The 63307-nt window shown below is 47.5% G+C and overlaps 3 protein-coding genes across 5 annotated transcripts; all 3 read right to left on the reverse strand.

The window, feature by feature from the left end:
- Positions 1 to 1672: 1672 nt before the first annotated feature.
- LOC119958322 (interferon-induced very large GTPase 1-like) lies at positions 1673 to 29935 on the reverse strand. Its single transcript, XM_038786761.1, has 4 exons — positions 29693 to 29935; positions 11455 to 11779; positions 8064 to 8159; positions 1673 to 7211 (listed from the first exon to the last, which is right to left on the reverse strand). The coding sequence occupies exons 1-4, from the start codon at positions 29750 to 29752 to the stop codon at positions 2413 to 2415; spliced, it is 5280 nt and encodes a 1759-aa protein (XP_038642689.1). The 5' UTR covers positions 29753 to 29935; the 3' UTR covers positions 1673 to 2412.
- A 540-nt stretch (positions 29936 to 30475) lies between these two features.
- Positions 30476 to 35265, reverse strand: LOC119958371 (transmembrane protein 272-like). Of its 3 annotated transcripts, none has more exons than XM_038786857.1 (5): positions 35247 to 35265; positions 34032 to 34135; positions 32796 to 32846; positions 31984 to 32187; positions 30476 to 30872 (listed from the first exon to the last, which is right to left on the reverse strand). In XM_038786857.1, exons 2-5 carry the CDS (start codon positions 34105 to 34107, stop codon positions 30664 to 30666), a joined length of 540 nt encoding a protein of 179 aa, XP_038642785.1. In that variant the 5' UTR covers positions 34108 to 34135; positions 35247 to 35265; the 3' UTR covers positions 30476 to 30663. The 3 variants fall into 3 exon arrangements, with proteins under 3 accessions (XP_038642785.1, XP_038642783.1, XP_038642784.1); XM_038786855.1 differs by lacking the exon at positions 35247 to 35265 and adding an exon at positions 35030 to 35096; XM_038786856.1 differs by lacking the exon at positions 35247 to 35265 and adding an exon at positions 34569 to 34654.
- A 6021-nt stretch (positions 35266 to 41286) lies between these two features.
- Positions 41287 to 59801, reverse strand: LOC119958373 (transmembrane protein 272-like). Its single transcript, XM_038786858.1, has 5 exons — positions 59623 to 59801; positions 53119 to 53222; positions 44164 to 44214; positions 43012 to 43215; positions 41287 to 41722 (listed from the first exon to the last, which is right to left on the reverse strand). The coding sequence occupies exons 2-5, from the start codon at positions 53192 to 53194 to the stop codon at positions 41526 to 41528; spliced, it is 528 nt and encodes a 175-aa protein (XP_038642786.1). The 5' UTR covers positions 53195 to 53222; positions 59623 to 59801; the 3' UTR covers positions 41287 to 41525.
- Between the last annotated feature and the right edge of the window lie 3506 nt (positions 59802 to 63307).

Genomic DNA, 63307 nt, shown 5'->3' on the forward strand with positions numbered 1-63307 from the left:
GTTCATTACCCAAAACCAAATCCAATGTGGCCTCGCCTCTTGTTGGCCTGTCAACATATTGTGTCAGGAAACCCTCCTGCACACTTTGTACAAAGAACGACCCATCTAATGTACTTGAACTATATCTTTTCCAGTCAATATTTGGAAAGTTAAAGTCTCCCATAACAACTACCCTGTTACTTTCGCTCTTTTCCAGAATCATCTTCGCCATCCTTTCCTCTACATCCCTAGAACTATTAGGTGGCCTATAGAAAACTCCCAACAGGGTGACCTCTCCTTTCCTGTTTCTAACCTCAGCCCATACTACCTCAGAAGAAGAGTCCCCATCTAGCATCCTTTCCGCCACCGTAATACTGTCCTTGACTAGCAGCGCCACACCTCCCCCTCTTTTGCCCCCTTCTCTGAGCTTACTAAAACACCTAAACCCCGGAACCTGCAACAACCATTCCTGTCCCTGCTCTATCCATGTCTCTGAAATGGCCACAACGTCGAAGTCCCAGGTACCAACCCATGCTGCCAGTTCCCCTACCTTATTTCGTATACTCCTGGCATTGAAGTAGACACACTTCAAACCACCTACCTGAACACTGGCACCCTCCTGCGAAGTCAAATCTGTGCTCCTAACCTCTATACTCTCAATCTCCCGTACCCCAAAACTACAATCCAGGTTCCCATGCCCCTGCTGAATTAGTTTAAACCCCCCCAAAGAGCACTAACAAATCTCCCCCCCAGGATATTGGTGCCCCTCAGGTTCAGATGTAGACCATCCTGTCTATAGAGGTCCCACCTTCCCCAGAAAGAGCCCCAGTTATCCAGAAATCTGAATCCTCCCGCCTGCACCATCCCTGTAGCCACGTGTTTAATTGCTCTCTCTCCCTATTCCTCATCTCACTATCACGTGGCACGGGCAACAACCCAGAGATAACAACTCTGTTTGTTCTCGTTCTGAACTTCCATCCTAGCTCCCTAAAAGCCTGCCTGACATCCTTGTCCCCTTTCCTACCTATGTCGTTAGTGCCAATGTGGACTACGACTTGGGGCTGCTCCCCCTCCCCCTTAAGGACCCGGAAAACACGATCCGAGACATCACGTACCCTTGCACCTGGGAGGCAACATACCAAACGTGAGTCTCTCTCGCTCCCACAAAATCTCCTATCTGTGCCCCTGACTATTGAGTCCCTTGACAACAGCCCCTCCACAAACCACCTTCAACTTAGGCTGACCGCACTGCACGTATGCAAATTTCCCCAGAACAGCTGATCAGTAGCTCTGCTCTGCTGCCCTCTGCTGGATACTCGCCTTCACTCAAACTCCTTGGGTCAATTAGGAAAGGGCAATAAATGCTCAGCCTTTCCCCCAACATCTCGAGAACAGTAGGCAGCCTATAGCTCTTATTTGTTACCAGTAGGAATGCAAAACAACATTAAGTAATGATGTGGAGATGCCGGCGTTGGACTGGGGTGAGCACAGTAAGAAGTCTTACAACACCAGGTTAAAGTCCAACAGGTTTGTTTCAAACACGAGCTTTCGGAGCACCTGAAGAAGGAGCCGTGCTCCGAAAGCTCGTGTTTGAAACAAACCTGTTGGACTTTAACCTGGTGTTGTAAGACTTCTTACTGTGCTCAACATTAAGTAAAACAGGGCACAAATGGAGGCTAAACAGGACACAAGATGATGCATTATAAACTTTATTGAAGCATTTCAGGATAATACAAATAGCTTTCAGAATGATGACACATTGAATTGGTTCTACTCACTGCAACATATCTTAATTTGATCATTATTCTGCCACAATCTTACTGGGGATACCTTCAAGGAAATGCAGCCAGAATATAAAAAATGCATTTCAAGAAAATTATACTCACTGGGATAAATATTGATGCTGAGATGGGCAATTGACTCTTGTAAACTAACAAATGAGACAGTTCAGCTCAGTAGTATTCTTTGTATTTGATATACCTTCAATTCACCGAGAGGCAGAGAGAGCGAGTGAACATTAGGCCTTATTAATCATGAACTTGCCTAGCCAGTTGTACAGATGAATGCCGCCCACAAGCAGCCGGTCTATATGTGGCCCCGGTGAAGACGGAGCCAGAGGCGGAGCCCACTGGGGTTACAATGCAGTACCTGGAAGCAGCTCGTATCACCACTTCCAGGACATAGGTCATAGGTCACAGTATCATACATGCATTAGGCGAATACATTCACCACAGTATTATTTCAGACAATTCTTTGCTTTCTGGTTTTGTGAAAGATTGGTTAATTAACCCTGAGTCCTGTCTGATGATGACAATCCTCACATGAAGGAGTGGAGTTAGTGTTCTGCTGTGACTGAATTATTGTAAATAGTATTGAGAGTCAGTGTCTGATTGGTGTGTATTTCATCTCGTTCCAGTTATCTAATATTTCTGATCACATACTGTATGTTTTCTTTATCTCCGCTTTTATAGTTTCTTTTTGTATAGTTTTCCAGTCAGCGGGGATATCGGCCTTTTTGGTATTGTAAGCCTCAGCAAACTCTTTATTAAAGATACACAGGACATATTTCCAGTAGGCTGCTGATTGGATGCTGGTGTCTGGTGGAATATTCCAGGAGGCGTAATAATCATTTACACTGCGGTAGGCTTTGTAGGGGTGAAATTCATATTGTGTTGCTGCACAGCGGAATGAACCATCAGATGCCACTGAAGAAGTGCACACTGTTACTGAAAGCTTTTCGCTGGAAATATGGTGATACCCATTCAGACCCTTGGGCCGATGTGTTGCAGCAAAATGCTCCTTGTGTCCTGAGCCTCCTCGTTCACAAGGAACTCCACAGAAGGGGCACATCTTCCCACAGCCGAGGACTTGGCGGAAGATCTCTTCATCTGGCTTCACTGGGAGGCGAGGCAGAATTTCCTTGATGTCACAATCTTCGTTGAAGCCCAATATGAGATTCAGCTCCACGTCATCCAGGGCTGCAGTAACATCAGCTGCAAACTCGCTGGCTTTGGTGGCATTTTGAAAGATGACAATTTCCAAACTCCCCTTGTCAATCACAAAATCATCCTTCAAAATATCACAGAATTCTGTCAAAAATTCTGACACATTTTCCTTCTCAGTCGCCATTGCTTGTTCTATGGCATCTTTTGTCTTTCGTATCAGAGCTTGGATTATTTTTGTGGCAATCGCTGCAAGTTTAGTTCCTTCTGTGTAATTCTTGATTATTCTTTCCCTGATCCACTGTTTTGCAAAGTCTTTATAGTTTGTAATGTACTGAATGTAATTTTCCACACAGTGTTCTTCCAGCAATTCCAGTAAAATCACAGCTTGGAGATACGCTCTGCTGCTCAATTCATGGTTTGTACAACTGGCTTTTACATCTTCAACAATCTCCACACCAAGCCTTTTGTCAGTGGCATTCTGAAGTGCTGGTTGGAGGCAGTTACTGCACAGAGCTTGGGCCCTTTTCTGACTTTGATCTTTCTCCTGGTAAAGATCTTTAAATGTGGAAAAGTAAGCACTTTTCATTTCTTCCAGTCGAGTCAGTGGATCATTCTCTCTAAAGAAATCTTGGTGCATCTTTTGGAAAATCGGCAGGACGCGTCCACATATATGCAGCTTTAGATCCACCTCAAAGTTAGCATTAGTGTGAAAGTTATTGTTTTCTTTGTGTAAATTTTTATCAATTGTTTTCAGCAACATCTGACAGTAGGTTTGATCAAAATCAACTTTTGCTTTAACCTTATCCTGTGCAAATACCTCAGAGTTTTTTATTAAAACATCTGTAAACATTTGCAATTCATTCCGACCTGGTCTTGTGAAGAACTCCCAAACTTTGTGTAAACAATGCTTTGTTATATGATCCTTGATAACTACAAAGGGACCCTTTCCTTTTGTAGACAGTTTTCCAGCTACAGCCAATCTCTGACACACGGCACTAGCCCGAAGGCTTAGACTTTGTCTCAGTTGATTTTCAAACTCCGCTTCAATATTCTGTTTTTGGAATGACATTCCCTGCAGTGGTTTTATCCTGTCTCTCCACATCTTTTCAAACTGTTCCTGCAGAAGAATATCATCGAGTTTAATCTCTGATTGGTTACAACTTTGTAAAAGTTCATTGACCTGTCTCTGAATATTTTCCTGATATTCCATCTGTATGTTAACCAGTTTGTCCATGCCTTTGCGTCTCTGAATTGCATTGTCACATTTCTGCTTGCTGTAAATCTCAAGCTCATTTCGCAAGCTCTCAGCACTCAAGGTGAAATCAGTTTTGAATTTCTCCACAAGGTGGATGTTCTCTACTTTGCTGTTGAAATATTCTTCCAGATGATTGAGAATCTTTTGTCTTTGAGTCTGGAGGACAGTATTTGATTCTTGAATCAGAGTCTGATACAAATCATCAAGCTGATTCAGTGGATGATTGTCGATATTATTCTCAGCCTTTTCAACCCAGAAATGCATGATTTTCCTAAACTGCCACTCCCACTCTGCGTACTTCAAACTGAGCTGGCAGTAAGCATCTGCCACCAGACTGTTTCTGAAACTGAAAATGAAATTTTCATATTTGACAGCATTCCATAAACTTTTCATCCATTCTGTGAATTGGTGAATTGTAAATGGTTTTTTGGTTACTTTGCGCTGTTTAAATAAATCAAACAGATATTTTTTCAGCTCAAATATATTTTCGCTGTAGCCAGTGTTTACTGGTGCCATGGGAGGAACACCGTGCCACAGACCTGGAATGTACCAGTTGTTCTTTTCAGGATCGTATTCCATGACATCCGAAAATGTTGTGAACATATTTTCTTTCTTCTCCATCTTTGCTGCCGCCCTTGTCATTTCATTTAACTGATCCAGGAGGTGTTTCCTGTCTCTCATGTTCTGGTCGTGCGCTGACACTTCTCCCACGTTTTGATGAATGAACTGACAGTTTGGTTTGTGCCCGACTTCTTTCATCCTCAGGAAGGCGTGCACCACGATCTGCAAGATGTCCTTCATTTCGGAAGAGTTTTCCATGGCCATGTTGACCAACGTAACGTCACTCAATCCAACAACCAGAGTTGCGAGCTCATTGTCATGTTCATGGCTGTCCTCCAGCTTTGCCAGTTCTGGAGCTTTTAACCCTTCCGTGTCAATAATCATGAGGTACTCACTTCCAATCTCCTCTTTCAGATCTCCTGTAATTTTAATCAACTGCATGAAGGCTCCTCTTGTACATCTCCCACTGCTCACTGCAAACTGCAACCCAAACATTGTGTTCAAGAGAGTAGACTTCCCTGTGCTCTGAACACCCAGTACCGTTAAAACAACTATTCTAGTATCTGGTCCTAGTTTCTTCGAAAGGTTTGTGAGCACAGCACTGACCCACTGTTCAGATATGCTGGAAGTGTCACCATCTAAAAGTTCAAGTGGAAAACCATCCAACATAAGATCAGCAGCGATGCTGGGAAGTGCTGTGTACTGGGAATTACATCCTGACAGAATATGTTCCTGAACTAAAGTGGCCTCTGCTTCATAAATCTGTCCGATTTCTCGCATGAAATGTTCTAGCCCCAGAGAACTGTCCGATATTTGTTTGTCGAGTTCCATGAGCTTTTCACTTGCACCAGGGGAATCTTTATACTGTTGTTTATAAATCTCACGTAATTGAGAAAGCTCTTGTCGTGCAATGGCATCGAGAAGATATTTGATCCATTTCAGGAAAAAGTGTTTTTCATCTTTTTTCATCTGTACCATTTCAGCGACAAACTCAGAAAGGTTTTCAGTAATATCATACTCCAGCTGTTTCTTCCGCAGATTTGTTTGTTCAAGTCTGAGTTCACTGTTGTACATTTCAACAGCCTTATCTCCACGCTTTCTCTGACGACAAAGCTCCTTGCCGAGCTTGGACCATTTTTTCCAGAGCTCTCCTTGTAAAGGTAATTTTTTGATTTTGTACTCTGCTACACTTTGCATGTCTTTTATGGCATCAGTAATTTCCTCAGCCACTTCTTTTGCATGTTGGCACCTTGGTTCATCTTCATCGACACATATCTCTAACTCACGAGCACCAGCAGCCATTTCCTCAATACTCATCAGGTCAGTCACATCTCTCAAAATGCTATTTATTCTCGACTGAATTTCTCCAACAAACTCTGATGCATTCATGTTTTGATTTTTGATGATGATATGATTTCGTTCCAGTTTCATTAATGGAGCGAGTTTCTGGAGAAAGCTGCTCGTCATCTCCCCTTGATCAGGTTGTGGATTCAGGATCAGGAAGTATTGTGTTTGCAATTCTGCAATGGATTCCAGGAATGCAAACTCATCAGTACCGATCTGATCGACAAATATAAAGACTGCTGAGGATACCTGAGCCAAGAAGGGAACTTGGGAGTCCAGCACACTTGCATCCCCACGGAGATTGGCAATAAGAAGGGGTTCTGTGAAGATATCAATATTCCTCTTACCACAAGGGAGATACCAGCAGAACTCAACGAGACCATCTGAAATTTTACGAGGAATGTCACCACATTCCATGCTGCGAGTGATAAAGAAATTGTGATGGTGGTGTGGGTTACTTAGCACCTCATTAAGAACCTTTGATTTGGATGTACTGCACCTGCCCAGGCGAAGAAATGAAATCACGTGCATCGGAGTGGTTGCCATAATTGCCTCTTTGAATCCTTTACTCTCTTCCAGTGACTGAGGTCTCCACTTTTTCACAATGAAACGCATGGCCCACAGCAATAGGGTGATGCTGTCCTTACTGTAATCTGGCAATAAGAGAGGCAAAGCAAACTGACACATGGACATCTTCGTCAGCATCTCTTGCTGCAAGAAGCTATCAGAGCAAAGGAAAATCGCGGTAATGACATCCAGGGGATTGCACGAATCAGCAGCAGCTTTCCCCGGGATATCAAAAAGTTTGGAAAAGTCTGTTTCATCAACAGCTGCTGTTTCGTCCCGAGGAATATCTGCTAAGCATCTGATGTTTCTGGCTGTTAGGTTCAGAATCATAAGTTTCTTTAGAAAATACCACGGTATGTCTCGGGAGCTTTGAGGCTTTGCACAAACCATGGTTTCTGGGCCAATTTCAAGAATTTTGCTCAAAGAAAGTTTCTTTCGGAAGTATCTCTGTAGTTTCAGCTTGGAAATCACTTCCTGAAAATTCTTTTTTTTGACTGTGAAATAAGAAATAAAAATAATGTTTCTGGTATGAAAGTAAACACACACTGTACATCCCAAAACTGAATATTATAGTTTCTCAAAGATTCATAATTACACTGAGTTACACCAAATTTATGAGTAGAGATTGCCCTGATAAATTAGAGTCATACAGCACAGAAAAGGCCCTTCGGCCCATCAAGTCTGCGCTGGGCAAAAACCACCCAACTATTCTAATCCCAATTCCCAGCACTTGGCCCATACCCTTATCCTCCTTGGGATCGCAAATGCACATCGAAATCCTTCTTAAATGTAATGACGGTTTCTGCCTCCACCCCCCATTTTTTCTCACATCCCCTCTAAACCTCCTGCCCCTCACCTTAAATCTCTGCCTCCTGGTCATTGATCCCTCCCCTAAGGGGAAAGATTTCTTCCTGTCTACTCTATCTATGCCCCTCAATTTTATATATCTCAATCATGTCGCCCCTCAGTCTCCTCTGCTCCAAGGAAAACCACCCCAGTCTATCCAATCTCTCTTCATAAGGCAGCTTTTCAGAATTCAGTTGACAGTAAATAAGTCAAAGTCCCACTTAACCCTGCAAATGGAATGACTCTTCAATTTACATTTCTAAAGCACAAGAAGCCCTGTGATCGCGAGAAGTTGCTTTATGCGAGTTTCAGCATCAAGAATTAAAACGAGAATGGGCTTGCTACGAACACAAGCATATCCATTGTCTGATTCGCTTAACTAAGGCTCAGTGCATTGACCCAGTGATCCAGTATGTGAACCAGTGGGTTGGGTAAAGCGACCTGATTCGTGAGCAACCCCACCATTGTACAGAGCGTAGTAAAACCTTTGCACAACACAACAGACCCAGATCAGTCAACATCATAAGTTGTTATTTGTTGCCTCGGTGATTTGTTGAACAATGTACCTTTTTTTCCCATTCTTTCTTTGTTTCTTTGTTCTCGATCGGGCAAAGGCCGCTCAGCAGCAGGAGTGCCGATTACATTAGTGTGCCAAGATTCACCTGAATGAGGAGTACAAGCAGTTCTTGTAAATTGTACAATGCATTGAAATGGAGCTACTTCCCCAGGAAGTAAGGAATATCGGAACAGGAGGAGACCATTTACCCGTCTAGCCTGTTCTACCATTCAGTGGGGTAATGGCTCATGCAGCGTAACTTCATATACCTTGAACTAAGAAACAATAAAAACTGGGAAAAAGGACACTGGTCTGAACTGGTCGTGTATACCTTAAATGGAACACCAGTATAACTGGGAAATAAGGGGCGGGATTCTCCGACCTCCTGCTGGGTTGGAGAATCGGGGGGGGGGGGGGGGGGGGCATGACTCCCGCTCCAACGCCGGTTGCCGAATTCTTTGGCGCCAGTTTTTTGGCGGGGGCGGGGATCGCGTCAAGCCGGTAGGGGGCCGTTGGCAGTGGCTCCCCCTGGCGGTTCTCCAGGCCCTGATGGGCCAAGCGGCCACCCGTTTGTGGCTAGCCCCGCCAGTGTGAAATACGCAAGGCCTATACCGGCGGGACCTGGCTCTGAGTGCGGCCTGCGGAGTCCTCGGGGGGGGGGGGGGGGGGTCGCGGGGAGATCCAGCCCCGGGGGGGGGGGGGAGGGCCCCATTGTGGCCTGGCCTGCGATCGGGGCCCACCAATCTGCGGGCACGCCTCTGCTGTGGGGCACTCTTTCCCTCCGCGCCGGCCCCTGTAAGGCTCCGCCATGTCCGGCGCGGAAAAGGACAAGAGTGGTCCTCAGGTGAAGGTGTTAGACTGGGGGACAGTGCAGCAATAGGCAGGATCTGGAGAGTGTTGACTGGGCGAGGCTGCTTGAGGGAAAATCAACACCCGGCATGTGGGAGGCTTTCAAATGTCAGTTGATTAGAATTCAGGACCGGCATGTACCTGTGAGGACGAAAGATAAGGGTGACAAGTATGGGGAACCCTGGATAACGAGGGATATTATGAATCTTGTCAAAAAGAAAAAGGAAGCATTCGTAAGGTCTAAAAGGCTTAGGACAGATGAAGCCCTTGAAGAATATAAAGCAAGTAGGAAGGAACTTAAGATAAGAGCTAGGAAGGCTAAAAGTGGTCATGAAATGCCATTGACAAAATCCTACGGTGTTTTATACATATGTAAAGAGCAATAGGGTAGCCAGAGAAAGGGTTAGTCCACTCAAGGATATTGGAGGGAATCTATGTATGGAACCAGAGGAAATGGGCGAGATACTAAATTAATTCTTTGCCTCAGTATTCATCAAAGAGAAGGGCTTCGTGGATGAGGAGTATAGGGTAGAGTGTGTATATATTCTGAGTCATGTTGATATTAATAAAGAGGAGGTGTTGGGCTACTTAAAAAGCATTAAAGTAGATATGTTCCCAGGGCCTGATGAGATCTATCCCAGAATGCTGCAGAAATTGCTGCGGCCTTGACAGTAATCTTTGTATTCTCATTGGCTGCAGGTGAAGTTCCAGAAGACTGGAGAGTAGCCAATGTTGTTCCATTGTTGAAGAAGTGCAGCAGGGATTATCCAGGAAATTATAGGCCAATGAGCCTTAGGTCAGTGGTAGGGAAATTATTGGAAAAGATTCTTAGAGACAGGATTTACTCACATTTGGAAACAAATGGACTTATTAGTGATGGACAGCATGACTTTGTGAAGGGGAGGCGTGCCTCACTAGTTTGATTGAGTTTTTTGAGGAAGTGGCAATGATGATAGATGAGGAAAAGGCAGTCAATGTTGTCTCCATGGACTTCAGTAAAGCCTTTGACAAGGTACCTCATGGTAGAATGGTTCAAAAGGTGAAGTCACATGGGCTCAGAGGAGAGCTGGCAAGTTGGATATAGAACTGGCTTGTTCTATAGAAGCCAGAAGACCGAGGGTAGCAGTAGAAGGGTGCTTTTCTGAATGGAAGCTGTGATTAGCGGCGTTCCACAGGGGTCAGTTCTGGGACCTTTGTTGTTTGTGGTGTATATAAATAATTTGGAAGAAAATGTAGCTGGTCTGATTAGTAAGTTCGCAGACGACACAAAAATTGGTGGAGTTGAGGATTGTCAGAGGATACAGCGGGATACAAACTGGTTGGAGCCTAGGGCGGAGAAATGGCAGATGGAGTTTAATCTGGACAAGTGTGAGGTAATGCACTTTGGAAGGTCCAATGCATGTAGGAATTACACAGTAAATGGGAGAACTCTTGTGAGTACTGACAGGCAGAGAGATCTGGGCGTGCATGTCCACTGATCACTGAAAGTGGCAACGCATGTGGATAAGGTGGTCAAGAAGGCATATGGCATGCTCGCCTTCATTAGTCGGGCATTGAATATAAAAATTGGCAAGTCATATTGCAGCTATACAGTACCTTAGTCAGGCCTCATTTGGAATAGTGTGTATAATTCTGGTCGCCACACTACCAAAAGGATGTGAATGCTTTGGAGAAGGTACAAAAGCGGTTTACTAGGATGTTGCCTAGTATGGAGGGCATTAGCTGTGAGGAGAGGTTTGATAAACTCGGTCTGTTCTCACTGGAATGAAGGAGGTTGAGAGGTGACCTGATAGAGGTCTACAAGATTATGAGTGGCATGGACAGAGTGGATAGTCAGATGCTCTTTCCTAGGGTAGGAGAGTCAAGTACTAGGGGACATAGGTTTAAAGTGCACGGGGAAACGTTTAGAACAAATGTACGAGGCAAGTTTTTTTACACAGGGTGGTAAATATATGGAACGCACTGCCTGGGGAGGTGGTGGGCATTTAAGGGACATGTAGACAAATCTATGAATGGGGTGGGAATGGAAGGATAAGGATTCCGTAAGTGCAGACGGTTTTAGTTTAGGCAGGTACCATGGTCAGTGCAGGCTTGGAGGGCCGAAGGGCCTGTTCCTGTGCTGTATTGTTCTTTGTTCTGTTCTTTGGTTTTTCTTTGTTCAGAGCCACAGGAGAGTGATGGCAGGAGGTGTGTTGTGGGGGGTTGGGAGGGGATAGGGGTTAGCAGTAAGGGCAGGGGGATGGTTCTCAGCAAGTTCCTCCCCGTTCCGATGCCAGAGTCCTCAATCAAGAACTGAGTGCCTTTGGACGTAGGGCACATCACTCTGGGAATCTACAAGAAACCCCATACGGGTTTGCTTGTCATGCCCCCCATATGGCAGCTCCTCGTCCACATCTGGTATAATAGCAAGTTTCTGTAGAGGTGGGAAGTGGTCAGGGTCCCCTCCTGCCTGATGAAATGCACTCTGCCAATAAATGTGCCACTAGGAAGGACACAAGCTCTCACTGTAATCTTGCAATCGAATTGTTAAGTTAGTAAATGAAAACACTTGCCTCTTGTTGCAGGATTAAAGTCAGACAGTACATCATCCAATCCCGGGAGTTCACTCCGTAAGCTTTGCAGAACCCCGAGAAAGTTCTCACAACTTTCCTCTCCCTTCTCAATCACAACGTTTATGAGTTTTCTGATTTTTGCCATGGGGTCGGCGATCCCATCTATCTGATTGTACTCATCACTTGTGATGATAAGTGTCGCATCCAACTCATCAAGGATGATGTTTGGTCGTTCTTGAAGAACGTTCATGAGCTTTCTACGCATTTTACGTACGATCTCTGACGGACTGTGTTCTCCAGCCATTCTCCAGCCAAATAGCAACACCTACAAGGAAATGCAACGTGATTAGCTGAACAGCCATTATATTTTGAAAGGATGTAACTTGGAAACATTCTGTGTTGCATTCGTATCTGTTATGATATTGTAAAATCTGATTCCTAGCCACAGATTCAGAATAATATTCCCATAGTGCCAGTGACAAATAATAAATTAGTACCATTTGAACTGTGATTTATAAATATATAGATATATATATATATATTAATGTGATGTGGACATCACAGGCAAGGCCAGAATTTATTGCCCATCCCTAATCTCTCTTGAAAAGGCAATACTGAGCCACCTTCTTGAACCGCAGTTCGTAATCTGTCAATGCCCACTGCTCTGGAGCTGGGCAGCACGCAAGCTTGATTGTAGCTTTGGAGCGAACAAAAGTTTGCAGTGCTGGCTGCCTAAGCACTCAACTGGGGGGGGGGGGGGGGGGGTGAGCGGCTTTCGCGGAGAGAGCTCATGTTAGAGACAGCCAGCTCTGCTCTTCTTAACGGCAGTCTGTCCCACTTACAGTATAGTGACAGTACAGTGCTCCTGATAAATTTCACTTACAGGTAAAGTGTCTCAAACCTGGCTATTGGAAAACCAGTGAGACCTGAAAAATGGGAATTTTTTAGCCGGCTTATAACCTGCGTGGCTTTGGTTGCTGGCTGACATCTTTGGTCTATTTGTGTAGCTGGGAAATCCTTGGAGCTGCACCAATTTGGCTCCAGCTCCATTTGGCTCCAACTCCATCTACAGGTTTGCTGATGACACGACCGTAGTGGATCAGATCTTGAACAACAATGAGTCGGAGTATAGGAGGGAGATAGCGAACCTAGTGGAGTGGTGCAACAACAACAATCTCTCCCTCAACGACAGCAAAACTAAAGAGCTGGTCATTGACTTCAGGAATTGATACACCCCTGTTTGTGGAGGTAGAGATAGTTAACAGTTTCAAATTTCTAGGTGTGCACATCACCAACAATCTGTCCTGGTCCACCCATGTTGACGCTACGACCAAGAAAGCACAACAGCACCGATACTTCCTTAGGAGATTAAGGAAATTCGGCATGTCCACATTGACTGTTACCAATTTTTACAGATACACCATAGAAAGCATCCTATCGGCCTGCATCACAGCCTGGAATGGCAACTGTTTGGCCCAAGACCGCAAGAAACTACAGAGAGTCGTGAACACAGCCCAGTCCATCACACGAACCTGCCTCCCATCCATTGACTCCATCTACACCTCCCGCTGCCTTGGGAAAGTGGACAGCATAATCAAGGACCCCTCCCAACCAGGATATTCTCTCTTCCAACTTCTTCCATAGGGCAGGAGATACAAAACCCTGAGAACACGCGCTGACAGATTTAAAAACAGCTCCTTCCCCGCTGTTACCAGACTACTAAACGACCCACTTATGGACTGAACTGATCTCTCCGCACATCTTCTTTACTGAGTAGTAATGCATTCTGTATGCTTCACCCAAAGTCAATGTACTTACATTGTGCATCTATCGTATTTTTTAATGTATGGAACTATCTATCTGGACTGTACGCAGAACAATACTTTTCACTGTACCTTGGTACACATGATAATAAATCAAATCCAAATCCAACAGACTTTCATTGCAGAGCAGCAGGAACTTATACACATGCAAAACAGCTTCTGCCATGTTTCCGGCAAAGTCATATTGGTCCAAAGAATTTTGTAGATTATCTTGCAGCATTGCCTCTACTTATTTTGAAACTGCTCTTTGGAATCCTTGCTTAAAAAAAACACCCCTCAATATTCAAAGGCAATTAGGATGGGCAATAAATGGCTTGCCTGTCCAGTGACACCCACACTCCAGGAATGAATAAATACCCAATCCTATCCAACCCAAACCACCTCTCCTCAGAGCAGGGAAGATCCAAAATCTGGCACAGACTCAGCCCCAAAGTTCCCAGTTTTGAGACACTGGGCTTGTACAGTACTGCACGTACTGCAATTCTAACACAATGAAGATAGAAACTGGTGAATCACAGTCCGTATAATTCACACTTATTATATATGATGTACTGTGTCTGTGTAAACTCGTTATACGAGCAGTTGCGCGGCTCTGCCCCTAGGGGGAGATGAGGAGTTTGTACTTGGCTCCGCCCATGGCTCCTCCCACTAACCGGAAGTATAAAGCCTGGCAGTCTGAGCCTGTCTGCCAGTTCATCTTGGCACAGGCAGGCTCCATTGTAAGATCATTAAAACCACTGTTCACTTCCAACTACGTGTCGTGTGAATTGATGATCACATCAGAAACATCACGGCAGAAAGAGAGAGCTGGTTCACTGATGCAGACCTGTCATACAGTGCAGAGGAGGCCCTTTGGCTGTACCGATAAAACTACACCAAATATACATTAATCGTGCTTTCCAGCACTTGTGACATTTCAATCATCCACATACATAGAACATAGAAGAACATAGAACAGTACAGCACAGAACAGGCCCTTCGGCCCTCAATGTTGTGCCGAGCCATGATCACCCTACTCAAACCCACGTATCCGCCCTATACCCGTAACCCAACAACCCCCCCCTTAACCTTACTTTAATTAGGACACTACGGGCAATTTAGCATGGCCAATCCACCTAACCCGCACATCTTTAGACTGTGGGAGGAAACCGGAGCACCCGGAGGAAACCCACGCACACAGGGGGAGGACGTGCAGACTCCACACAGACAGTGACCCAGCCGAGAATCGAACCTGGGACCCTGGAGCTGTGAAGCATTTATGCTAACCACCATGCTACCCTGCTGCCTGTATAAGGTTTTCTGCCTCTATTACCCTCCCAGACAGTGCATTTCAGATTTTTACCACCGTCTGGGCAAAAAGGTTTTTTTCTCAAATTCCCCCGAAACCTCCTGGCCCTCACCTTTAAATTATGCCCGCCCCGTTATTGATCCTTCAATTAAGGGGAACAGCTGCTTCCTATCCACCCAGGCCATACCCTTCATAATCTTATACACCTTAATCAGGTCCCCTCTCAGCCATCTCTGCTCTAAGGAACACAACCCCGGCCTATCCAGCCTCTCCTCATAGCTGAGACGCTCCAGCTCAGCCAGCATCCTGGTGAATCTCCTCTGCACCTCCTCCAGCGCAATCACATCCTTCCTATAGAGTGGTAACAGGAACTGAACACAATACCCCAGCTGTGGCCTAACCCAAGTTTTGTACCGCTCCAACGTAACCTCCCCATTCTGAGGTTATTAACTTGACCGTGGATTTACTGAACGATGTACAATAGTCTGCCCAAGGCAGACACTCTCTCCCAATCCAGTCCTTGTTGGGATAACCAACAACTCTGGGCCCCGCTCGGGCCGGCTTTATACGCACGTCTAACAAGCTCCAGCTGTGTGGCCTCTGCCTCCCGTCATCCTACCTGGGAAGCTCTTACTCCACAAGTCTCACGGGGTGCTCGACTGGTTTTCCCGTGAGGGTTATGACACTGAGCAATCTGTTGGAGAAAACAAATTGCCTCACATGAACCATTTGATCCATTGGTGGTTTGAATTCTGTTATCTCTGTTCCTGGTCTCTGATTAAACACAGCCACATTACAGAGGATTACATCGAGCGCACGGTGTAGAAAGAGGCTATTTGGTGTAACCCGTCCAAACTGACATTTATGCTTCACTCGAGCCTTCTTCTAATTGTACCAGTGTAACCCTGTGTTCTGTCTCTAATTATCATTCACGTTTGTTAACCTTACCAGGAGTGAGTTTACTGTCATTACTGAACAAGTATAGCAGCAGCTCACCATTAAAATATCCTGACAGCTGCTTCAGTCACAGTGACAAATCACTAAACAAATTTACAAATCTTTGTGAGATTTCCACCTCGCTGACGCCACTAAAATGAAATTCATTGATTTTAACTAGAACCAGTAGTTCAGTAGAGAAAAATCAGGGACTCACCTAAACCGTCTCAGCTGGAATGATTAGTATTTGCACAACAGCTTATATAGTTTACCTAGGACCCGCCCATCACATGTCAGCTTCACACATGCTTTCCAGTAAATATTATAGTTTCCGTTTCATTTTTCCCCCAGAACATTTAAAGTACCCAATTCATTATTTTTAAGGGACAATTTAGCCTGGCCAATACACCTATCCTGCACAGCTTTGGGTTTGTGGGGGTGAGGCCCACACAGACATGGGGCGAATGTGCAAACACGGATGGTGACCCAGGGCGGGGGTCGAACCCGGACCCATGGAGCCGTGAGGCAGCAGTGTTGACCACTGTGCCACCACGCCACCCATAGGGCGTGATTCTCCGCACCCCACGCCGGTGGGGAGAATCGCGGGAGGGCCGGGCGAATCACACCGCCCTGGCACCCCCCCCCCCCCCCCCCGCGATTCTTCCACCCTCCCCCCCCCCAAAATGGCGTGTCGCGTTTTTCGACAGGCCGCTCGGAGAATCGCAGTTTCTCACGGCGACCGGCGATTCTCCGGCCCGGATGGGCTGAGCTTCCTGCCGAACCCGACCAGTTCACGCTGGCGCCAACCACACCTGGTCGCTGCCGGCATGAACAGCGCGCGACCTCTGTGTGGGTGGGCGGAGGGAGGATCAAGCACCACGGACGTGCTCAGCAGATGTCTGGCCCGCGATCGGTGCCCACCGATCGTCGGGCCGGCGTCTGTAAACGATGCACTCTTTTCCCTCCACTGCCCCGCAAGATCAAGCCGCCATGTCTTGTGGGGCAGCGGAGGGGAAGACGACAACTGCGCATGTGCGGCTGACATCACTTAGGTGTCACCAGCCGCGTCATTCCCGGCGCACCGCTTTGATGCAAGCGTCAAGGCCCGGTGCCCGAGATCCGAGATTCACGCGCCGCCGCTCCTAGCCCCCTGGGGGGGGGGGAGGATAGGGGGCGAGGAGTGGCCTCCGAAACCGGAATGAAACACTCCGGGTTTCACTCCGGCGTCGGCTGTTTGTCTCCCGATGGGAGAATTCTGCCGATAGTTTCTGTTTCAGAAATAGTTGAATACTGCCCCCTACTTGCACCCATACCAAAAGATTACTTTATAAACACAATGAGTGGACAATTCCTCAGAGGATGTCTTTCCATAGAACCCCTACAGTGCATTGAATCTGCATCAACCCTCTGAAAGAGCACCCTACCGAGACCCATATGCCCTATCCCTGTAACTCCACCTAACCTGCACATCTTTGGACAAGGGTAATTTAGCCTGGCCAATCCACCTAACCTGCATATCTTTGGACTGTGAGAGGTATTGTGCCTTCTGAACCACAGTGTGTATTTAACCCGTATACGATGGACAAATGTCCACACAAGTTGCTTAATACAATAATCGTTTATTATACACACACAAAGTTAATGTTAGTCAATCACACACACACAAGTTGAACTCTAACCTAATACACTAGAAAGACCTTAACTTCCAGGTGACTGGCAAGTACAGAGCAGATATGGCCTTATCTGTAATCTTGTAGTCTGGCAGTACTGGATGTCTGTTGATGGTTGTCTGCGTCCTCGTCTCTGGTCCCTCTGTGGATGGTCTTCCTCTTGGCTGGTGGAGGGTCCACTGTTGTTGTTGGTTGTCGAAGCTGCAGTCAAGAGAGCGATTCTAAGGTGGTGCAGCTCCTTTTTAACCTGCTTGGATTTTTGTGGCCGCTCTCTGGCCACAAAATCAATCAATTGATAGGGCTCGATCACTCTGATCAATCAAATCTAATCAGGGGCTGCCACATCGATTTTGGGGTGGGCACGCAGTAGCCATGACTGGAAGTGTTGGGGGCAGGGGTTTAGGTGCCGCTGTGTCTGGTAAACAAGTGTGATTGACAGGATAGATCTATGGTTCCTGGGATGGCCTGGAGATGGTCTTTTTCCTGGGCTGGTAAAAACGTCTGAGCTGCAGCTTTTGTGTATCTGCAAGCTGCAGCCTGTCTGTCCCTGACTTTGACCATTTTTCCCAGCGTTCTTTCCGGGAGGCCATTTTAGATGGCCACAGAGGAAACCAGAGCACCCAGAGGAAACCCACGAAAACACGGGGAGAACGTGCAAACTCCACACAGACAGTGACCCAAAGTTGGAATTGAACCCAGGTCACTGGGGCGCGATTCTCCGCTCCCCACGCCGGGTGGGATAATCGCGGGAGGGCCAGGCGACTCAAGACGCGCCCCCCGCGATTCTCCCATCCCCCGCTCGGAAGAATTGGCACTCGCCGTTTTTCACGGCGACCGGTGATTCTCCGACCCGGATGGGCCGGGCGGCCTGCCGTTCGCGACCGGTTCACGACGGCGGCAACCACACCGTGCTCGGGAGGGGACTGGCCTGCGATCGGTGCCCACCGATCATCGGGCCGGCGTCTCAAAGGGACGCACTCTTTCCCCTCCGCTGCCCCGCAAGATCAAGCCACCACGTCTTGCGGGGCGGCGGAGGAGAAGATGGTAACCGCGCATGCGCGGGTTGGCACCGGCCAACCTACGTATGTGTGGCTGACGTCATTAGGCACGCCAGCCGCATCATTCATGGCGTGCCGGGCCTTGACGCCAGCGACAAGGCCCGGCGGCCATGAATAACGGAGCGCCACTTCTAGCGGGTGGGGGTGAATCAGGTGAGAGGAGCAGCCTCCGAGGCCGTCGTGAACCTCGGCCGAGTTCACTACGGCCTTCTCGATTTTCCACGGGAGCGGTGAATTCCACCCCTAGGGCGAGATTCTCCGCAAATGCGAGAATCGTAAAGGCTGCCGTGGGACAGGCCGTGACCCACGGCAGCCTTCACGCCCACTTCCGGGGCCGATTCTCCCGCCTGGGAGGGGCTAGGAGCGCGGCCCAGTGCGTCACGGCGGCGTGGCCTTGACGACGGTCGTCAAGGCCGCACGTCAAGCATCACGCTGGTTAACGCAGCCGATAACGTCAGTCGCGCATGCGCAGGTTGGACAAACCAAACCCGCGCATTCGCAGTTGGCGTCTTTTCCCTCAGCAGCCCCGCAAGACGTGGCGGCTTCATATTGCAGGGCGGCGGAGGGAAAAGAGTGTGGTTCCGTTACGGACGCGGTGGGCACCGATCGCGGGCCTATGCACCCTTTGGCACAGCCGTGGTACTGCCGTGCCAATCGGGCCCCCAGATGCCCCAAACGGGTATCTGGCGCCCATTTCACGACGGCAGCAAGCAGGTGTGTTTGCTGCCGTGTTGAAACGGGCGTGAAGACTCGGCCTTGGAGAATCGTCGCTCGCCGTAAAAAACGGCGAGCAGCGATTCGTTGGGGGGGGGGGGGGGGGGGGTAAAATGACGGGAGGGCGTGAAAAATATCGGGGGACCCTCCCGCTATTCTCCCACCCGGCGTGGGGGGGCGGAGAATCGCGCCCCTGGTGTTTGAGGCAGCTATGCTAACCCATTGAATCTCTGATTCAAGGCCTGTTTTCCGGGTTAGAGATTCCTGCTGGAGTTGCAATACAAAACGAGGAGAGCCCTTCAGGACTATTAACGTAGCGGATAATTTTTCTCACCTTCAGGGGAATTTAGATAAAATGACAGCGACTGTCATTTTTGCTGAGATTTGAATCAGTGTAATTCCAGTGGTAGAGAACCTGAGAATGGAATTTCCCGTACACAAACTATCCAGTGGCTAACTGTGCAAAGATCAGACTTGCATTGATATGGTCCCTCGCACAACTTCTGGGCATCCTCGAACACGTAATGGCCAAAACAAAGGGCTTTGTGGTGCATTGTTGTAATGTAGAACCCCAAAAGGAGCAATGTGACAGTGAACAGGTTGAGTCAGAGCTGTTCATGACACAGAGGAAGGCCATTCAAATCCATGCCTACTGTGGAAGTGTAGGTTTCTGGCTAATACATAGATACGTAGATACATAGAAGATAGGAGCAGGAGGAGGCCTTTTGGCCCTTCGAGCCTGCTCTACCATTCATCACCATCATGGCTGATCATCCAACTCAATAGCCTGATCCTGCTTTCTCCCCCGTGCAGGTTAGGTGGATTGGCCATGATAAATTCTCCTTAGGCAAAAAGGTTAGGTGGGGTTACGGGGGTAAAGGGGGATAGGGTAGAGGCGTGGAGCTTAAGTGGGGTGCTCTTTCCAAGGTCTGGTGCAGACTCAATGGGCTGAATGGCCTCCTTCTGCACTGTAAATTCAAGGGTAATTCTGTGCTAATGAATTCCACAGGCTCACCCTCTTTGGGTAAAGAAGTGTCTCCTCATCTCTGTCCAAAATGGTTTACCCTGAATCCTCAGACTGTGTCCCCGGGTTCTGGACACACCCACCATTGGGGACATCTTCCCTGCATCTACCCTGTCCAGTCCTGTTAAAATTTTATAAGTCTCTTTGAGATCCCCCCTCATTCTTCTGAACTCCAGCGAGAACAATCCTAACCGACTCAATCTCTCCTCATGTATCAGTCCCGCTATCCCAGGAATCAGTCTGGTAAACATTCACTGCACTCCCTCAAGAGCAAGACATCCTTCCTCAGAGAAGAAAACCAAAACTGCACACAATATTCCAACAGTGGCCTCACCAAGGCCCTGTACAACTGCAGCAACACATCCCTACTTCTATACTCGAAACTTCTTGCAATGAAGGCCAACATACCATTAGCCTTCTTTACCGCCTGCTGCACCTCCATGCTTACCTTCAGCGACTGATGCACAAGGACACCTAGGTCTCACTGCACACTCCCCTCCCCCATTTTACTTCCTGTTTTGCTTCCAAAGTAAATAACCTCACATTTATCCAAATTATACTGCATCTACCATTGGTTTGCCCACTCGCCCAACCTGTCCAGATCTTGCTGTAGGATCCCTGCATCCTCGTCACAGTTCACCCTCCCACCCAACTTGGTATCATCTGCAAACTTTGAGATGTTACATTTTGTTCCCTCATCCAAATCATTCTTATATATTGTGAATAGCTGGGGTCCCAGCACCGATCCCTGTTGTACCCCACTAATTACTGCCTGACAATTTGAAAGGGACGCATTAATCCCCATTCTTTGTTTCCTCTCTGCCAACCAGTTTTCTATCCACCTCAATATATTTCCCCCAATCCCATGCGCTTTAATTTTGCACAATAATCTCTTATGCGGAACTTTGTCAAACGCCTTCTGAAAGTCCAAATATACCACGTTGACTGGCTCCCCCTTATCAGCTGTACTGGTTACATTTCAAAGAATTCAAACAGATTTGTCAAGCATGATTTCCCCTTCACAAACCCATGCTGACTCTTTGACTGATCCTGCCACTGCTTTCTAAATATTCCACTATAAAGTCCTTGATAATGGATTCAAGCATTTTCCCCACTACCGATGTTAGGCTGACTGGTCTATAATTCCCTGCTTTCTCTCTACCTCCCTTTTTGAATATCGGAGTGACGTGAGCTACCCTCCAATCTGCAGGGACAGTTCCAGAGTCTATAGAATCCCGGAAGATGACTACCAATGCATCCACTATTTCCAGAGCCACCTCCTTAAGCACTCTGGGATGCAGATTCTCAGGTCCTGGGAATTTATCCACCTTCAATCCCGTCAATTTTCCCAGCACCATTTCTCTACTAATGCTGACCTCCCTCAGTTCTTCCCTCTCACTAAACCTTTCATTCTCCAACATTTCTGGGATCTGATTTGTGTTTTCTTTTGTGAAGACAGAACCAAAGTATGTATTCAGTTGCTGATCCATGTCTTTGTCCCTTATTATGCTTCCCCTGTCTCTGTCTGTAGGGGGCCTACATTTCTCTTTACCAATCTCTTTCTCTTCACATATCTATAGAAACTCTTAGTGTCAGTCTTTATGTTCCCTGCAAGATTCCTTTCGTACTGTACTTTCCCCTTCTTAATCAATCCCTTCGTCCTTCTCTGCTGAATTCTAAACTGCTCCCAATCCTCAGACCTATTATTTTTCTTGGCCAATCTGTATGCTTCTTCATTGGATTGGATACAATTCTAATTTCCTTTGTAAGCCATGGATTGGTCCTCTTACCCCCTTTGCTTTTGTGCCAGACAGGAATGAACAGTTGCTGTAGTTCCCCCATGCGTTCCTTGAATGTTTGTCATATGTTTAATAAAACCAATGCATGATGGGATGCTTGGCCATAATTATAATGTCCCCACAAAACTACTGACATGGCAAGAATAGGAAACTACCTATTTGGAAAAAATATTTGCATAATCCACACCTGAAACCACAGACCTTTTACAAATGGCTTTGATCTGGTTAAAGTGAGTATACAGCTAGAAATGGAACAGACCCCTTAATTGTGTTAATAACCCCGTCTTCAATCAGATCAACTGGACAAATAAACCAGACACTGGTTATCAAAAACTGTCACATATGGATAGAAAACCTATTGTATTGTAGTTTTGTTTCTTCAGTCAATCTTTCTGAACATAGTTACACACATAAGCTAATTAACTCAGTCATGATTACCGGTTTACTCCAGCTTATAAATATAGCAAATAATAATAACCTTTATTATTATATTAACACGCACGGTAGCATTGTGGGTAGCACAATCGCTTCACAGCTCCAGGGTCCCAGGTTTGATTCCCGGCTTTAGTCACTGTCTGTGCGGAGTCTGCACATCCTCCCCGTGTGTGCGTGGGTTTCCTCCGGGTACTCCGGTTTCCTCCCACAGTCCAAAGATGTGCAGGTTAGGTGGATTGGCCATGATAAATTGCCCTTAGTATTGGGTGGGGTTACTGGGTTATGGGGATAGGGTGGAGGAGTTGACCTTGGGTAGGATGCTCTTTCCAAGAGGCGGTGCAGACTCGATGGGCCGAATGGCCTCCTTCTGCACTGTAAATTTTGTGTTAAAAACACTGCAATGAAGTTACTGTGCAAATCCCCTCGTCGCTACATTCTGGCGCCTGTTTGGGTACACAGAGGGAGAATTCAGAATGTCAAATTCACCTAACAAGCACCTCCTTCGGGACTTGTGGGAGGAAACCGGAGCACCCGGAGGAAACCCACTCAGACACAGGGAGAACGTGCGGACTGCGCACAGACAGTGACTCAAGCGGGAATCGAACCCGGGACCCTGGCACCGTGAAGCAGCAGTGCTAACCACTGTGCAACCGTACTGCCAGCTTTCACCTTCCTCCACCCGATTTTGATTTCTATCAATTTATTTCCATTTCCTTCATCGATCTGTTTTTCCTTCACCATTGCCCCCCCCTCCCCCCACTGGGGCCTCGGTTACCTTTTCCCAGTTGCCCTTTGACACGCTGCTGACCTTTGTGCTGCCATTGACACATTCTGATCTCTCAATGTGCCACTATCAGTACTCTTCCTAGCCTTGATCACCCCATTTACATTCCTTTTGTCTCCTGTCCTTGATATCGTTGTCAATTTCCACCCATCACTGCCTTCCCATCCAGCCACTGTGTTGTTACTCGTGTCTTAATAAAGCTCGTAGTCTCAAATGTGGAGAAGATGCTTTATTGTGAGTTCGTTCACTCTTCAGAGCTGTTTCCTAAGGTTACCTTCAGTGTTCCTAGCTGGTGTGTGTGGGTGTCTGTCCTGCTCCAAGTTCTGCCCTCTGTGAAGTGTGTCCTCACTTCCTGTCCCCGTCTATTTATATGGCTCTCCCGTGCCCCCTCTAGTGTTTGCTCAGTTGTATTGCATCTAGTTAACTTGTGATCACCACATCCCCCTTTTTCTCTTTACATATTTTCTGTACATCGTTAAAGAAAATTGTACATCCTGTCCCGGTGTATTTATAGCTCTCCCTCTGGTGTTTGCTCAGTTGTTTTGTATCTAGTAAATCTACGATCACCACATCCCCCTTTTTCTCTTTACATATTTGCTGTACATTGTTAAAGAAAATTATAGAAACCAGTTACTTATGATATGCGTATCTATACAGGTGATGGTGCTATTGCATATTGTACAAAGCCAATGTAGTTATATGTCCAATCTTAATAAAAACATTTATGAGTCCAAACTTGATGAATTTGTTTAGAGCTTTTTTTTTCTTTTTGTTGTTGATGACGTGGTGATATTGATATTGCAAGTCCGCTGTGAATGTTGTTGGTTTTCCTTGTTATTTTAAGTACCCAATGCATCATCCCGAGGTGTTTGCATGGTCACCTCACTGATGTTGACTGGCATGGCCTTTTTTTTCTGTGCTTGTGGTGTTGATTTATTGTCTCATCCGCCTTGGATGCTGGTGTGCTTGCTCGTTCTGGAGCAGACGTGAGTTTGTGCGATTCGTTGTCATCCCATGACATGTTTGTAGTCTTGTCATTGTTTTGCCGTGTGCTGTGGCATTGTCCTTCATGTGCCGAGTAGTACCATTGTGTACAAGTCGTTGTTTCATTGCTGTTGTTTCTGTCGTTCCTGTTTTTGTTGTTTTCGTTGCCGTACTTGTTGCTGTTTTTGTCGTTTCTGTCTTTGGTGTTGTCGCTATTTTTTGTGCCTGACTTTGGTGTTTGTCTTGTCGCGCTTCATGTTGCTTTTGTTCTTTCTGTTGTCGTTCCGTTTCTGCTGTGCTTCTTTTGACTTTTGTTTTTCTTGTTATACTCTATTCGTGTCCCGAGTGGATAATTTGAGTCATTGAGCATTTCGTCTCGAGAGTGGTGCGAATGATCTGATGTTGCATCGGTGCAGGTGACCTCAATCATTTGTGGAGAATTGGATTCCTCATCTTTGCTTTCTTGGTGCTCCTCTTCCGGAGTCAAATTCTTCTCGATTTCATTTGACGCGGTGTCTCTGGATTCTTGGCGCTCCTCTTCTGGAGTCAAAACCTCCATGAATACAATTGACGTGGTGTCTGCGGACTTCTGGCGCTCCTCTTCTGGAGTCCAATTCTGCATGATTTCAGTTGACGTGGTGTCTCCGGACTCTTGGTGCTCCGCTTCTGGAGTTGAAATCTTCATGATTTCCGTTGATGTTGTCTCACTGGACTCCAGGTGCTCCTCTTCTGGAGTCAAAATCTGCATGGTTTCTTTTGGCTTGGTCTCTCTGGACTCCAGGTGCTCCTCTTCTGGAATCAGAATCTGCATGGTTTCTTTTGGCTTGGTCTCTCTGGACTCCAGGTGCTCCTCTTCTGGAGTCAAAATCTGCATGTTTTCTTTCGGCATCGTCGCTCTGGACTGTTGGGTGGCCCGACTCTGTGCTTCTGTACAGACAAGCTGAGAACTGTCAGTCTCGCTGTGATCCTGTACGTCGAGTGCGATCACCTTGTTACTGTTCTCGCTCTGTGCGTCGGTACAGACAAGCTGAGAACTGTCAGTCTCGCTGTGATCCTGTACGTCGAGTGTGATCACCTTGTCACTGTCTTCGCATGCAGGGTTTACCTGCATGGTCTTGTTCATGCATGGTGTTCGCCAGGGAGTGTTGGCTTGCATCCCTTTTGGAATCTTTCATTACTCGCACTGTGGAGCCTGTCATCGCTCGCTCTGTGGAGTCTTCCTGTGCTCTCTGTGTGGCGTCGTCTTCGTCTAGGGTATTGCTGTCATCCAATGTATCGACGAGCTGCCATGGCATCATGGTGTTGGATTCATCTACCATGAGTAGAGTCGTGTTGAGCTTTGCAACGGTGTCGCTGATGCTGTGATCAGCATGTCCAAATAACTCCTCCATGGCTGTTCAAATTTCTCACAGTACTCTTCAAATTTGTTTAGTAACGTTTGTAAGCTGTTTCTGTCTTCATCTTTTGAGTATTTAAATCCATTATACACTTTCCTATTTACAGCCCTGCGGTGAGAATTGCTATTTTAATGTTGTCTGAGGCTTCTTGTATTCCATTAGCTACGAGATGAAAATCAAACATTTGTTTAAACCTTTTCCAGACATTTCTTACACTGCCAGTCAGGTCCAGCTGTTCTGGGTATTCAAGCCACATCCTCGAATTAGCGATGTCTTCCAAAGTCAAATGTCCAGTAGGAGATTTCCATGCCATTTTGAGCTTTCTGTATCTGCCATTGAGTTGTCCTGTAGTAAGCGTCTGAAGCCACTCCTGGGTACCATGTGTTGTTACTCGTGTCTTAATAAAGCTCGTAGTCTCAAATGTGGAGAAGATGCTTTATTGTGAGTTTGTTCACTCTTCAGAGCTGTTTCCTAAGGTTACCTTCAGTGTTCCTAGCTGGTGTGTGTGGGTGTCTGTCCTGCTCCAAGTTCTGCCCTCTGTGAAGTGTGTCCTCACTTCCTGTCCCCGTCTATTTATATGGCTCTCCCGTGCCCCCTCTAGTGTTTGCTCAGTTGTATTGCATCTAGTTAACTTGTGATCACCACAGCCACCACTCCAAGCCCCCACAACAATGTAAATCTGATCCTATTTACAGTTCTCTCCAGCTTTGGCAGAGTCATCCAGACTCGCAATGTTAGCTCCCAGCTCTCGCCATAGATCATAGAATCCTACAGTGCAGAAAGGAGGTCATTCGGTCCATCAGGTCTGCACCGACCCTCTGAAAGTGCACCCCACCTCGGCCCCTGTAACCCCACCTAACCTTTGAATTCTAAAGGACAATTTACCATGGCCATTCCACCTAACCTGCACATCTTTGGATTGTGGGATGCTGTCAGACCGCAGTAAATTGCTTTTAGCTATAATCTGTGTTCCTCGGGCTCTTATCATCCGCTACTGGGAAATTCCTCCTGCCGTAATCACGGACAGCATTGTCAGACCTCCCCTTTGCCCCAAGGAGAACAACCCCAGCATCTCCGACCTAACCTGGTAGTTAAAATCCCTCAGCCCAGCAATCATTCGGCCAATTCTCCTCTGCGAACTCTCAGGGACCCTCCTAAATTGTGGTGACCAGAACTGGCCCAATACTCTAGCATTACAGACAACGGTCGGAATTCTCTAGCCTTTGGGATTCTCTCTATTGGCAGCACGGTAGCATTGTGGACGGCACAATGGCTTCACAGCTCCAGGGTCCCAGGTTCGATTCCGGCTTGGGTCACTGTCTGTGCGGAGTCTGCACATCCTCCCCGTGTGTGCGTGGGTTTCCTCCCACGGTGCAAAGATGTGCAGGTTAGGGTGGATTGGCCATACTAAATTGCCCTTAGTGTCCAAAATTGCCCTTCGTGTTGGGTGGGGCTACTGGGTTATGGGGATAGGGTGGAGGTGTTGACCTTGGGTAGGGTGCTCTTTCCAAGAGCTGGTGCAGACTCGATGGGCCGAATGGCCTCCTTCCGCACTGTAAATTCTATGTAAAAAAATGACAAGCTCTCACAGGAAATCCCGGAAACTCCCAGGGACGTAGCAATTTAATCTATTCATATGTTCTGCTGTCAAGAACTGTGGAATTGTAGGACCAGCGTGTTTACTGAAGTTGAAAGAAGTGTAAGGTGGTTAAATGGCTGGTTTAGAACTCTGGAAACTGAAACTGCCTCTGACACAGATTTAGTATTTCCTGGAAGTCATGTGTTGAGACTGAGTAACGCATGTTGCACAATGCCACACACACTAGGCAAGTAAGGAACAAAATATTTTCAGAATAGCCACAGGATATCTTGTTACAAAAGATATGTTAGAAAGTGGTAAATAAGCACCATTAGTCACTTGAGAATTTTGCAACAGATATTTACAACCGGCATCTGCTTCGTTTGATCACAGGAGTGAGATATTGCTGTACAGGCTCCCTACGTTTAAATAGCTAAAACTATTTTCCTCATGCCTTGGGCACAATCATTGGGCAGATACCCACTCAGCACTCAGTGGGCCTGGAGGCGGACACGGAACGTGTGCCCAGCCGCAGTTGGCCCTGGAACACAACTTCAAGCTGGCTGACCAATAAATGACCATGCAGCCTGAACCTGCACTGGGAAAGGCTGGGAGGGAATGGGAAGTGGGCGGGTGCCACAAAAAGAGTGGGCGTTGGGGCGCTCTTTCGGATGTGCTCACCGGGGGGGGGGGTGACAGCCCCCGGGATGTCTAGGCAGCACAAACCTGTCCCTAGACACATTTGTTAATTTTATTTTAGCCGTTTAATTTCACCCCAACCTGGATAGAGACTGTAGCTAAAACGTAATGGCCGCTTGGCCATGTGGCCCACACTGTGGAAGCGGACAGGCCACATAAAATTGCTTTCAGTTAGCCCCTTAATAGGCTAATAATAATCTTTATTATTGTCACAAGTAGGCTTACATTAACACTGCAATGAAGTTACTGTGAAAAGCCCCTGGTCGCCACTTTCCGGCACCTGTTCAGGTACACAGAGGGAGAATTCAGAATGTCCAATTCACCTAACAAGCACATCTTTCGGGACTTGTGGGAGGAAACCCACGCAGGCACAGGGAGAACGTGCAGACTCCACACAGACCGTGACCCGAGGCCGGAATTGAACCCGGGTCTCTGCTGTGGCGCTATGAAGCAACAGTGCTAACCATAAAGTACCTGCTTGGGAGTTTCACACCCGACTGCCGACCAAAATATTGCTCAAACCAGTCAATGTGGGGTCATTCTCGCACGAGTTCCCTGGCTTCCGAGTTGGGCATACACACCCGCCCAATCAACGTAAAATTCTGACCATAAAAGAGACTGGAGAGACCAGGGTTCCTCATTAGGACAGAGGTGTTCAAAAAAAAAGTTAGTGCGTCACTAACTGGAAAACATCAATTTATTATCACCAGCAGAATGAAGGGAGTGGCTCGTTTTCCTTCTGCACAGAGAATTGTGAGCACATTAAATCACACAACATAAAAAGGAGGTCATTTAGCCCCTAGTCCTAGGACCCACCATCTTCAGCTGCTTCATTAAACATATTAAACACCATAAGGTCAGACGTGGCCGATGCTCGCTGATGACTGCGCAATGTTCAGCACCATTCAGAACTTCTTAGATACCTTCTGAGCAGTCCTTGCTCAGATGCAGCAAGACCTGGACAATCTCCAGGCTTGGGATGACAAGTGGCAAGTAACATTTGTGCCAGGCAATGACCATCTCCAATAAGAAAAAAAATCTAACCATCATGACAGTGACATTCAAAGACATTACCTTTGCAGAAACCATCACTATCAACATCCTGGGGGTTGCCATTGATCAGAAACCGAACCAGTCATATAAATACTATGGCTGCAAGAGCATGTCAAAGGCTGGGAATCCTGCGATGAGTTAACTCACCTCCTGACTCCTCAAAGCCAGTAACTATCTACAAGGCACGAGCGTGATGGAACACTCCTCACTTGCCTTCAACAAGACGATTCTTGACACCATCCAGGACAAAGCAGTCCTGCTTGAGTAGCACCATAGCCACAAACATTCATTTCCTCCGCCACCCAACGCACAGGAGCAGCCGTGTAGATGTACTGTAGGAAGTCAACAAAGTTCTTTAGCACTTTCCAAACCCACAACCACTACCATCTAGAAGGACAAGGGCAGCAGATACCTGGGAACCCCACCACTGTTGGAGGGAGGCAAGGGGGAGAAGGAGGGGAACAGTACTTCTCCATGCTTGATAATACTTGAGAGGGTGAGCATGGCCAAGGTGCAGAATATACTCTGGGTGAGGGACTTCAATGCCCATCACCAAGAGTGGCCTGGTCTCCCAAGTCAAGGCGTAAACCTGTTATTGCTATATGGACTTTGATCATCCACTCCAAGTCTATGAACATGTAACAAACTTCGAGACAGGTGACCAACTTTGCAGCAGGACAAAGAACAGACAAAAGAAGCCATCGGACTCCTTTACGAGCTGATGGCTGGTCAGACAAAAGGGAGTTGCAGAGGACAAGGGTCTTGATTGAACCACCATAGATAAACAGGAGTATCCTGTTTTTCCCCCATTAACCAGTTGGGGTCTGGCTTGGACAATGGCCAGTGGTGGGCGTATACATACAACTCAATCCAAGCTTCAGTATAAGAAAGCAGCAACAAACAGACCTCGAGTGATACCCTCAACCATCAATTGCAAGAAGAAAGGACCCTGGGTTTCGAACCCAGAGAAGACATCAACGTTGAGTGATAGTAACCTGCCAGCCTCCTTTACCAAGTGTGGGTAAAACCCAAAGCTCGGTGAGTCGGAGTCCCATTTTCTTGAGTACAGAATGTGAACCTGTTCATCTCGTCAATAAGGTTGCTGGAGTAAAACTGGAGTAAACTGGTCAAACACATCAGACAGGTACAAGAAGATGGAAGAGTCATTAACAGTGCTATCAAGTGGCACTCACTCAGCAATAACCTGCTCACAGACACTCTTCCTGACCTCATTACAAGGCTGGTTCAAACATGGACAAAGGTGGGATTCTGTTCTGCCAGCCCCATTTTCTGGTGCAGCACACCTCAGCAGCCAGCAGGGGTCTCTGTTCCTGTAGATGACCAATTGGGTTTCCTCATTGTGGCCACCCCACGCCACTGGGTGCGTAAACAACTTGACTGTTGCCTGTCTCCTTCACCTCAACCCCTTAAAATATCCCACAAAAACCTGACGCAACATAGTGTTGTAATCTCTCAGCTACAGTTAATATTGAAACATCTTCTGGTAAATAGCCAAACAGATGTAAACTGTTTCCTCTCCCTCCAGTTGCTGAAAGATCAAGCTCAAGATGAGGTGCGATGCTATTTTTTTTTGTCAGCTTGGGATCTTGTAGATCACTCTCGGGGAGACCAGTTTTTCCAGCATTCTATTCTCAGCCAATTTAAAAATGGATTAAATGATTTTCTTGTTCAGAAAGTATGTAGAGTTTGGAGAAGGAAGCCCAATGTTCCATCTCCCTCTCCTCCCCCCAGCACTTGTAGCACACTTGAAACATCAGACATATCCAAATTTTTTTAATAAAAAATTACTTTCAGAATTGAATAACATACAAGTGTAGGTTGTGTAGCTTTAAGTTTAAAAAATAAGTGGCCAAAACATGCACTGCCAATTAGATCTGTTACTTCCTCCACCGAAGACAGGTACATCTGGCAGTGAGTCGGTGCAAATTTCTTTTCATTCAAGTGTTCAGCCCACTCTTTGCCCACACCGCAAGGTTCCACCCAAGGCACAGGCACAGAGCAAGCCACAAAACCCCAGAAATAACGCAATCCCAAGGAGAATGTAAGTGACAGTCGTGGCCCAGAAGGCAAAAAGGTACAAGGTTTTATCGCAGTAATTAGGGGAAGCTTTATCGACGTAATCCGGCTCATAGATTCTGTAGATCCAAACATTACCTAGAAATTACAGAAATACACACTTAGTTCATCACACTCCTCAGGAAATGGCATTAAATCCAATGTGCTTTAAAAAATATCAGATATTGTTTGCAGTTCCCAGTTTGTGTAATATTTCTGACAGTTTGGGCTGCACCATCCCAGAGGTCACCATCAATGTCACCACAGGCATTGCAACTGCACATGAGGGAATGCACCCTCTGCTGCTGTGGTACCAGCAATCAACCAGAGCCATATTCTAGCTAGTCAATGTAGTCTTAACTGCTGGTTCAGTATTGCCTTGGAAGTTCCTCGGATCAACCCCTTGCTGCCAGCGTACTAGAAATGGGGAAATAATGCAATGTTTCAATCATTTATAAAATAGATGTGGTACCAGTTCTGGGCAGCTCAAGATCAGCATTGCAAGTGACAAGTTTTCACTTCTCAAACTTTTGGCCAAGGTGAAAAGCCCAAGGCGAGGTATTTTCATGTCAGCTTTGATCTGGTCAGTCTCCCTTGTTGAGGCCACAAATTTGCATTGGGCTTTTTTGGAACAAGCAATGAGATGGAAGGGCTTGCCCTGCCCACTGCACATTGACAAGTTATTCAGGTACTTTTGTGACCAACATGGCTGTTCAGGTAAGCAACTGAGCTTGCATCGATCTTTTGTACAATTTTTACATCCAAGCCTGTGATGTGAATCACTGTTTTTCTGTCTCTTCATTGACTCCAGACACACTAGCTAATGATCAATGGAGGCAAAGGGTAACCCAAGACAATAATGCAAGAGAGGGAGAGGGGTCTGGGGCTCACTAGAGAAACCATAAATTTGCCATTTTGATCTTAAACCCTCATAGACTTATTTACACCGATTTGCTACAATGGTCTCACCTTTGACTGAACCTGGAGGTTTGTGGATGATGGCAGTGTGGGGGATAAATCAACAGCCAAAGTCTGTAAATTGTTGAAATACAAGTTATGGTTTTCTCCCCTCCTGCACACTTGACCAGGGAAGGTTCAGAGGAGCCCGCAGGGCAATTCTGAAAATTGGCACCCAATACATACAACTTGCACATCCTAAATACAAACTTGCACATCCTAAATACCTTAAGAAGCAGGACAATCAAGTTACCTGTTATAAACCAGATGAAGGAGAACAGGGATATCACACTTTTCCAAACCCGGCCAATTTTATGGAAGGCCAGAATGTTGCTATCATCGTTTGGGGTACATGAAACCACCGATATCATCATGAAGAAGAGAGTGAAGCTTCCAGAAACAATTAAATAAATTGGGATCAAGTATTGCTTGGTGCAAGAATCCAAATAGACAGTGCCTACAAGGAGAGAGGAAGAAATTTAACACTCTTGGAATTAATTCAGATGTCACAACACCAGGGGTAGACTATCCAGTATTCTTTCCCCAAGGATGTTCCTTGTCAAATTCACTTATTCCTAGTTCTGAACAGCAACATATCGCCAGAATTTGCTGCCTTTTTGGCATTAGGAGGAAAGATGAGAAAAAATTAAGTATGTTGCCCCACTTGCAAGTATTTTGATCTACCCAGTTAAATTTGATATTTTATTTAATCTTAAAATTGGAACTCCAATTCTTAAACCAACAACCTGTACTCCCAACCAAAAATGTCACACAAGTTTAAACAATCTAAATAAACAGCATGACTATAATGAAATGAAATAAAAATTGCTTATTGTCATGAGTAGGCTTCAATGAAGTTACTGTGAAAAGCCCCTAGTCGCCACATTCCGGCACCTGTCCGGGGAGGCTGGTACGGGAATCGAACTGTGCTGCTGGCCTGCTTTGAAAGCCAGTGATTTAGCCCAGTGAGCTAAATTTACATCTCTAATATTTCACCTCTGCAACATTAATGTAGAAACAAATCTAGATTGGAGGCACCAATATTCTATTTAATAGAAATCTCACCAATTGTGATGGAGGCGATTGCCAAGAGAGAAGTCATAATTTTCATGGACACTGAAAAGAAATGGAAGAAGTTCAATGTACAACACTTGGGAGGAATTATTTTCCACACCACCACTAGAGGGGGCTGCTGGCCAGCTCAGCCAGTCTGCAAGAGCTATTCAAATTGGACAAATTCCACAATCCTCCCCTCCCAAATCAGTTTCCAAAGGAAGGGGTTAAAATTTTTTATTGAGGGGAGCACAGTGGTTAGCACTACAGCACCAAGGTCCCAGGTTCGATCCCGGCTCACTGTCCGTGTGGAGTTTGCCCATTCTACCCATGTTTGTGTGGGTTTTGCCCCCACAACCCAAGAGATGTGCAAGCTAGGTGGATCGGCCACACTAAATTGCCCCTTAATTGGAAAAAAATGGAATTGGGTACTCTAAATTTAAAAAAAATTATTGATTCGGTTGCCACCCTGTCAGGCATTGCAAACAAAACAGGACTGGCTGTAACACATTTGCTGCTGACCCAAATTTTAAATTTCTGACCACAGGGAGGTACCAGAGGACAGCTAATGTGGTTCCACTTTAAGAAGGGTGGTAAACATAAGCCAGAGAAGCAGATCATTGGTGGGGAAACTATTAGAGAAAGTTCTGAAGGAGAAAATTTCTCTACTGGGAAAGGCAAGGTTTGATCAGGGACAGTCAGCAGAGCTGGTCAGAGAGGTCATGCCTCACAAATTGGATGGCGACAGAGTATAGATGAGGGTACTGCAGTTAATGTAGTTTACATGGATTTCAGCAAAGCCTCTGATAAACAGGTACCGCCAGGGGGAAAGGAGAGAAACGATAAGTGACTTTGCAGATGACAAAGATTGGTCAGGTGGTTGACAGTGAGATTGGTCAGATTAAGCCTGAAGAGAGAGTGATGCACTTTGGAAGGTGGATAGAAAGCAGTTGGTGAAAGTCAGGAAATTTAGAGGGGATTTGAAGAAAGTCTAGAATGCATGGCCAGAGGGGCAGCACAGTGGTTAGCACTCCTGCCTCGTGGCACCAAGGTCCCAGGTTCAATCCCAGCTCAGTCACTGTCTGTATGGAGTTTGCATAGTCTCACCCCCACAACCCAAAGATGTGCAGGGTAGGTAGATTGGCCACACTAAATTGCCCCTCAATTGGAAAACATTAATTGGGTACTGTAAATTTTAACAAAAAAAGTATCGACTCAGTTCATCGACTCAAGAGAATTTAAATATACCTGACGCCAGTGGGGAAGACGGAGGCTCTTCAATAGTCCGGAGGAGTGGCGTGTACAAGCTACTTTCCAGGTCCATGTCAACAGCCACTTCCTATCCAGTGAACCTACAATTAGGGAGATGTATCCACATTACACAGGCAGCTAACAATCATGGCCCAACTGAGTCAGTGGGAGCCCATCAGCCAGAGTGCAGACAACACATGGAAAAAAAATTCTCAGCTATTTTACACACCACCTGAAAAACCCCTGGCTTGCTGAATTAGCACATCAATGAGATGGGTGAACTACCTCATTCTGCCTGCAAAACAAGCATTTTGCTTTACCTGCATGCCTGCCAATATTGTTGACACAACCAATCTTTGGCAGGCAGTAATACATCAGCATCTTACTGGCCCTCCCACCTTACCCATTCACCAATTACTAGTTTGAAGAAGTTGACACAAACAAGGGGGTATTGGGTAATGGAAGACCGTCCTCGAAATTGAATCTACCCCAAATAGGAACGCCAGCTGATGAGAATAGTTTGGCACAACTCACCCTTCTTTGCATTAGTACAGGCTTTTGTTTTCAAAAAGAAATGGCTTTTCCCAAAAAAGCAGCAATCGACAGGTTAAAAACAAGACTAATGACAGGACAATGCTGGGGGGGGGGGGGGGGGGGGGTAAAAATTAGCCTGCAAGCAGAACAATTGTTTAAACTTTAATCAAGTCTTATGATTACACCAGGAGTTCCTCAATCATTTATATTAAACACCAAATGTATGTATCCCTCCGTTGCTCAACACACAAGACGCTACTCACTAACCGTAACTATCAACCAGGATTATATAGATCATCTTTAAAACGGTTTTAAAACTAAATCCGATCGGAATGAAGATTTGAGATGGGGATATGGGGGGGGGGAAATCAGTTAAAAACTCAAGATGACAATCCAACACACTTAAACTACCCCTCCCTGGCCACCAAACAGCTGTGGAAATGGAGAACAACAAACTCAACCTGAAGTTGCCGTCTCCAAACACTGGTTAAGATACCAGCTCTTGTAAATTTCAAATTGACCCCCTAGAGGGGAGACACAAGTTTTAACTCCCACAAGGTGCAAAGCTGTCGAAACCAGGGAGCGGAGATTGGTGCTCAATAACTCTGACAATCAAAGGCATTAATTTTGGAATGACGAGGGGGGGACAAACCTGGGGTCTAATGCATCAGAACTCACCCAGCTCAACGAGCAGAGTACAGAACTAACCCTCTGCTATGTCCATTTATAAAAGATCCCTTCAAACCCAAATTCTCCTGTTCACTTTTGACTTTTAATTGGCTGTTTGCAAAGAGCCAATCTAAACGCGGTTGCATCAAACGGCAGCTGAGAGTTTATCTGGGATTGTATGTGGGTGGCAAGTCATTGAGATTTTCCAATAGTCATTTCATTTTCATTTCTTTACCTGCTTGAGGGGGAGGTCATTTATTTAATGGGTCACTAATAGTCCAGAGTCACCAAGAAAATATTTTCCAAAAGGACCAGTTCCATTTATATTCGCAACCACAGGAAGCTCCCAGAACTTTACAACTAATTAAGTATTCTTTGAAATGTCCTCACTTAAGGTAAATACTGTGGCTACCAGGGCAGGTCAGAGGTTGGGAATCCTGCGGAGAGTAACTCCCCTCCTGAACCCTCCCCCCCCCCCCCCCCAAAGCCTGTCCACCATCTACAAGTCAGGAGTGTGATGGGAGACTCTCCACTTGCCTGGATGAGCGCAGCTCCAACAACACTCCAGAAGCTCCACACCATCCAGGACAAAGCAGCCCCGCTTGATTGGCTCCCCTTCCACAAACATTCACTCCCTCCACCACCGACGCACAATGGCAGCATCTTGACTTTGGAATATATTGTCCGTTCCTTCACTGTCGCTGGGTCAAAATCCTGGAACCCCCTCCCTAACAGAACTGTGGGTGTACCTACACCGGATGGACTGCAGCGGCTCAAGAAAGCAGCTCACCCACCACCTCAAGGGGCAATTAGGGATGGGCAATAAATGCTGTCCTAACCAGTCAATCCTCACATTCCAGAAAGGATATATTTTTAAAACAGTCGTACATATAGGAAAAGTCAATTTTCACACATCAAGCTTCGACAAACAGCAATGTTTTAACGGGCAGCTAATCCATTTAGCGATGTTGGTTATGGAATAAATATCGGGCCAGGATGCCAGGGTGAACTCTTCTAGGCTCCTTCGAAATATTGGCACAGGATCTTTTACATTCACCCGAGAGAGGGGGAGGGGCCTCAGCTCTACGACTTCCAAGATGAGTCATATTGGATTCCAGATGTTAGCTCTTCCAGATGTTAGCTCTGTTTCTAACTCCATAAAGAACAGCCTGTCCTAGTCCCCCCATGCCGACACTACAGTTAAGAAAGCCCACCAACGACTACTTTCTCAGAAGACTAAGGAAATTTGGCATGTCACCTATGACCCTCACCAACTTCTACAGATGCACCACAGATGCATTCTTTCTGGTTGTATCACAGCTTGGTATGGAGCCTACTCTGCCCAAGATCGCAGGAAACTACAAAAGGTCGTGAATGTAGCCCAGTCCATCACGCAAACCAGCTCCCATCCATTGATTCTATCTATAATTTCCGCTGCCTCCAGCATAATTAAGGACCCCACGCACCCTGGACATACTCTCTTCCACCTTCTTCCGTCAGGAAAAAGATACCAAAGTTTGAGGTCACGTACCAACCGACTCAAGAACAGCTTCTTCCCTACTGCCATCAGAACTTTGAATGGATCTACCTCGTATTAAGTTGATCTTTTCTCCACTTCTTGCTGTAACTGTAACATTATATTCTGCAGTCTCTCCTTCCTTCCCTATGTACGGTATGCATTGTTTGTACAGCATGCAAGAAAACAATACTTTTCACTATATACTAATACATGTGACAATAATAAATCAAATCAAATCACTGATGCTGTCAGACATTTGAGGTTTCCCAGCATTTCCTGACCTTTAACCTGAGTTTAATGGCTCACCCAAAAGACAGAATCTTCTGACAGTCTCACTGGAGGTTTTTGCTTTGATATTTGTACTGCTTCAGAGGGGGCACTGTGGGTTTGGAGAAGAGCAAGAGAATTCTTCTTGGTGTCCTGGACAATATTTACCCCTCAATCGACATCACAAAAATGGCTTTTTCTGGTCACCATCACATTGGTGTTCGTGGGAGTCTCCTTTGTATAAATTGGCTGCTGCGTTTCTTACACCATAAGGCATAGAACTTAGAACAGTACAGCACGGAACAGGCCCTTCAGCCCTCGATGTTGTGCCTAGTCTTGTTCAAAACCAAGGTCAAGCTATCCCACTCCCTGTCATTCTGGTGTGCTCCATGTGCCTATCCAATAACCGCTTGAAAATTGCTAAAGTGTCCGACTCCACTATCACAGCAGGCTGTCCATCCCACACCCTAACCACTCTCTGAATAAAGAACCTACCTCGGACATCCCTCCTATATCTCCCATGCCGAACCTTATAGTTGTGCCCCCTTGTAACAGCTACATCCACCCAAGGAAATAGCCTCTGAACGTCCACTCTATCTATCCCCCTCATCATCTTATAAAACTCTATTAAGTCGCCTCTCATCCTCCTCCGCTCCAATGAGAAAAGCCCTAGCTCCCTCATTCTTATCTCATAAGACCTACTCTCCAATCCAGGCAGCATCCTGGTAAATCTCCTTTGCACTGTTTCCAATGCTTCCACATCCTTCCTATAGTGAGGTGACCAGAACCGCACACAATACTCCAAATGTGGTCTCACCAGGGTCATGTACAGTTGCAGCATAATCCTACGGCTCTTAAACTCAAGCCCCCTGTTAATAAATGCTACCACACTGTAGGCCTTCTTCATGGCTCTATCCACTTGAGTGGCAACCTTCAGAGATTTGTGGACATAGGAGCAGAATTAGGCCATTCGGCCCGTCGAGTCAGCTCCGCCATTCGATCATGGCTGATATGTTTCTCATCCCCGTTCTCCTTCCTTCTCCCCATAACCCCCGATCCCCTCAACACCGTAACAGTGACCAAACTGGAAAGTCATTTTTTTCTCAACATTTCCTTCCCGTGGATATACAAATATTGAAAATGGTGGGGGACATTATAAACTACAGATGTTTAGTCATAACAAATTTGCATGGGGTGAGTCAGGGAATTAATAAACAATAGTTTGTGATTGCAAGATAATGGGTTCCAGCTCATAAATCCTCCGTGCCCAGTGGGTACCACAGGGGGTGGAGTGTATCACCACCCCGGAAATGACATTTTGGTTTTGTTAGCTACGTTTCCTTTGACATTTTGATATTTACAGTGCCCCCACCAGAGACTATCGCTCCCTCTCTTTTTCGATTTATGGAGTTTTGTTTTCTCAAGAGATTATAAATATGTGGCCGGGGGGGGGGGGGGGGGGGGGGGGGGGGGTGGGGGGGCGGGGGGGGGGGGGGGGGATTCTTGGACCCTGTTTTTTTAAGTTGTGTTTTCTCTGCCCCCCTTCTCCACCAAAGTATTTCATCTCTGCATTTGCCGAACTTGCTGAGGCTGAAATATGATTAGAAACAGAAGTTGCATTGTAGTTTCAACAGCAGCTTAACTGTAAATGGTGAACATGTCGGGTGTGATTCATTAGGTACACTCTTGTGGGTGTGTCAAAATGGAGAGCCCTCATCACTGGTACGTACACAATCTACGGGCCATCCAATAGCTTAAATTAAACCAGCAGGTTTATGGGAGGGGCTTCGGTCAACATGCAATCTCCTTAACTCGATGAAAACTGCTTAGCTTATGGAACACAGTTCCTTCATAGTTAAACATTGTCTGCGGCGCCCCAGTGCAATCGCCCTCTTCCCCAGTAGAATGTGCAGGTCATGCAGTCACAGAAACACAGTGTGGAAGAGGCCCTTTCGCCCATCGAGGCTGCACCGATGCAGGAAAAACACCCGACCTGTCTACCTCAAGGAGGCAGCAGAACCAAAGACTCCCTCCCACCCGGGTTAACCTCACTTCCATCGGGCAGGAGACACAAAAGTCTGAGAACACGCACTAAAAGATTCAAAAACAGCTTCTTCCCCGCTGTTACCAGACTCTTATGGACTGAACTGATCTCTCCACACAGGGCAGCACGGTAGCATAGTGGTTAGCATCAATGCTTCACAGCTCCAGGGTCCCAGGTTCGGTTCCCGGCTGGGTCACTGTCTGTGCGGAGTCTGCACGTCCTCCCCGTGTGTGCGTGGGTTTCCTCCGGGTGCTCCGGTTTCCTCCCACAGTCCAAAGATGTGCGGGTTAGGTGGATTGGCCATGCTAAATTGCCCGTAGTGTTCTAAAAAGTAAGGCTAAGGGGGAGTTGTTGGGTTACGGGTATAGGGTGGATACGTGAGTTTGAGTAGGGTGAACATTGCTCGGCACAACATCGAGGGCCGAAGGGCCTGTTCTGTGCTGTACTGTTCTAAATCTAAAATCTTCTCTACTGAGTAGCACTACACTCTGTATGCTTCACTCGATGTCTGTGTATTTACATTGTGTATTTACCATATGTCCTATTCTTTTCATGTATGGACTGATCGGTTTGGACTGTACGCAGAACAATACTTTTCACTGAACCTCGGTACACTTGACAATAAACCTAAATCTAATCTGATCCCATTGGCCAGCACTTGGCCCATAGCCTTGAATGTTGTGACGTGCCAAGTGCTCATCCAGGTATTTTTTAAAGGATGTGAGGCAGCCCGCTTCTACCCCGCTCCCAGGCAGCGCGGTCCAAACCCTCACTACCCTCTGGGTGAAAATGCTTTTCCTCAAACCCCCCCCTAAACCTCCTGCCCCTCTTGAACCTGTGTCCCCCCTCGTGACTGACCCTTCAACTCAGGGGATCAGCTGCTCCCTATCCACCCTGTCCGTGCCCCTCATAATCTTGTCCACCTCGATCAGGTCACCCCTCAGTCTCTGCTCCAGCGGAAACAACCCAAGCCTGTCCGACCTCTCTTCATAACTGAGATGTTCCATCCCAGGCAACATCCTGGTGAATTTCCACTGCACCCCCACCAGTGCAATCACATCCTTCCAATAATGTGCGACCAGAAGAAACTGGCTGGAATTTCAATTTAATTCACAGAAAGGCAGATGGGAGGATACAACCTGCCAACTAACCCGCAGGTCCAAATCAGAATCTCATGAGACCATAATTCAACTGCTGCTGATGTCTTGGAGGCCATGTTGTCGAACACCACCCAGTTTTAAAAGGGAGGGAAGCTAAGGGCCGGTTTAGCTCCGTCGGCTGGACGGCTGGTTCATGATGCAGAGCGAGGTTGGCAGCGTGGGTTCAATTCCTGTAGCGGCTGAGGTATTCATTAAGGCCCCGTCTTCTCAACCTCACCCCTCACCCGAGGTGTGGTGATCCAAAGATCGGCCAGTTAGGTAGATTGGTCATGCTAAATTGCCCCGCAGTGTCCAAAAGTTAAGTGGGGTTGCTGGGTGGAGGTGTGGGCTTTGATAGGGTGCTCTTTCGAGGGCTGGTGTAGACTCGATGGGCTGAATGGCCTCCTTCTGCGCTGTAAATTCTATGATTCCCCAGGTTAAATCGCCACCAGTCAGCTCTCCCCTCAAAGGAGAAAGCAGCCTGTGGACGATGGTGTCTTTCCTTACAGGTTTGTGCAGTTAGAGGGAGAATGAATTTATAAACTCACCCCGCCACAGCAATGCCCACCACTCCCACCCCCCACTTCAGCTTCCAGGAGTCAGGAAAAGTCAACTGGAGTCATAGCTCGGCAAGGAAGCCACCTATTTCTTTATCAATGGAAGTTTTTAAAAAAAAATTTAGATTACCCAATTACTTTTTCCAATTAAGGGGCAATTTAGTGTGGCCAATCCACCTACTCTGCACATTTTTGGGTTGTGGGGGCGAAACCCACGCAGACACGGGGAGAATGTGCAAACTCCACACGGACAGTGACCCAGGGCCGGGATCGAACCTGGGACCTCAGCGCCGTGAGGCGGTTGTGCTAACCACTAGGCCACCGTGCTGGCCTATCAATGGAAGTTGACGGGTTTAATAGGTACAAGTTTCAGGTACTGCTGAAGTCCTTGACCTTTTCCTCAGACTAGACGTGGAGCTGAAGCTTGATGCAGAGCCTCAAAATTCATTCACCGAATGGAGGGGACTGGAATCAGTTATTGAGTTGATGGTGAGAAATATTTCACAAAGGCATAAACAAAACATTTCCTGGTTCCCAGAATTGCACACCAGATAGGGTGCAGTTTAATTCCATAAATGTAGATTGAGGTTGTACAGGTAAAACATGAAAGTGCCTTTTCAGGTATTTTTTTCACAAACTGTCCAAAATATGCGCGACTAACTGGATTATAACCAAATCGCGCCATTCACAGAAACATTCGGTAAGGAGTTGGCGCAACTTTCTCACATTGAGATGAGGCGAGAAATTTGTCCATTCGAGCATTTAGCCATCGCTTCGTCTAATCCAGGCCGTCCCACCCAAAAGGCAAGCACAAAATCCCAGAAATAGCATTAACGCAAAGATAATATAAATGGCAGTGTTGGTCCAGAAAGCAAAAAGGTACAAGGTTTTATTGCAGTAATCAGGAGATGATTGGTCAATATATTCCGGTTTGTAGATGCTGTAGATCCAAACGTTCCCTAGAAATGAAGAGAATACGACATTTGTTATTTACTCCCCAAAACCTTCAGTGCCGAGAGCCAGAGATCACATCCCCCATGAATGTTCGCACTTTCTGCACCTTCCTTCAGGAGCTGACTTGCAGCACCCACCAGCTATAAGAGTAATTCCAGAGGCCGGGAATCCTGCGGAGAGTAACTCACCTCCTGACTCCCCAAGGCCTGTCCACCATCTAATCTACAAGGCACAAGTCAGGAATGTGATGGAATACTCTCCACTTGCCTGGATGAGCGCAACTCCCAACAACACTCAAGTAGCTCAACACCATCCAGGACAAAGCAGCCCTGCTTGTTTCGTACCCCATCCACAAACATTCACTCCCTCCCCCACCAATGAACAGTGGCAGCCGTGTGTACCGTCTACAAAATGCACTGCAGCAACTCATCAAGGCTCCTTTGACTGCGCCATCCAAACCCACAATCATTTGATGTCGAAGGGCAAGAGTGGCAGACACAGGGGAACACCACCACCTGGAAGTTCCCCTCCAAGCCATACATCATCTTGACTGGGAAATATATCGGCCGTTCCTTCACTGTCGCTGGGGCAAAATCCTGGAACTCCCTCCCTAACAGTACTCCAGGTGTATCTACACCATACGGACTGCAGGGCGGCACTGTGGCACAGTGGTTAGCACTGCTGCCTCGCAGCGCCAGGGAACCCGGTTCGATTCCAGCCTTGGGTGACTGTCTGCGTGGAGTTTGCACGCTCTCCCCCTGTCCGCGTGAGTTTCCGTGGTGCCGCCCTACAGTCCAAAGATGTGCAGGTTAGGGTGGATTGGCCATCCTGAATTGCCCCTTAATGCCCAACGGTCAGGTGGGGCTACAGGGTTACAGGTATAAGGCGGGGGAGTGGGTCTAGGTAGGGTGTTCTTTCAGAGGGTCAGTGCAGATTCGATGGGCTGAATGGCCTCTTTCTGCACTGTCGGGATTCTATTCTTCCAACTAACTTTTTATTCGGGATTCTATTCTCATCTATGATTATGAGTCTTAGCCAACCGTGAATTTCCATTGGGAGGACGATCCTTTGGGAGGAGGGTGATGTTTTCACGAAGCACACACGGGTAAGGCAATGGGACCTGAGGTATATCTGTCCCTTGTCATGTTGCTCGCGGCATGTGGGGAAGCTCTTACAAAGGGGAATGCGCATGACCGTAAGGCGTGAAGAAACGAGCAGAGTATCTTGCCCTTCGGCAGACCGCTACCAAGTACAGTGCAAGTTTAATCAAACAGGGAAGAAAAAAAAATGTTACCTGCTATGAACCAGATAATGGAGAACAGCAATTCCAATCTGTCGCAAACCCGGCCGATTTTGAGCAAGATCGAATTATTACTCTCGTCATTTGGGGGACATGGAATCAGGGATATCATCAGGAAAAAGATGGTGGTGCTTCCAGAAACAATGAGATAAATTGGGATCATGTATTGCTTGGTGCAAGAATCCAAATAGATGGCGCCTACAAAGGGAGGGGAATGAAACAGGGAGAAATGTTAGCAAAAGAGGCCTATGCAAGCCAAGCATGTTTCGCACGATTAGGGGTCAACTAGGCGGCACTCCCACCCACCCGCCTCCCCCATATTGCTGGGATTCCTTGTCCCACAAAAAGTTAGCAATCCTAGTTGTGAAAGCTCCTACAGAACTCGCAGACTTTGAGAAAAGGCAAGCTAAATGGCCTAACTCTTAATTTAATCGCTTCTCGCCCTCCTCCGTCCTCCCTTCGCAGTTGAACACTTCGCATTTCGAAACATGCTTAAATCAAATCAGATTTAGGGCAGCACGGTAGCACAAGTGGCTAGCACTGTGGCTTCACAGCGCCAGGGTCCCAGGTTCGATTCCCCGCTGGGTCGCCGTCTGTGCGGAGTCTGCACGTTCTCCCCGTGTCTGCGTGGGTTTCCTCCGGGTGCTCCGGTATCCTCCCACAGTCCAAAGATGTGCAGGTTAGGGTGGATTGGCCAGGCTAAATTGCCCTTAGTGTCCAAAATGGTTAGGAGGGGTTATTGGGTTACGGGGATAGGGTGGAAGTGAGGGCTTAAGTGGGTCGGTGCTCGGTGCAGACTCGATGGGCCGAATGGCCTCCTTCTGCACTGTATGTTCTGTCAGATTGCTCCTGAATCTTACAAAGTAAGGAGTCCCTGGAGTTTCTTTCACTCGACTGCTCAACAACGAAAGGATCAAATCCTCAGAGCGACTGGCCTCCGAGCGAACGATGTGGCGGTCAGCATTGAAGCCCGACACGGGATGTTTAGTCACACTGCGTAAAGCAAAAAGCCACAACTCGATCACGTTCCTTCTCCCCAGCCAACGCGTGTGGCACCAGCAATGAGCCAAAACAAACAGTGAAGCAGAACCTCGACGGGCAGCTTTTAATTGGAGACACCAATAACCTTTGAAATAGAAATCTCACCAATCGTGATGCAGGCAATTCCCAAGATAAGCGTCAAAAGTTTCATGCACACTGAAAAAGAATTTTCAAAAAATTTAATATGCTACATTTGAATATATTCTATTCCAGAAGAATACAGTGCAGAAGGCTGTTTAACCCACTGTGCCTGCCCTTCAGTTACCTGACCCCTCCCATTTTCTTCCAATCCTACAAACATATAAAGCCCATGGGGCTGAAGGGACGTAGGAATTAGGAGGAGCCCCCTCCGCTTTTCAATAAGATTGTGGCTCATCTGACTGACGTCAAGCCCCACATTCCTGCCCACCCCCCATAACCCCTGACCCCTGATAACCTTTCACCCCTCGTTAATCAAGAATCTATCCAGCTCTGCCTGAAAAAAATATCCAAAGATTCTGCTTCCGCCGCCTTTTGAGGAAGAGAGTTGCAGAGACTCCGCCCTCTGAGAGAAAATATTTCTCCCCCATCTCCGTCTTAAAGGGGCCACACCCTTATTTTTAAACGGCGACCCCCCCGCCCCGGTTCTAGATTTCCAACAAGAGGAAACATCCTCTCCACATCCACTCCTGTGAACACCCCCTCAGGACCTTAAAGGTTTCGATCGAGGCGCCCCTCACTCTTCAAACTCCAGCGGATACAAACCCAACCTCTCCAACCTTTCCTCACCAGACAACCCGCCCGCTCAAGGGTAAACCCTCTCTGAACGGTTTCTAATACATTGACATCTTTCTTTGAATAACGAGACCAATACTGTCCACTATACTCCAAATGTGGTCTCACAGAGAGCACAGTGGTTAGCACTGTTGCTTCATGGCGCCAGGGACCTGAGTTCGATTCACAGCTTGGGTCACTGCCTGTGTGGAGTCTGCACGTTCTCCCCGTGTCGGCGTGGGTTTCCTCCGGGCGCTCCGGTTTCCTCCCACAAGTCCCGAAAGACGTGCTTGTTGGGTGAATTGGACATTCTGAATTCTCCCTCTGTGTACCCGAACAGGCGCCGGAATGTGGCGACTAGGGGCTTTTCACAGTAACCTCATTGCAGTGTGAATGTAAGCCTACTTGTGAGAATAAAGATGATTAATTGTTAACTGAGGGAGAATGCCACGGAGACACGGGCACAACGTGCAGACTCCGCACAGACAGTGACCCAAGCCGAGGATCGAACCTGGCGCTGTGAAGCAACAGTGCTAACCACAGTGCTACCGTGCCACTCATTATCGCCAATCGAGTGATTAACAGATTTCTAATGAGATTGAGTGGTGTGGGAAAAGCGTGGGTGGGGGGGGGGGGGGGACACACACGGGGGGGGGGGGGGGTATTGATGTTGACAATCGGCCACAATCATATTGAATGGTGGAGCAGGCTCGAGGGGCCGAATGGCCTCCTCCTGCTCCAATCTAGCGAACTGAGCTGACCAGCCTCCTCCATCCAATGGGAGCAATCCATGAAGAGTTTTCCAAAAATATGTTTTTATTGAACGGTGCGAAACAATAAAACAGGAAGCCGGCGGGGGCAAGGTGGCACAATGGTTAGCACTGCTGCCTCTAGGACCGAGGCCCCAGGTTCGATCCCGGCCCCGGGACATTGTCTGTGTGGAGTTTCCACATTCTCCCTGTGTCTGCGTGGGTCTCACCCCCACAACCCGAAGACGTGCAGGGTAGGTGTAGCGACCACGCTAAATTGTCCCTTAATTGTAAAAAAATAATTGGGTACTCTAAATTACAAAAAAAACAGCAATAAAACAGGAAAACAAACCAAAAACGACAATACCCCTACCCCCCAGAAGCCCCTCCCCCCAGCAGCCGAAGGTGACAAGCTCTTTAAAGTACAGATTAAACAGCTAATGGTAAGATTCTTGGTAGTGTGGTTGAGCAGAGAGATCTCGGTGTCCATGTACATAGATCCCTGAAAGTTGCCACCCAGGTTGATCGGGTTGTTAAGAAGGCGTACGGTGTGTTAGCTTTTATTGGTAGAGGAATTGAGTTTCAGAGCCATAAGGTCATGTTGCAGTTGTACAAAACTCTGGTGCGGCCGCATTTGGAGTATTGTGTGCAATTCTGGTCGCCGCATTATAGGAAGGATGTGGAAGGATTGGAAAGGGTACAGAAGAGATTTACCAGGATGTTGCCTGGTATGGAGGGAAGATCTTATGAGGAAAGGCTGAGGGACTTAAGACTGTTTTCGTTAGAGAGAAGAAGGTTAAGAGGTGACTTAATTGAGGCATACAAGATGATCAGAGGATTAGATAGGGTGGACAGTGAGAGCCTTTTTCCTCGGATGGTGATGTCCAGCACGAGGGGACATAGCTTTAAATTGAGGGGAGATAGATAGAGGACAGATGTCAGGGGTAGGTTCTTTACTCAGAGAGTAGTAAGGGCGTGGAATGCCCTGCCTGCAACAGTAGTGGACTCGCCAACACTAAGGGCATTCAAATGGTCATTGAATAGGCATATGGACGATAAGGGAATAGTGTAGAGGGACTTTAGAGGGGTTTCACAGGACGGCGTAACATCGAGGGCCGAATGGCCTGTACTGCGCTGGAATGTTCTATGTTCTATCTTTTGTGGAACCCCTGAATTTCACCCCTTGTGGTGAAATTAATTTACTCAAGGATTAAAAACTCCAAAGGATCCCCCAGCCATACTGAGGCACTGGGTGGAGAGGCTGACCTCCTCTCCAACAGAACCCGCCTGCGAGCGATCAGCGAGACCTCCACTCCCGCAACGGTCTGCAGCTCCATCAAGAGATTAATGTAAGTGCAGAGGCCGAGATAGGGGAGCAATGCAGGTAATCTCGCATCAATCTCTTAGTCTCTTAGATGCAAATTGAATTAGCCAAATGCAAAAGAGCTAAGTGGGTTTGAAAACACAGGGCTTGCTGATGTAACAATTCCCCCAGGGCTGATTGGAAGAATCGCTGCACGGTCACAAACCCTTTAATAATGGATCACGGACCAATTACCCAGAAGGAAAAAAAGCAGTATTCTTATTTCCCCCTTTTACTGGTTTCTTTCCACTTTGGGTGGGCCGGGTTTCCCCCTCGGAGCCGTGAATCTGGAGCACCCCGGTTCAATCCCTAGTTTGAACACACGCCTCTGTTGCCGGCTATGGTGATATGCCTGTGAATACTATTGTATTTAGTTAGCAATGCGACCTCCAACCAGCTGGTGGCATCAGAGGTCAGTCATATGACATCAGACTCTTGCCAGTTGGTAGTACGGGGTACAACAGGACAGTCGCACATAGGATAATTCCAGGAAAGTTCATGAAACTCAAATAGTAACTTAGTCTGTATAGTATTCTGTTTGTTACCTTTCCAGGTGTTAATCAATATACATCAATCTAGTTAAGTCACCAGCAGTTCTGTATGAAGACAAAGACAAGGTAACAGAACGTAACATGGTACCAGGAGTCTTGAACATTTGAAGGTAACAGCAGAAAAAACGAAGCCAGACCATCCGAAGAACGAAAAAGAGAAGATTCTTCCACCAACCTGGTTCGAGATGCAAGGTTTAAAGGCACCCCAGCAGCTTCAAGTCTCGGATAACGTAGACGAAAAGGGGCGCATTTTCAAACAGCAGCTTAAACTCTATGTCTCAGCCCTTGCCCTGCAGGCACTGCCTGACGAAAAGCACATTGCATTGCTGCTCATGGTGGCAGGTCCATAAGCAATTGAAATCTACAATACCTTCGCTTCTGATAGCGAAGAGGAAAGCAAGAGCTACGATGAGGTGGTAAAGTACTTCGTTTGGCATTGATGTCCGAAAAAAATGAAAGATTTGATAGATATAGTGTTTAGTGTTTACCCAGAAACCAGGCGAATCTTTTGACAGTTTTGTAACTCACTTGAAGCTGAAGGCCCAGTCCTGCAATTTCAGTGATCGAAACTAAAAGTGAAGAAGTCCTTCTGAAAAGTCGTGACAATAGGAAGGACAAACCTGATGCCATCGAAACCACATGGAAAACGTTAGCGTGGATGAACAACACTGGTAAGAGGCGACCTCGACATGGGAACGAGGGCCAACCTCCTCAGTCTGTCCAATTTGCACGGGCTGCACGTTAAGCCGAAAGTTGACGATCGACCGGGACTGCCGATACGCCACGGCGGGAAGGAGATTGGGGTGGGTGTAGCCATCCGGGATGGCCACTTACAAAGGAAACATGGACACTTGCAAAGACTCAAGGGAAATCTGGCCAATACAGGATTCAGGCAAACTCAGAGCCTAAATGTATATTTGCTGACAGAGAACCAGACAGTATGGAAACCCCCAGCCGATTTGCATTCTAATGGCCCATTTCCCCAGGACAAAGGACTGGTACTCAGGTATCAGATACAATTCCAGACACATTGGCACCACTCCCTTCACCCAGGAAGCCCAAACAGCCAAGGTCAATGACCGCTCAGGACACACCCAGCCATCAAGGCACCCGCCCCTTTATTGGCTCAAATCGAAGGCAGTAATCGAAGCCTGGCGAATTATTGGCTCCAAAGCTAAGGACCGTTCAAAAGAGCGCGAAACCCCAAAGGATAAAGAGAGACACTGCACCGGCACTCTTTGGCCCGGCCTATACCTGAAGCCAACTGCAGCACCACGACCAGAAGCAAGTTCAAGATCAACGATCGCTACCAGACTGATGAGCCCAGCAGAACCGAAGTTACTTCTCTTGACTCAGTCGCTTCAGATCCGAACAAAGGCCTTGTTCCTCTGCCAAAGCCTGGTGCCTGAAGTTAAGTACAGGTTGTTGTAGTGTTAGGTATAATTTAGCTTGTAGTGTTTCATGTTGCAGGTGTGAGTTAAACTTGTGTGTAAATAAACTATTATTGAACTTGAACTAACCGACTGGTTGTTGGGTCTTTGATCAATATCCGGTTGAACCTTGTGGTGGTATCATCTGATACCTGGAGACTCTGAAAGCAATAGCCTCATTAATAACGCTCATCTGACTCAAGTAGATACCCCAGACTTGGCAACATTATTGGCGTCTCCGAATAGGCAACATTATTGGTGATTCTGGTGGGATAGTATTCCACTCATTAAAAGAGCAACATGGGTGAATGTGAGCTGCAGTCATTCGATGAGAAACAAGCGGAAGTCCAGGCGGAGGACGACAGATCGGATGAAGAGATGGAAGAGCCAAAGGTAAGTCCAGATTTCTGATTGACAGTCTTCAAGAAGGTGTATATACTCAGCGTTATAATGCAGGAGCATGAAATGCAATGCAGAAAGTAGAGACTCGGAGGGTGAGCCAGATGAGAACGACTATGAAATGCCAGTCAGGTTGTTTTGCGGGAGTGATGGGAAGCTGGATGAGGAAGACTTCGAAGCGCTATTCCCGTGGTTTGGCGGGAATGGCGAGGTGATGACAAAAAAACTGGCTCCAGAGGCATACTGAAGCACGCCAACCTGAGACGTCTCACCCGACGATCCGCACACTAATGCTCACACGGCGAAGGCCGGGGGGGGGGGGGGGCAAAACGGGAGCCACCAAACCCAAGCAAAAGAAGAGGAGCAGTCCCAAAATCAGTCGCAAAATCGTTCTCAAAACAAAAACGAGGAAGAGAAGGAGAGTGGGGGATACCACTGGGGCCCCACTGATGACACCAAGAAAGAAGGCGTCGACAGTGTGGCCGACAGAGAATACACAACGACGCGGCAGCAAAAAGCGTTGTGTACAGACACGAACAAAGCTGGCGACGCCAGGCATGCTCAGCAAGGATACAGGTCTTCTGAACACATCGCGTCAAAAGGATAAGGCACAAAAGGTCGGCACAGAAACCAATCTCCAGAAAGATGACAAGAGCACAGACGATCAGTGGGGTGATCATGTCGGAGATGCACAAGGGATGCACTTAGCAAGCATATCATGTCAATGGAAGCATAGTTAAATCTGTATATACATATGTCTAAAATAATGATACCAATCATGGTTTGTGTATGAATGTTAAATCTCCAAGGGGGATGTGGTGATATGCCTGTGAATAATATTGTACATAGTTAGCAATGCGACATCCAGCCAGCTGGTGGCGTCAGACATCAGTCATGTGATATCCGACTCTCGCCAGTTGGTAGTAAGATGTACAACAGGATAGTCGCACAGAGGGTAGTTCCAGGAGAGTTGACGAAACTCAAATAGTAACTTGGTCTGTGTAGCATTCTGGTTGTTACCTTTCCACGTGTTAATCAATAAATCATCATTCCAGTTAAGCCATCAGCAGTTCTTTATGAATCATTGCAAAAACAAGGCAGCAGAGCACAATACCGGCCTGCCGGGAAGTGGGATTTTCCAGGCCGGGGGGTGGGGGGGTTCAGTTAGCCCGGAGATTGAGCAAACCTGGAGCGGGCATGTTAACGGGCCCACGTCCGACCGTCCCAAACACATCGGCCAGGGGACCTCCTCTTGGAAGTCGCAGCAAACGTCGATGGGATGGTCTCAAAACCACTTCAAAATCTAAATGCATTTCTCCTTCACCCGGCTGCTCCTGTTACCCCCAAGCCTCCCCTCGCACATACCCCCGGCCCACCCCCTTGACTGTTTAGCTGGCTTCACTCAAGAATCGAAGCGGCTTTTTAACGTGTTTATAAATACTTACACAGTTGTTCTCAGTATTTATAGACACTAAACGCTGGATTGCATCCAGGAGCGCATTCACCTCCCAAGTAAATAATTTGAAGTCAGGCATGCTAATCTCTGCAAACATCTTAAACTGCAATTGAGAGAAAACGCAGTCGAACGTGCTTCTGTAATCGGAAACTGTTACCTGTTTGGCTCAGCTCTGGCTACAGATTGAAAACATTTTTGCCGTTTGTTGTTTTTTTTGAACATCAGCTCATTTCTAGACTTGTCGCAAATCCGATCTCTCGCTCGACAGCCTGTCAATTGGCAGAAGCCAAAGATTTGGCCGGTGCCCTGTACAACGGCGAGTTAGATTCCAGCCTTATCGTGGTTCATCTAGATACTAGTCATGCTTCAGTAACCCGTAATTTTCTGATGAACTGGGAAGTGGGGGAGGGGGGGGGAATAAAAAGGAGGTGAAACCATTTTAACTGACCTTTGAAAATCGCTTCCCTCTCCATCCAGCTGCTGTTAAACACGATAGCCGCGCTGAGCCAGGTAAAACCTTTGAATATGTCAACCTGTAAATAGCAGAGGGTCTGTTCTGGGCCTCGGCCACCCGTCCCCACACTCCCGTCCCTCCCTTTGGAGGGTAGGAATGAGGGCGTGACTTCTACACGCCACAATAACCCTTTCCTCAATTTGAGTGCGGAAGCATTTCATCACTTTCGAATTTGCCAGTAAAATCAAGCACTCATGTCAGTTATTTTTAGTGATGTGCTTCTGCGAGTTGTCATGCCAGAGTCGAGTGTGGATCAAAAGGAGACTGGCCAAAAATACCAAGCTCAGCCTGTGTTTATAACAGCAAACGGGATTATTATTTGAATGATAAAATATAAAAACATGCCGCTGTGCAGAGAGACCTGGGTGTGCTCGTGCATGAGTCCCAAAAAGTTGGTTTACAGGTGCAACAGGTGATTAAGGAGGCAAATGGAATTGTGTCCTTCATTGCTAGAGGGATAGAGTTTAAGACTAGGGAGGTTATGCTGCAATTGTATAAAGTGTTAGTGCGGCCACACCTGGAGTATTGTGTTCAGTTATGGTCTCCTTACTTGAGAAAGGACGTACTGGCGCTGGAGGCTGTGCAGAGGAGATTCACTAGGTTAATCCCAGAGCTGAAGGGGTTGGATTATGAGGAGAGGTTGAGTAGACTGGGACTGTACTCGTTCGAATTTAGAAGGATGAGGGGGGATCTTATAGAAACATTTAAAATTATGAAGGGAATAGATAGGATAGATGCGGGCAGGTTGTTTCCACTGGCGGGTGAAAGTAGAACTAGGGGACATAGCCTCAAAATAAGGGGAAGTAGATTTAGGACTGAGTTTAAGAGGAATTTATTCACCCAAAGGGTTGTGAATCTATGGAATTCCTTGCCCAGTGAAGCAGTTGAGGCTCCTTCATTAAATGTTTTAAAGATAAAGATAGATAGTTTTCTGAAGAATAAAGGGATTAAGGGTTATGGTGTTCGGGCCGGAAAGTGGAGCTGAGTCCACAAAAGGTCAGCCACGATCTCATTGAATGGCGGAGCAGGCTCGAGGGGCCAGATGGCCGACTCCTGCTCCTAGTTCTTATGTTCTCAGAAACCCTCCTTCACAATAGCGCGGTGCACACAATTTATGCAAGCCATGAAAATAGCCTGAACAGCTTTAATCTGCACTGTCTCCGAGGAATATTGGGCACCTCCTGGGAAGGCAGAAGGAAGTTCACCAGTGTGCGGGGATTCTGGAGTCAGCGGCGACGCCAGTGGCTGGGCCTTGTGACCCAAACGGACGACGGCCGCGCCCCCAAATACCTGTCGAGCTTGCTGTCGGCACAGCAGGCTGCACATGCGCCTGGGGCCCATGGACGTCCGCACGTGAGACGCCAAGCCGAGATTGGAGCCGATACGAGGCACTTCCTCGCTGGAGATGGACAGTCAGGAAGGGCTGGGGGAAAGCAGAGGGGGAAGGAAATGGCCAGACGGCCAGATCTGTTCGAGGTCTATCCCATTTAGCACGGTGGTAGGGTCACACACACGAGGGAGGGTATCCTCAAAGTGAAGACGGGACTCTGTCTCCACAAGGACTGCGCGGTCGTCACTCCTAATGATATTGCCATGGACAGACGCATCTGCCACACACAAATCAGCCCCTACAGCCATGTTCAATCCAGAAGTACCTTTCCATTGTCCCTGGAGATGGACAGATGCCATTAAGAACATTAACATTAAAAAAAAAGTTGGAATACAGACAGCATGCAGTAAATTGCAAGTTAATCACTTGGCCCACATCCAATAGAGCTTTTTCCTGTTCGCATTTCTGTCTGTTGAATAGATTGTCCCAAAACCAGCCCATTGACTTCAACTTACCTGATGACGCGGGGGAAGATGGAGGCTCTTCAAACATCCGCAGGAGTGGGGTATGCAGGTTACTTTTGAAGTCCATGTCATCAGTCACTTCCTGTCCACTGCACCTACGATTAGGGGGAGGTGTATCCACATTAAACAGGTAACGAGTATCTTATTTTCACCCAACTAACTCAGTCATAGTCAAGACTCTTACCAGTTTAATTGACCAAAGGTCAATTTGCTTGGACCCCTTGGCCGAGCAGCCGCCATTTTCAGCTCACTTACAACTGCAAGCTAGCAATTCCGGGTTTTCTTAATTAGCGCGTCAGCTCCAGACATAATGAGATCCAGTTTTCAGGGTCACCTTTTTTTGGAAGTCAGATAACCCTGTCATGTGAGAGTACCTTTAAGAAATGGGTGTTTGAGAAATGTACCTTTAAGAAATGGAGCTGCTCATGTTACTGCAGTGATGTCAGAGTGTGGGTGGAGCTGAGCTCGACTTCTGCTTTTTAGTTTCAGTTTGAGAAAGCAGCTTGGGTGTGCCTGTGTTTTTCAGTGAGCTGCATCTGGAGTCAAACAAAGAGCTGTACTGTTGATCTCTGCCATTTAACAGACTATCTATGGATCATTTGGTGAATTCAGAAGTATAAAAGTTCTCAATATTGAATGTAAACCTAATGTGCTCCTGTTTGAAGGTTTGTTAAGTCTTTTGGATGTTAAAAGGACAGCTTACAGGGTTACTTAGGGTTGTAGTCTTTGGGGTCGTATTTGAATTAATGGTTGCTCAGATGTTCACTGTTTGTTTTGAAAAAAGGTTAACTTGCGTTCATAGAATAAACATTGTTTTGTTTTAAAAACGACTTGTCCATTTCTGCTGCACCACACCTGTAGAGTGGGCCGTGTGCTCCCCATACCGCAATCTATTAAAAGCTGTGGGTCAGGTGAACTCCATGATACACTTTGGGGTTCTCTAAACCCTGACCCATAACAACCCCAAGGGAATAAAAAAAAAGGTCAAGAGGATAATGGAAAAAGGCAGCATCAAGAGGGGGAGAAACCAAAGCTAACCTTTCGAGTCCATCTGGCACTTCACGGGCAAGAGAATAAATGCCACATGACCTGCATGTTTAACATAGCTGGAAATTTGAAGCTTTGGTAGCATTTCCACTTTGCAGCAGCAATCTTTCAGCATCTTATCTGACAAACATTATCTCCCACCCAGCCAGCACACTGGCCTGTTTCAGACAGGAGGACTGTTTCAGACAGGAAGCTACAAAGATCTAGACATTGACAGAGTAATACCCTTTGACGAGTAATACTTGTACCTTCTCTGCCATTAACGGCTGAATCATTGAATCGTGGAAAGCTTACACTGAAAAACAAAATGAAGGCCTCTCGGCCCACCTTGTGCTAGCCCAGTCTGATCCCACCTTCTAGCACTTGTTCAGTAGCCTCCCAGGTTACGGCGTTTCAGGTGCATATCCAGGCGCCTTTTTATTTAAAAATTGTATTGATTGAGGCTTCGCATTTTAGAGAATTACGCAATCAAATTACAAAGCGACAAGATAATACATGGCCATGAGCAAAATAGCTTAACCTGCATGGGTACAGGACGGAACAGGAGATCAACTTCACAATCGGCTCGACTTAATCATCAGACAGAACTACACTCTTCTATGCCCCCACTAAAAACCGAGCGATAAAGTCACGAAGACACAATAAAATGGCGCACACCTTCCCATGCCGCAATCATTGCACTAAATCAGGACAAACGCCTTGCGACGTGATCGGGGGCACTCCAGAGTACAACTCCCCCAGCCCCAGCATCGCCAAAGGCACCCGTGACCCATCACAGCCTCCTCTCCTCGGATATCGGACGGACCCATCTGCACCCACGCAGGAGCCAAGCACGGATTCACCAACCCCACCCTTGCCGCAAGAACAGAAGAAGAGACACAAATACTCCAGTTCCAACGGGAGTTGCATACGTGCCGCGCAACGCAGCTTAAACCCCAACCCAGGCCCAGAGCAGGCCTAAATCATTCCCATATCCTCATGGAGAGGGGGCCGGCCACAGAATATTCGGATTACAATCGAATCACATCGGAGATCAAGAAGGAAAGGAGGACTCGAACCACCAGAATGAACCCGCCAGATCACGTACCAGTGTCACAAGGAAGGAGTAAGGAGCCTCAATAGTGGATCAGGCCTTCAAGGCCTCCCAAAGGAGATAAGAGAAGGAAGAACAAGAACCGCCAGAACCAACCCATCAGATACCAAAAGGATCAGGACCCATCCTATACCTCACTTTCCTGGTGTCCATCAAAGAAGAGAACAGGCCCCTCAGCCAACATGAAGCCCCCCCCCACCCTCAGGGGGATAACAGGATATCCACCAAGTACAGAACCCGGCCTGCCCCCAGGCCCCCATGCACCCGGGAAGCAAAACCCAGCAAGCACTCCCGAAAAGGGACAACCCAGACTTCCAGGGGCAACGGGAAGGACTGATTCCTGGGATAGCGGGACTGAGGATGGGATTGAGTGGGTTAGGATTGTACTCGCTGGGGTTCTGAAGAATGAGGGGGGGGGGGGGGATCTCATAGAAACCTATAAAATTCTAAGAGGACTGGACAGGGTAGATACAGGAAGGATGTTCCCGATGGTGGGTGGGGGGGGGTCCAGAACCAGGGGTCACAGTCTGAGGATACGGGGTAGACCATTTAGCGCCGAGATGAGGAAAGATTTCTTCACCCAGAGAGTGGTCGGCACAGAAAATAGTTCAGGCCAAAACATTGTATGTTTTCAAGAAGGAATTAGATACAGCTCTTAGGGTGAAGGGGGTCAAATGATATGGGGAGAAAGTGGGAATTAAGTAATTCAGTTTTGTTGATCAGCCGTGATCATAATGAATGGCGGAACAGGCTCGATGGGTCGAATGGCCTCCTCCTGCTCCTATTTTCTATGTTTCTCTGTCTAAACTAGCCAAGGGACCGGGTCTGGCATAGCCAAAGCACCACCCACAACACAAGAAACTCCACCCCAATAACCTACGCCCCAGCCAAGCCCGGATCCTTCCAACCCTGCCTGAGGCAATGCACCGTCCCCACTCACAGTAAAAAAGCTGGGATAATGATTCCAACCCGAGCCAAAGGGGGCTCCAACACCGGGGAGAAGAACCACCAAGTCTCCCAGCAACTGGGCGTCCAGGAGGGAGGGCCGATTCCCCAGATAAAGAAGAGAACAAGACGCTTGTGAGATACGTTGGGCTGAGTTCACCACACTCTGCAGCTTCTTGCGATCTTGGACCGAGCAGTTGCCATACCAGGCTGTGATGCAGCCGGATAGGATGCTCTCTATGGCACATTTAGAACAGAACAGCACAGAACAGGCCCTTCGGCCCTCAATGTTGTGCCGAACAATGATCACCCTACTTTAAACCCACGTAACCCGTATACCCGTAACCCAACAATCCCCCCATTAACCTTACACTACGGGCAATTTAGCATGGCCAATCCACCTAACCCGCACATCTTTGGACTGTGGGAGGAAACCGGAGCACCCGGAGGAAACCCACGCACACACAGGGAGGACGTGCAGACTCCACACAGACAGTGACCCAGCCGGGAATCGAACCTGGGACCCTGGAGCTGTGAAGCATTGATGCTAACCACCATGCTACCGTGAGGCCCCCACATCTGTAGACGTTTGTGAGAGTCGATGCAGACATGCCGAATGTCTTTAGCTTCCGTAGGAAGTAGAGACGTTGTTGGGCTGTCTTGACTGTTGCATCAATATGAGTGGACCAGGATAGTTGATGATAGTGACCCCCAGGAAATTAAAGCTATCGGCCATCTCCACTTCGGAGCCATTGATGCAGACGGGAGTGTGTGTCGTGCTGCGCTTCCTGAAGTCAATAATCAGATCCTTGAATTTGCTGACATTTAGAGAGACATTGTTTTCAGTGCACCAAGTGACCGAAATCCCTTCTGTAGTCCAGCCAAGTACAACTCGTGCTCCTCCACCTCTTCCCCATGAAACCATTCCAGCTGAGCACACACAAAAGTGCTCTGTACCAGTCCTGCAATTGACTCCTCACATTTTCAGACTCACCCGGGCGTCCCATTTTTCTTCCTCCCCTGTGGCTGACATTCACCCCACCCCAGAAGACACCCGACCCTCACAGCCCCATTAAACAAGGATTGCGAAATCTGGGAAGGGACTACTCCACACAAAAATAATTCAGAGAGGTTGTAATGTACTACATTTGGTTTTTGTTCCTGTTTGGGGGAAGGGAATCGGGTAGTAATAAGAATAACGGACGCTACCTTAAACTCCCCTCCAGAATGAACTCCATGCTACTTTTCTATCTGGCACTCCTCTTCCCAGAATGGTCACAACAACCCCGGATTCCGGAGGTCACACCAATTGAAGAGCAGAAGATTAGTCTCTGATATCCCGGATACATGTGGTTCAGCCCACCGGACGGAGGCGAGTGTGAGAATGGTACCCTCTGATTAATGCTCCCGAAGGACCACCCTCACTAGAACATAGAACAGTACAGCACAGTACAGGCCCTTCAGCCCACGATGTTATGCCGACCATTTATCCTATTCTAAGATCAACCTAACCTACACCCCTTCAATTTACTGCTGTCCATGTGCCTGCCTAAGAGTCGCTTAAATGTCCCTAATGACTCTGACTCCACCACCTCTGCCGGCAGTGCATTCCACACACCCACCACTCTCTGTGTAAAGAACCTCCCTCTGACATCCCTTCCTCCAATCACCTTCAAATTATGTTGCCTCGTGACAGCCATTTCCACCCTGGGGGAAAGTCTCTGGCTATCCACTCTATCCATGCCTCTCATCACCTTGTACACCTCTGATTGGTGGGCACATATCAACCAGGGGTGCATGGAGCTGGCATGCCCAGTTGAGAAGTTGCGAAGAATAAGAGGCGGCCTTATTGAGACATCTCGGATTCTCAGGGGGTTTGACAGGGTCGATGCTGAGAGGTTGTTTCCCCGTGTGGGAGAGTCTGGGACCAGAGGGCAGAATCTCAGAGTGAGGGGAGATTCTGAGAGGATGTTTCCCCGTGTGGGAGAGTCTGGGACCAGAGGGCAGAATCTCAGAGTGAGGGGAGATTCTGAGAGGATGTTTCCCCGTGTGGGAGAGTCTGGGACCAGAGGGCAGAATCTCAGAGTGAGGGGAGATTCTGAGAGGATGTTTCCCCGTGTGGGAGAGTCTGGGACCAGAGGGCAGAATCTCAGAGTGAGGGGAGATTCTGAGAGGATGTTTCCCCGTGTGGGAGAGTCTGGGACCAGAGGGCAGAATCTCAGAGTGAGGGGAGATTCTGAGAGGATGTTTCCCCCGTGTGGGAGAGTCTGGGACCAGAGGGCAGAATCTCAGAGTGAGGAGGGGGGGTGGAGCCCATTTCAGACAGAGATGAGGAGGAATTTCTTCTCTCAGAGGGGAGTGAATCTGTGGAATTCTTTACCGCAGAGAGCTGTCGAGGCCGGGACGTTAAGTATGTTCAAGACCGAGATAGATTGTTAATCAGTGAAGGGATCGAGGGTTAAGGCGGGAAAGTGGAGTTGAGGATTATCACATCAGGGGCGGGATTCTCCCCTACCCGGCGGAGCAGGCAGTCCTGGCACCGAGGAATGGTGTAAACCACTCCGGCGTCAGGCCACCCGGAAGGTGCGGAATCCTCTGCACCTTCAGGGGCTAGGCCGGCGGCGGCGTGGTTGGGGTCGCGCCAACCGGCAGCGAAGGGCCTCCGCTGGCCGGCGCGAGTTGGCGCATGCGTGCGAGCACCAGCGTGTGCTGGCGTCATCCCAGCGCATGCGCAGGAGGGTTCGTCTCCGCACGGCCATGGCGGAGGTTGACAGCAGCCGGTGCGGAGGGAAAGAGTGCCCCCATGGCACAGGCCCGCCCGCGGATCAGTGGGCCCTGATCGCAGGCCAGGCCACCGTGGGGACACCCCCCGAGGTCAGATCCCCCCCCCCCCCCGAGGACCCCGGAGGCCACCCGCAGAGCCAGGTCCCGCCGGTAAGTACCAGGTCTAATTTACGTCAGCGGGACCTGCCTAAAACAGGCGGCCGCTTGGCCCATCGCAGGCCGGAGAATCGGCAGGGGGTCTGCTTCTTGCAGCCGCTGACCGGCGCAACGCGATTTCCGCCCCTGTCAAAACCCCAGCGCCAGAGAATTCGGCAGCCGGCAGGGGCGAGATTCAGGCCTCCCCCCCCCCCCCCCCCCCCCCTCCCCGCCAGTGATTCTCCGACTCGGCAGGGGGTCCGAGAATCCCACCCTCGATCAGTCATGGTCTTATTGGCCCGATGGGCCGAATGGCCTAACTTCTGTTCTTGCAGCTTGTGACTAAATGTTGTAACAGTAGCTACGATCACATAATTACATTGTGGGTTCCTCATTCCGGGTTTATAAGAAGCGGCAGTAAATTTGCCAACACATCTCCCCCTCTGTTGTGGCCCAGTTGTTACATGGGAGACCAGCAGCACCAAACCTACCTGCAACCAACCAGGGATGTCCAAAGTTTAAAAAGGAATCCAACGGAATGGGGTCTGAAAGAGCTGAGCAGCTGACTGCCCTCCTTTGCTTCTTCGAGCAGAAGGAGGTTGGTTTGTGGATCAAAACAGGAAGTGGTAAGAAGGAACCGAACGACAGTCCAAGGGAGGGCAGTCGAACTGAGCCCTTCCTCCTTGTGCCACACCCAACTACAGAAGAACACTGTGTGTGGTTTCTCGAAGATGGTCAATTCGCCGCACCCCCCCCCCCCCTCCGCCAAAAAAGGACGTCAAAGCTTTCAGAAGATAGCACCTCTGGGCGAAATAAGTGGTTCTGAGATCAACTGGGACCAATTAAATTTAAAATGCATTGCAAAAAGTCACCCCAGATCTGATTAGCAGTAACCACTCTATCTCGTTCACCAGAGTCTTGACACTTAGCTCGCGCAGAAGAGCAGTTATCACAGCTGGAGGAACTGGTGGCTGCCCCAGTTCTGGTGTCACTGGTTAGTGAGTGCGGAGACCCTGTGTCGTGCTCTGGGACCTGGGTTCGAACCCTGCCATATTGGAAATATACCACCCGTTCCTTCACTGTCGCTGGGTCGAAATCCTGGAAGTCCCTCCCTAACAGCACAGTGGGTGTGCCTACTCCACAGGGACTGCAGCGGCTCAAGAAGGCGGCTCACCCACCACCTTCCCGAGGGGCAATGAGGGATGGGCAGATGGATCCAACCAGCGACCCCCACCCACACCCCGTAAATTGATTAAAAAATATATCTTTTAGTTTGCAAGCTCCGTATCAAAGAATAAAGAGATGCGTAATTTTGATGAGGTTTATTGCTTACAAAGAGATTTTTTACAGTTGTGAATAATCCTATCAAATAATGTTCTGCTCAGAATTATGCTAAATTATGGGTAATGCAAATTAGACTCTGGTAACATTATTCAGATTAATAGTCAACGTGGCCAATCAGAATAATGATCTGGGATGAGTAAAACAAACTCAGTGTGAACACAAATATTCATTTTGCTCTAGTCGAGTTTCTCCTTGTGACACAGCAGGGAAGCCGGCAGTCGCCACGGTTACGAGATGCAAAGAGCAGGGCGCACGTTTTGGACCACAGCTTCTCAAGAGCCCTGCTACCTCCTTCGGTGTCTCACAGCATCTCTCTTAGCTTGTGATACTCCCAGTACCTCAATAAGGTCAGGATCAGATAGGTGACATAAGAGCCCAGGTGGGTGTAGAGAGCGAAAAGGTACAGGGTTTTGTCACAGTATTCAGGCGAGTTCAGACTTTCGTAATTTGGCTGATGGATGGAGTAGATGAGTAGGTTCCCTGTGTTAAAATGGAAGAAAAGGAAAGAGTTAAAGTTTGTTTGCATGTGCCTGCAGGGGGTGGGGGGGGGGGGGGGGGCGTTCCAAAAAAATACACTGACTGCAGCGCTGGTCCTAACTGGGCAAGTCCCTCCTCATGCTGACTGGCGGTTGAGAGGCGTGGACCTCCACTCGTCCTACCCTAGGTGGAGAGTTCCGCACACATTCAAGTGTACACTCATTCTTGGCTACCTATTCTATTGCTAAATTAGGGCATCGCGGTGGCTCAGTGGTTAGCACTGCTGCCCCACGGCGCCGAGGACCCGTTGTTCGATCCCGGCTCTGGGTCACAGTCCCTGCGGAGTTTGCACATTCTCCCCGCGTGTGGGTCTCACCCCCACAACCCAAAAATATGCGCAGGGTAGCTGGGTTGGCCACGCTAAATTGCCCCCTAATTGGAAAAAAAATTGGGTACTCTAAATTTAGTGTTTCGAGAGGCGGGGGTGAAGGCTCTTGGTTAAGAAAGACGTACGCAACTCTTCCATTTTAGTTGTTTGCCACCAAGAGAAAAAACGTAGAGGTGCCGTGCTCCTAAAAACAGAGCGGATGGTTTATTCCGAAATGTCGCTTCTACTGGGCGAACTCCCCACAGCTTACGCAAATACTTTGTTGGCATCACTGAAGGTCATGTGACCTACCACCAGCAGGCAATGCTACCTGAATACATAGCACCCCTCCCCCTTTGCTCCTTTCTAACCAATAACTTTTCCTTTTGAACACTTGAACACCAGACCCAACTAAATATTAATTGCATTTCACCATGATGCCATCTATACATATCTACATGAGGCATAGTGTCTTTGGAGGATGTCCAAGAATCTGGCTGTTTGAGATGACGGAGGTGCCTTCCTGTTCACTTGTTGGTGCTCCTTGTTGAGAAACTAACTGGCTGTCCGTCTCTGTTGGTACTGATGATTTTTCAGGGACAGATTCAGGGATATCCTCTGTAGTATATCTCGGTTCTGATATATCACTGCCAATATATGCCAATGTGAACACTTCTGGTGAAGACTCAGTATATTCGCATCCCGAAGCTAGTGTTACGGTCACATGGTCAGCTCGCAACAGTGGCTAAGAGACTGGAACAAATGCCATAACCTTTTTAAAGGTTTAATGTGGTGCGATTGGTTCCAGCAGTGATAAAAAATAGGGCTTGGTTATTTTATAAACAAGTTTTATTACAACGAAAGAAATGAAAACAATATTTAAATTTTTACTTCAGTTCTAGCGTTAACAGATTACATGCAGTTTCTTAACCTTAGCACACTAGTTCCCATTAAACATCACTTTATGCAGTTATCCTTCTGTTAGGGACACCTATTCAAACCCTTTTCCAAACCCTGCCTCGGTGGCAACTTTCATGGCCTCTCTGGTTGATTTCTACAGCCTTCTGTCTGTAACTGTTCAAAACAACGTTTCTTCTCTCTCTCTCTCTCTCTGAGCTCCGCACAGCCCCTCAAACAAAGGTTCTCCCCTGAGGCGGCCAGACTTGAATCCATTATCGTTATCTTGGATGTCTGATTTCTCACTCCCGATTCTACAGAAAAACAGAGCTATGCCACTCATTCATATACAACTAACCTTCCATTGACAAATAGGTCAGCGAACTATGTGATGGGCTAATGGTTGGTCAAATAAGGTTGCCCCGAATGGCAATGGATCTTGAGTGGATCATCCTGACTGAACCAGGATATCCTGTGTATTTCCGTTAACGAGGTTAAGTCTCAATGGGACAAGATAACTCAGGGCATTGTAAAACCCTCTGATTCTTTTCTCTCAATCTGCTTAACCCCTAAATTGCCTGCTGCATTTTGGAACCCCATTTTTGGACTCAGGTTCCTAATATCTCCCGATCATGACATGAGTAATTTATCAGCATAACGTTGCCAGACTCTTTCATTGTCCATCTGAATGGTGTGAGAAATCAGACCTGTCTTTTCTGGGATTATGGCTGGTGTCCACTTTTCATTTGTTGTGTATCTCCGAGTTAATACTCGTTCTCCTTGGTTGAGGAGACTCTTTGAGTCTCTCGGATAACGTGGAGGGGCAACTCCGCTTTTGAAATGAAATTAAATGAAAATCGCTTATTGTCACAAGTAGGCTTCAATGAAGTTACTGTGAAAAGCCCCTAGTCGCACATTCCGGTGCCTGTCCGGGGAGGCTGGTACGGAAACCTGGTGCCTGTAAACGTCCACATTCACCATGATGCATCCCTTTAGTGGTATGACCTCTTCTGTGTTCATCCTTAGGACAACGTCTGATGATTGGAAAGGTAGATGTTTTAGATTCTGACTGTACGTTATCTCAGGTACTA

The sequence above is a fragment of the Scyliorhinus canicula genome, chromosome 29 (genome assembly GCF_902713615.1).
Source record: "Scyliorhinus canicula chromosome 29, sScyCan1.1, whole genome shotgun sequence".
Taxonomy (NCBI): domain Eukaryota; kingdom Metazoa; phylum Chordata; class Chondrichthyes; order Carcharhiniformes; family Scyliorhinidae; genus Scyliorhinus; species Scyliorhinus canicula.

Bases quoted from the DNA above. Each gene is read 5' to 3' on its own strand.
- LOC119958322 (XM_038786761.1), bottom strand. From the start codon at position 29,752: ATGGGACTCCGACTCACCGAGCTTTGGGTTTTACCCACACTTGGTAAA. The intron at 8,160-11,454 runs GCAAGTGTTTTC...CTCCTCATTCAG, and splicing joins CTTTAATCCTGCAACAAGAG to GTGAATCTTGGCACACTAAT. The intron at 7,212-8,063 runs GTACATTGTTCA...TATAATATTCAG, and splicing joins AGAAAGAATGGGAAAAAAAG to TTTTGGGATGTACAGTGTGT.
- LOC119958371 (XM_038786857.1), bottom strand. From the start codon at position 34,107: ATGGACCTGGAAAGTAGCTTGTACACGCCACTCCTCCGGACTATTGAA. The intron at 32,847-34,031 runs GTATATTTAAAT...ATTTCTTTTCAG, and splicing joins GTCTTCCCCACTGGCGTCAG to TGTCCATGAAAATTATGACT. The intron at 30,873-31,983 runs GTAACTTGATTG...TGTAATTTCTAG, and splicing joins CTTCATCTGGTTTATAACAG to GTAATGTTTGGATCTACAGA.
- LOC119958373 (XM_038786858.1), bottom strand. From the start codon at position 53,194: ATGGACTTCAAAAGTAACCTGCATACCCCACTCCTGCGGATGTTTGAA. The intron at 43,216-44,163 runs GTGAGATTTCTA...CTCCCTTTGTAG, and splicing joins AATTGCCTGCATCACGATTG to GCGCCATCTATTTGGATTCT. The intron at 41,723-43,011 runs GTAACATTTTTT...CTTCATTTCTAG, and splicing joins CATTATCTGGTTCATAGCAG to GGAACGTTTGGATCTACAGC.